At 33.3% G+C, this 70801-nt stretch overlaps 6 protein-coding genes across 12 annotated transcripts; 3 read left to right on the forward strand and 3 right to left on the reverse strand.

The window, feature by feature from the left end:
- The first annotated feature begins 8027 nt into the window (after nt 1-8027).
- LOC107938659 (calmodulin-binding transcription activator 5) lies at nt 8028-13457 on the forward strand. Of its 3 annotated transcripts, XM_041089989.1 has the most exons (15): nt 8028-8177; nt 8344-8423; nt 8811-8936; nt 9051-9166; nt 9256-9344; nt 9462-9507; nt 9635-9740; nt 9838-9957; nt 10037-10095; nt 10534-10714; nt 10805-10932; nt 11080-11780; nt 11955-12501; nt 12615-12923; nt 13000-13457. In XM_041089989.1, the coding sequence occupies exons 2-15, from the start codon at nt 8360-8362 to the stop codon at nt 13054-13056; spliced, it is 2649 nt and encodes an 882-aa protein (XP_040945923.1). In that variant the 5' UTR covers nt 8028-8177; nt 8344-8359; the 3' UTR covers nt 13057-13457. The 3 variants fall into 3 exon arrangements, with proteins under 3 accessions (XP_040945923.1, XP_040945916.1, XP_040945920.1); XM_041089982.1 differs by having other exon boundaries at nt 10534-10932; XM_041089986.1 differs by having other exon boundaries at nt 8048-8177; nt 8312-8423; nt 10534-10932.
- A 684-nt stretch (nt 13458-14141) lies between these two features.
- Nucleotides 14142-16139, reverse strand: LOC107938670 (GTP-binding protein SAR1A). The gene is made up of 3 exons (XM_016871897.2): nt 15892-16139; nt 15545-15676; nt 14142-14673 (listed from the first exon to the last, which is right to left on the reverse strand). The coding sequence occupies exons 1-3, from the start codon at nt 16018-16020 to the stop codon at nt 14353-14355; spliced, it is 582 nt and encodes a 193-aa protein (XP_016727386.1). The 5' UTR covers nt 16021-16139; the 3' UTR covers nt 14142-14352.
- An 8207-nt stretch (nt 16140-24346) lies between these two features.
- Nucleotides 24347-25075, forward strand: LOC107938650 (60S ribosomal protein L29-2). Its single transcript, XM_016871872.1, has 3 exons — nt 24347-24482; nt 24575-24693; nt 24796-25075. Exons 2-3 carry the CDS (start codon nt 24592-24594, stop codon nt 24877-24879), a joined length of 186 nt encoding a protein of 61 aa, XP_016727361.1. The 5' UTR covers nt 24347-24482; nt 24575-24591; the 3' UTR covers nt 24880-25075.
- Nucleotides 25076-30210: 5135 nt separating this feature from the next.
- LOC107938663 (serine/threonine-protein phosphatase 4 regulatory subunit 3) lies at nt 30211-39991 on the forward strand. 5 transcript variants are annotated; one of them, XM_016871883.2, is made up of 24 exons: nt 30211-30632; nt 31799-31879; nt 32011-32110; nt 32195-32279; nt 32434-32483; nt 32858-32937; nt 33308-33367; nt 33811-33910; nt 34015-34092; nt 34362-34429; nt 34545-34613; nt 34699-34776; nt 34860-34955; nt 35797-35867; nt 36017-36094; nt 36202-36295; nt 36453-36551; nt 37104-37321; nt 37407-37521; nt 38214-38345; nt 38424-38531; nt 38608-38717; nt 38801-38896; nt 38989-39991. In XM_016871883.2, exons 1-24 carry the CDS (start codon nt 30588-30590, stop codon nt 39515-39517), a joined length of 2640 nt encoding a protein of 879 aa, XP_016727372.1. In that variant the 5' UTR covers nt 30211-30587; the 3' UTR covers nt 39518-39991. The 5 variants fall into 5 exon arrangements, with proteins under 5 accessions (XP_016727372.1, XP_040945949.1, XP_040945940.1 ...); XM_041090006.1 differs by lacking the exon at nt 31799-31879 and having other exon boundaries at nt 30228-30632; XM_041090012.1 differs by lacking the exons at nt 34545-34613; nt 34699-34776 and having other exon boundaries at nt 30228-30632.
- Nucleotides 39992-42873: 2882 nt separating this feature from the next.
- Nucleotides 42874-47835, reverse strand: LOC107938658 (scarecrow-like protein 31). Its single transcript, XM_016871880.1, has 2 exons — nt 46151-47835; nt 42874-43333 (listed from the first exon to the last, which is right to left on the reverse strand). The coding sequence occupies exons 1-2, from the start codon at nt 47833-47835 to the stop codon at nt 42874-42876; spliced, it is 2145 nt and encodes a 714-aa protein (XP_016727369.1).
- A 2186-nt stretch (nt 47836-50021) lies between these two features.
- Nucleotides 50022-53119, reverse strand: LOC107938649 (uncharacterized). The gene is made up of 7 exons (XM_016871871.2): nt 52829-53119; nt 51911-52287; nt 51115-51673; nt 50911-51011; nt 50722-50811; nt 50507-50634; nt 50022-50408 (listed from the first exon to the last, which is right to left on the reverse strand). The coding sequence occupies exons 2-7, from the start codon at nt 52265-52267 to the stop codon at nt 50264-50266; spliced, it is 1380 nt and encodes a 459-aa protein (XP_016727360.1). The 5' UTR covers nt 52268-52287; nt 52829-53119; the 3' UTR covers nt 50022-50263.
- Nucleotides 53120-70801: the final 17682 nt, after the last annotated feature.

The raw sequence follows: 70801 nt of genomic DNA on the forward strand, positions 1-70801 counted from the left end.
TCTTGAACTTGGCAAGTATGTCCATATTGGTCCCTGAACTTTTTTTTATTCACTTTAATCCCTAAACTTGAAAATTGTTATTCATTTAAGTCATTCTATTAGTGATTATAAAAAAAGGGGGGGATAATGTAACTTTTGGCCATTGAACTTGGCAAGTAGGCCCACTGTAACGACCCGATAGTCACGGGTGTCGAAAAGTACATTTTTGGGACTCTGTTCCCGTAAATCGGACTCATAAATATTTTTAATAAATATTTGCAAAGTTAGTTGTGTAGTTACTTAGATTTCGGTTAAGTGAATTTGCATAAAGTAAAAGTAATTAGGTATAAGGACTAAATTGTATATAAGATGAAAGTTGAATTATAGATTAAAAATTAATTAAAGGGCCAATGTAGCAATTATACCTATATTATAATAATAAGTTAAAATATGAAATCTTAATAATTAAGTAAATGTATATATATTATAATAATTAACTAAAGTATAATAAAATAAATTAGTAAAAGAAAAAGAAAGATAAAGCCAAAGAAAATTAGAAAGAAAAGAAAGAAAGAAAAAGAGAAAGAAGAAAAGAAGGACACACACCGCCTATGGTTCTAAATTGTTCAAAGTTCAATTGGTTAGTCAATTTAGTCCATTTTCTTGTAGTTTTTTAAGTTTGTGGACAGGGGCGAAGCTAGAACAATCTTTCAAGCGGGCTGAATGAAATTTTAATTTTTTATAGTCTATATCTTTATAATTTTTAAAGGATTAAATCAAATTTTTATAATTTTAGGGGGCTAAAGTACAATTTTACCTTTACTAATTTAAAATTTTAAAAAAAATTAAGGGCTTAAATAGTAATTTTACATTTTAGGGGGCCCGAGGCCCATGCCAGCACCCTCTAAATTCGCCACTGTTTGTGGAATCTTGGTACCTAGGGTTACCCGACCCATGTTGAAATTTTAGCATTGATTGAGTTTTTAAAGGTTGTTAATGTTGAATAATTTTACTATTAGGGATTAATTTGATAGATTTTTAAACTAGAAATGAAAAAGGATTAAATTGTAGTAAATTGTAAATTTTGAGTAGTAGGGACTAAATTGTGAAAATTTTGAAATTTAAGGGTTAAGTGAAAATAGGGAGTTAAATTTAGTTTAAAGTGGAATTTGTATTAAAATATAGAATTAAATGTGAAGAATAAAAATTAGCCTTGGTTTAGGGACTAAACTGGAATTTAGGCAAATATTGAGTAAGAATTGAAATATTCAATATGAAATTGAATTGTGTTATATTGATGAATTTTAATTATTTTAATTCCGTAGCTAACGTCGTACCGGAATCCTCTACTCAAAAGGGGAAAGATAAAATCGGTGTCGAATAGCTTGAATCTACGGTTTGTATTTCTATAATCCGAACCTAGTTACTAGTTGTTGTATTTTAATTTAATGCATATGGTAAGTGGTTGAGGTGAGTATTTGGCATTTTGATATTGAATTGAATTAAAGTTGATTGAAATGGATTGAATTGGTATATATATTATGAATATATTAATTATTTGAATTGAAATGAATATTCATACTAGTTGTTGTATTTTAATTTAATGCATATGGTAAGTGGTTGAGGTGAGTATTTGGCATTTTGATATTGAATTGAATTAAAGTTGATTGAAATGGATTGAATTGGTATATATATTATGAATATATTAATTATTTGAATTGAAATGAATATTCATGTGTATATGTGATTATATGAAAATTTTATATTGGATATTGGTTGTTTTTGAAATGTGAAATTAAACCCTATTAACTGTATCGGGCTGAGACGGATATAAATGGCATTCCATTGGATAGGAAGAGTTCAGGGATTTCTTCGACTTCGAGTCGATGTGGCACTGGGTGCCAATTTACTTCAGTTTAACCGATAAGACACTAAGTATCAAATTTATATAGCGCTGGGAGCAGTTATTACTTCGTATTTATCTGATGAGGCACCGAGTGCCGAACTAGTGTGTTGGTTGGATCCGTGTATCCGTCCGAGTCCGAGTCGTGTTAATAGGGGTAATTAAATAAAACAATATTATGATTGATATTGGATGCGAATTGAAATTGGGATAGTGATTTGAAACATGAAAATGAGATACATGAGTTATGTACTCATGAAGTGGATATGGAATGGCTAATGCCATTGTTTAAATGATATGTGGATCAAATTGTGAAAAGCTATTATATAGCAAGTGATGAGAATTGAGTATGGTATGAAATGATGTATTCATGAGTTGAGTATTGAATGGCTAATGCCATTGTACAAATAAATATGGTCTGATATGTGAATAACTATTTGTATAGCAATTGTGTGAATTGGGACATTGTTTAACAAATGAAATATAATAGCATATGATAGTCATGATACTAGACATTAATATGTGCTTAAAATTCAATTGTGCATATTTTATTATCTTGTCTTTAAATATTCAGATTATAGAAATACCACTGAGTTTTACTCAGCATACGGTTTTGTTTTTCCGTGCGCAGCTTAGATACTTCGCTTTTGATCATCAATTCAACATCCAACAATGATCCCAAACTCAAATGTGGTGATGTTTATCTTTTGTACCGGCATGTACCTAGGGTGTCTAAATGATAGCTATTTTATGGATGGATTGTAAATGAGGTTATAAGTGTATTGTTGGTTTGGTATATATATAAACATGTGAATTTAAGTTAATGTTTTAGGTAAATATAAGCTAGGCCAAATTAATGGACCTTGGCATGTTTGTAATTTTAATTTGAATGATGCATTGATGATAGGTTTTGATGATATATATGTGGTACCAATGAGGGTACATTGGTTAGGCACCTAGGATGATTGTTTTGACATGTTTTAAATGTATTTGATCGTGTTTTGAACTGGTTAAATGAATGGTTTTTGAATTGTTTAATGTCCAAGCATGTAGGAAATGGTAAATTTGTTGTTTAAGGCACATTTTAGGTCCACACGGCCAGACACGCAGGCGTGATCATTTGTAAATTTGCTGTGTGATCCAAGTTAGAGAGTTGCACGAGCACAGACACAGGCTGGGACATGGCCGTGTGACCCCTGCAGCTTTGAAAATTTTTAATGTATTCCACAAAATTTTTTGAGTTTCCAAATTAGTCTCGACTTGTTTCTAGCACGTATTTTGAGCCTCGAAAGCTCAAATAAGGGAGAGTATGTATGAGTTTGATTGATTTTTGACTTGAATATTATATGATATGAAAAGTTTGAAATTTTTGTTTGTTTGATCTGTAAACACCGATAATACTCCGTAACCCGATTCTGACGATGGATACAGGTTAGGAGTGTTACACCCACATGGCCCCTAAACTTGACAACTAAGTTAACTTTGGTACTTGTACTTTTTTTTTGTTACTTTGGCACTTGAACTTGATAACTAGGTCCATTTTGATTATTGAACTTGAAAATTCTAAAAGTTTGATGATGTGATACTCTGTGTTTGAAAAATAAATTTTTTAAAAGATTATGTGGTACAATCTTAGAGTTTCATATTCAGTGTTTTAATAACCGAACCGATGGTTGAACTAGTTAGACCATCAGCTCGACCGGTTCAATAGTCGAACGAACAATAATTAAATAAATAATTAAAAATTCATAAAAATCTAATATATATATATAACCAATTTTAGTTGTCTTTTTAGATTTTTATAAAAATTTAATTATTTATTTAATTATTGTTGGTCTGACGGTCAAATTTGTCAAACTGGTTGAATCGAGAATTGATGGTCTTACCTGTTCAACCATCGGTTCAGTTATTAAAATATTGAATATGGCACTCTGAGATTGTTCCACATCATTATCTAACTTTTTTATATTTTTCAAGTGATGGTGTAGCACGATCTTAAAGTGCCATATCACCAAACTTTTAGAATTTTCAAGTTTAGGAATCAAAATGGACCTAGTTGTCAAGTTCAAGTGCCAAAATGAACAAAAAAAATACAGGTACCAAAGTAAACCTAGTTGTCAAGTTCGGTTACATTATCCCCATTTTTTCATGATCATAAACAGAATGGACTTAAACGAACAACAATCTTTAAATTCAAGGGTCAAAGTGGATAAAAAAATTTAAAGATCAAAATAGACCTACTATATAGGGGCAAAGTTACATTACCCCATTATCAAACATAATGAAAAATGAAAATATTGAAATTTATGTTTTTTAACACTTTATTAAGATCATCTTTAGTTTTTGGGTAATCTACATTCATAGTCACTGAACTCAGTTTTCTTTTCTTTTCTTTTTTGGTCAGTTAACTATGAAAAGTTATAAAATGATCACTCAATTATTAGTATTTTTTTTGTCACCCAACTATGAAAAGTTACAAAATGATCACCCAACTATCTTGGATTTTTGGGTGTTCCCGTTTAGCTTAATTCACGATTTAGCCCCCAAAGTATACTCATTTTCTCACTTCCACACCTAATCTTTTTTTTGTCCCAATTTGGTACCTAAAGTACACTCGAATTATTTTTGCAATTACTTGAAATTTAAATACTTTTTTTAAAAAAAATTATACCATTTTCAATTTTTATATATTATTTTGGCTTTTTAAATTAATAATATATATTTTAAAATTTTATAAAGAAATATTTTTGAACTTTTTAAAAATATATATTATATGATTTATTTACATTTTAAATCAATATAATATATGTAATACTAAAAAATTTTAAAAATGGCACATGGTGTGTTCTAATAGCACCATATGGCCGGTCAACATTGATCACGATCGATCAATGGTCAGTCAAAATCAAGTGTTTTTTAATATTTAATATTTTAATTTTCTATTTTCTAATTTTTATTTTAAATTTATTTTTTTATTTTAAATAAACCTAATTGCCACGTGACATTTTTTTATTGATCAAAACATGTTACCTGACGCTTTTTCATTGGCCAAAGTCGCCTAATAGTTCTTTTTAACATCCATTACAAAATGGACCAAAAATAAGAAAACTGATATTTTAGGTACCCAAGTGAGAAAATGGGTATACTTCAAAAGTTAAATCGTGAATTAAGCAATTCCATTTTTATGTTAGCCAGTTGATGTGCCTAAAAAGAAAAAAATAAATAATTGAGTGAATATTTTATAACTTTTCAAAATCATGTGATAAAAACATAATTGGATGACTACTAATGCAATTTACCCTTATTTTTTCCATACCAAAAGTGAGATGATTGAAGAATGTAGAAGCTATAGGCCAAATAATAATGGGGTAGTTGAAATTGAATCAGCTTATTAGTTACTTGAAAAAATTAGTAAAATAAAGCAACGGCTTAGAGTTTTTCTTTTTCTATTGCACAAATTTGCTTTTGATAACGAGTGTCAAATTAATCTTTAAAAGCATCCCCCCATCTTACACTTTCCGTATACATACATAGAGAAAGCCCCCACAAAGTAAATGATAATTTAATTAGTGATTATGGTCTTAATTTAAATATTTCTCATCTCCTTTCTCTCCAAATCTTTTAATTAATGTTTTTATATAAAAAAACATTTTAAAATGCAAGTGATAGCATGAATTAAGATCAATTTAGTATTATTTTAAAAAAAGTATTTTTTTTGTCCATAAAAATATTACAAAATAAGATGCTTTTGAGTTTTTCAAAAGTGCTTTTCAGACAAAATTTTAGCTTTTGCTCAAAGTTGTTTTTTAGCCCAAAATTGCTTTTGAAAAGTAATGCTAAACTGGCTCTTACACCTGTTTAACAAGTGTTTTTTGGTTAATTTTAGTTTTTGTATTTTTTGAGTTCATTACTTTAAAATTTTGTATTTTTTTGAATTTGAAATTTCAATTCTGATCTAAACAGAAGCAGCTAAATCTATTTGATTAAATTTTACTATTAGCCTCGTATTGATTTAGTCATTGGTTTTTCAATTGGATCATTTTTAATCTCTATATTTTTCAAATATAAAATTTCAATTTTGAAGCAAATGACTATTATTAAATATATTAATTATTTTTTTTGAGAATAATATGTGAAAATAGTAAGTTCACATGACATTACACATATAATAATATTTCCTTTTCGTGCGGGAGGTTACGGTTTCACCAATGAAGATTTTATGAAAGGGTTTAATCTTGGAGAATGTTGGAGGCCTCGTGTTGAGTCCTTCCCCTTCAACATCAACTGCCCAATAGCTTAAATGCTAACAGAGATGGCCCTAGAGCCTTGGAACCACATGGTGGATATAAGAGTTCATCCTGACCGAAAATGACCCACGCTTGAGTCAGCAATGACAAACCCCTTGCCCCTCTTTCCCCTAGGTAGGGTTTTTTATGGCACCATCCGGAATTAGACTAAGGAATTCTTGAAATAGACAACTTATGTTTTTCCTCTTGCTCAATCGACTAGGAGGAAACATCATATGATAAAAATCTTATTTTTAGTTTTTTTTTTAACTTACTAATTTGTATATAACTTTCGTAAGACTCATTATGGACAATAAAGCAATTCAGTGGAAGGCTGATGTTGTGGCTAAGAACATGCTGAAGGGGATAGCCACTTCTTTTCTTGCCCCAAGGAAATGGGTCTGCAAGAAAAGGAAGGGATCCCCTTTTGAAGAAACTGCAGGTGAAGAACAACAACAGGAGGTCATTCCTCCCCATATGGTGATGACAGTAACAACCTCACTCATTCGTTCACTATTAATGTTGGCTTGCTTGCTATTTTTTCTATCAGAAATGTTTCATCTTCTTAGGCTACTGTTGCTGCTACCAGTAACCCTTATTCTTCTTCTCCTCCTTTTCCTCCTACCATCGTGCTCCCTTTCGCTTTTTCTGATGCTTTGGGTAATTTTATGAGCTTTGTTAATTTATTTGAGTTGTGTTTATGTTGCTAACATTAAATGCTTGTGTAAGGTCTATGGGTCTAATTATGATTTTGAAGCTAGCATATGATCAGGTGGCCCGGTCGAGACGAAGAGCCGAAGGTTATGGAGAATGACAGTGAAGAAGGTTTAAAGGTTGAGGGTTGAAAGAATGTTGAGAGAGCGTAGGCTTTGTGTCTTAAATAGCCCCTCCTCTTCATCGTTCTTGAATGTATTTTTAGGCAAAGGTTCTGTGCAGGATGATGTTAACGTATTAGACTTGCCATATAGCCATCATTACGGAGCTCATGGGAGGGATGTCGTTGATGGGACGAAGATATTTATGTCAAGACAAATCCTGTCATTCATTCTAATTTTGATGGGATAAAGCAGTTGAGTCCACGTGATATTTGGTGACCAAACGACTTCATGTTGTCAATAAAGATTAAATCGTCCATTGTCTAAATAGTCAACCCGAGAGGGTGAGCTCACAGGTGACCACAAAGTTTGCTGGTGATAGACTTACTTTTCAGGCATCTTCTAGACTTGCAACATGTCTTGTTATAGATGAGAGTATAACAACAAAATATTAAAATATAGTAAAACAAAAATTTTAAATATATATATAAATATACAAAGTATAATTAATAATATATTAACACAATTAAATTAAATTAAGCATCAAAATCAGCATTTGATTAGAATTGTTATGTTCACTTCACGAATACCCAATTCCATACATAAGAATTTAGAATTAATACCATTACCATATATACAATTTTTTTTGAAAATATTACCATATATACAATTAAATTTAAGAAAATAAGTTATTTAATAGTAATTATAGTATATTACTTTTGATAATTTTTTTGAATTATTTTTGTTTAATTATTAAATTTGATAATTTTTTTAGCTTTGGTAATGACGTGATATTTTATGATTGTGTCATGTTATCATGTAAATTTTTTTATAAATTATAAATTTTTAGATAATAATGTGGTACAATATTAATTTGTCACATAATCATATGGTGAGAAAAGTTGCAAAATTAAAAAAAAATTAAAGACGAAATTGAGAAAATTAAGAAATTGAGAGAGTAGATATTAATTTATTCCTATTTAAAAATAAAATACAGAATTAAGAAACGGCATGCAAATTTGATTTGATGTCCTCTTACTTTTATTTGTTTTTTTTGACTAATGAAGTAAACTGACGTTTAAAATTTCCATCTTCTCCAGAATTTTCTAATAAACACTCACTTTCCTAAATTTTTCTTGTTTCTCTTTTGAACTTCATTTTTAAAGTTCCAAAAGAAGCTTCGTTTTGAAGAAGGTTAGATGTTAGACTAAGCTGAGTTTTATTTATTTATTTATTTATTTATTACTGAGTTTTCGTTCTTTTTCTTCTGTTAATTACGCGTTCAACTTTTTTTTAAATTAATTTCGGTTTTTATTTTAATTGTTTAGTTACTTGAGTTCAAAAAAAAAATCGTTTTCAGGCGTTTGATTTTGTCGATGGAGTACGGTGGTTGTGCGGGGCTCGTCGGAGCTGAGATTCATGGATTTCATACATTGCAAGGTATATTATACAGAATTTGTTTTTATTAGTTTTAATCTTTTTTTCTGATTCTATGAATTGATCTAATAACGTGTGTTAGAATTTAATGTGCTGAAAATTGTTTGATCGCTGTAAATTGTTCATAGTATTTACTTGTTAGCTTTTTCGTGAGTAATTTCTTACTCTTTTTGTGGGAGTTTTTGCTATTTGAAAGCTAGAGAAGTGGTTGATTTTGTTTCAAGCAAATATCAAATTCACATAAAAATTTGCTTGTGAAGTGTTAGTTGAGCTTCAGGGACTGTTAATTTTGTTCATATCGTGCTTTGGACTGCAATTATGCAAATCTCTCTGTTTTGCTAATTTTATTTCATTTTATTTTTTAAATTTGTTTCTGTTGGATATGGACAGATTTGGATGTTAAAAACATGTTGGAAGAAGCCAAGTCAAGATGGTTACGCCCAAATGAGATTCATGCTATACTGTGCAACCATAGATATTTCTCCATTCAAGCGAAGCCAGTGAACATGCCAAAAAGTAACTACAGATAATAATTAAATTCTGTTTGTTCCCCTCATCTATACGCCCACATGAGTGAACACAGAAGAAGTTTACTACTTACGAATGAATATAACTCCCTTGTCATTATAGGTGGTACTATTGTATTGTTTGATCGAAAGATGCTGAGGAACTTTCGAAAAGATGGTTATAATTGGAAAAAGAAAAAGGATGGGAAGACTATTAAAGAAGCTCATGAACACTTAAAAGTAGGTTTTGCTTTTTGTATAACTTATATTATATATTATTTTGATTTGGCCAAAATGTGATTACAATTGTATTTTATTTCATGAACCAGGTTGGTGATAAAGAAAGGATTCATGTATATTATGCACATGGTGAAGATAACTCAACTTTTGTTCGCAGGTGTTATTGGCTGCTAGATAAGTATGTATGATGTATTTTACATTTAAAGTTAACCTCACCTATCTTGTCCCTACTTGTTCTCTTTTAACCCAAGTTGCATTATGTTAATCTCTGATCATGATTAACTTCTTGTTTCAGGTCTTTGGAGCAAATAGTTCTTGTTCATTATCGTGAAACAAAGGAGGTTGGTGTTTACTACAAACAAAAAACTTTGAGATACCATTCCCGAATAAAGCAGTCTTTTATGTTTCTTCCTACTCAGAACCAGTTTGTGAATGATGTTTGTGGATTTGAACTGCAAACAATTGCAGGTTTCACTAGCCACACACTCAAATTCAAGTTCGTTAACAGATCAGTCTACTCCTTTGCTTGTTACAGAAGAGTTTGATTCGGGAATTGCTAATACATATTCTGAAGGTGAGAGGAGTCTAGGTGATGTTGAAAATTTCCAGAGATTAATCATGTGAACAAATACATCATGTTCTCATTAAATGCTATTGTGGAAAGTGAACAGAACCAGGTGAGAGTGTTAATGTTAGGAATCATGAAATGAAGCTTCTTGAGATTAATACACTTGAATGGGATGATCTTCTGGTGACAAATGGTGCTAATGATTCGATTGCATCTAGAGGAGGTATTGTATTAGTTTCCAGTATAAGCAATAACACTTATTTAGTTGCTGAATTGTTGACCTATTTTGGTTGTGATAGCAGACAATGTTTCTTGCTTTGACCAACAGAACCAAATGGCAGTAAATGGCTTCTCAAATTATGTAAGCAGAGCCATTTCATAGCTCTTAAGTTCTTATATATTTTAAATTTACTTTTGTTAGTTTTTTTTTTTTTTTCCCTTATCAGGCAACCTGTTAGGGTTGCATGTTGGTTAATAGCTTCTTTGCATGCCTGTAATACTGAATGACTTTATGCATGTTGTGTAGAAGGCAGAAACTGAAAAGATAGACTTTACACTAATTTTTAGACCTCCTTGGCATTTATGATTTAGGCTACCCTTTGCTATAAATATGTGTACTTTCTTACATCTGCTCGGGTGTCTTCATTTTCATACTTATTTTTGTGTGTTCATCTTCTTTTTGATTGACATGTAAGTCATCATTTCTTTATTGTGAAGACCAGTCCAATATTCTGCTTTTTGTTTTTTTGGTGCTCTATTGGTTTGCTTGAGAACCACTCAAGCTGCTTCATTTCTGCAGGGTGGCCTTATCTCTGCTCATAATTTATCAACAGAAACCTCTTTGCTCGTTAATTCAATTGCACCGGTTGCTCAAAGTAATAATGCTTACCTTGGCACCACGGGGGGTGTTTGTAATCAGATATCAGGGGGCCAAGTAAATACTACCAGTCAGTTGAAAGACTCTTGTGCCTTAGGGACAGGTGATTCGCTGGACTTTTTGGTCAATGATGGTTTACAAAGTCAGGACAGTTTTGGAAAGTGGATTAACGACTTTATCACTGAACCCCTAGGTTCAGTAGGTGACTCTGTGCTAGAATTGTCGTCTTCATCTGCTAATGATTCATTCACCTCTCCGGAGCAAATATTTAGCATAACTGAAGTCTCACCAGAATGGGCCTATTCAACTGAAAAGACAAAGGTCTGTCTCTGGAAAAATTCTCTGCCACTGCTGCAATGATAGTCTTGTTCATGGAACTGATGCTATAAATCTATTCATTTGAATAACATACATGAAATTTGGTTGTGTTAGTATGTTTTGACCTTTATTTATCTATTGACTTTGCAGATTTTAGTCATTGGAGTCTTTCATCAAGCTTATCAACATCTTGCTAAATCCACTTTGTTTTGTGTATGTGGTGATGTGTGTACCCCAGCAGAAATTGTTCAGGTCGGGGTTTATCGCTGTTTGTTATCTCAGCATTCCCCGGGACTAGCGAACCTGTATATGAGCCTTGATGGCCATAAACCCATCAGCCAAGTGCTTGGTTTTGAGTATTGTACTCCTTTATCGCATGACCCGATAGTTCCTACGGAAGATGAGTCCAGGCGGGAGGAGTTCCACTTGCAGATGAGGCTTGCTTATTTGCTCTTCTCTACTTCCAACAGCCTCGACATTTTGTTGGGTAATAAAGTATCACCAAATACCCTGAAAGGGGTCAAGAAGTTTGCCCAAAAAACTTCTAACATGTCTGATTGTTGGAAATATTTGATGAAGTCATTTGAAGAAAACCGGGTTTCATCTACACAAGCAAAAGATAGTTTACTTGAAATTGCTTTGAAAAACAGGCTAAGAGACTGGTTGTTGGAAAGAATAATCGAAGGTGGTAGAACAAACGAACATGATACTCGAGGTCAAGGAGTTCTTCATTTGTGTGCCATTCTTGGTTATACTTGGGCTATATATCTGTATTCATGGTCTGGTCTCTCGCTGGATTTTCGTGATAAACATGGATGGACAGCTCTTCATTGGGCAGCATTTTATGGGCGGTATGTTTTTAATGATTGTTAATCTGTACTTGTACCATATTCAAATGTCCCATATTTAACGTATGCCTTGTAATACTTGCTGCACATTTCTCAAGTCCTAAATTCGTTGTAAACTTAAAAAACTTTTGAGTATTTGTTCGAATTGTTTCTGATTTAGAAAATCTTTCCATGCAGGGAAAAAATGGTTGCTGTTCTTTTATCTGCAGGGGCAAAGCCAAACTTGGTGACAGACCCCACCACCCGGAATCCAAATGGTTACACTGCTGCTGATCTTGCATCTTTGAAGGGTTACGAGGGGCTAGCCGCTTATCTTTCGGAAGAGGCTCTAGTAGCACATTTCAATGATATGGCCGTAGCAGGAAACGCTAGTGGTTCTCTGCAAACCAGTAGAACAGAGGCAACAAACTTTGAGAACCTTAATGAAGATGAACTATATTTGAAAGAATCTTTAGCAGCTTATAGAACAGCTGCTGATGCAGCTTCACGGATACAGACTGCATTTAGGGTGCATTCCTTGAAATTACGAACTAAAGCAATTGAGTCTTCCCATCCAGAGGATGAAACACGGAATATAGTTGCTGCTATGAAGATTCAACATGCCTTTCGCAACTATGGGATTAAGAAAAAGATGACAGCTGCTGCCCGTATCCAATACAGTTTCCTTACTTGGAAAATGCGTAAAGATTTCCTTAATATGCGCCGCCAGGCTATCAAAATCCAAGTATATGCTCTCCTTTTTTCTTACAATTTTAGTTTTTTCTTGTGTGTGCGCACGGCTTTTATGACCTTACGTTGGCTCTTTGACAATTGCCATTGCATGTGAACTTAATGCAGGCTGTTTTTCGGGGCTTCCAAGTAAGGAGACAATACCGTAAGATTCTGTGGTCAGTTGGTGTGCTTGAGAAAGCAATTCTGCGATGGCGGTTTAAGAGAAAAGGTCTTCGTGGATTACAAATTAACAAAGCTGAAGAAGTCGCACAGCGAAGCCAAGAGAGTGACACAGAAGAGGACTTCTTCAGAGATGGTAGAAAACAAGCTGAAGAACGGGTAGTAAAAGCTGTTGTGCGAGTTCAAACTTTGTTCCGGTCAAAGAAAGCACAGCAGGAATACCGGAGAATGAAGTTGGCTCATGATATAGCAAAGGTAGGTGATTTCTCCGAAATCTCAAAGTTGTCTCTATCTTGTTGATACGTTTACCTACAAAATTCGGTTCTTGCAGTTGGAATATGAAAACCTACTTGGCCTTCCTTCGGATATGGATGCTTGCAGACACTGAAGCTCATAATGATCATTCAAAGTAGAAGAGTGACCCTAGGGAGCTACATATTTGTAAATGCAACCATTTTCTAGTCCCCTTCTCACTGTTTTAAGATTTTGAGGGGAGAAGCTAAGTTAACATGGGTCCTTTAGTTTTTTTTTTTTTTTTTTTCATTTCGGTTTCGATCCGTTCAATTGAATCCGTGCTTCGAGTGTAAGACCTAGGTGAAACTTGTATGTAGGGTATTAAGCCGATCTCTGTCCCGGTGTATGTGCCATTCAGAATTAAGATTAGGTTATTAAGAATTTTGATTTCCAAATGTGGTTTTGCAGAGTTGCTTGTTCTTTGCTAATGAGCAAGTTCAATGCCCTTAATAATTAAGTTTGTTCATAGGGTTTAGGATTTATACTAAAATATTTTTTTAAAAAAATCCACTCTGAGGTTAAGTCCAAAACGTGTCATTATTTATAATATTAGCAAAATTTTGACCTACCTGACAGCGGAAGAAATCAAACACCTATAATTATTTATAAAAATAAATTTTAAAATTATACATAAATTTTAGTCTAATATATAATTTTATGTATGAATTTTAATTTTCTGTAATTTTATACATGAAATTTTGATTAAATTTAAGTCTTACAAATTTTTAACATAATTATTGGTATAGCATCATTTTAAGTTTTATTGCATATACGAATAATTATATTTATTTAATATAAAAATAATTTGATATATATTTTTTTAAAATATATAATTAAATTAAAATTAAAATTTTATGTATATATTTAAAATATAACTAAAATGTAATTAAAATTTATGTATCAAATTACATTTTAAAATTTATCTCGCTTAATTCTTTTAATGTCCAAGGAGTATTAAGATTCTTTGAAACATATTAAATGGTTAGGTTATTAAAATTAAATTGTATGTTTATAAAAATCGAATTAATTAGATCAAGAATTAATCGACATATTAATGTGAATAAAAGAATTGATTTTATAAAATTTTATATAATTTTATTAAAATTAAATTAGAAAAGCATTGGAAGAGAGATTTACTTTGTTTTAAAATCAAAGTATATATATTTACTGACATACAGCTACACAAAATCTTGATTCCTTTTTGGTCTATATTTGATCTCACCAAACTGGCAACCAAATTAACTTTACCATCCTCTCAATAAGCAACATAATCAAAACAAACAAAGCTCCAATCCTAAATATTAGATTAAGATGAACATTTACAACAAAGCGCACACATATTTTTCTTGCAGGAAAATTCTAGCCGGCTAAAAATGGCACTTTTTTTTTTCTACTTAATGTACTGAGAGAGCCATCTGAAACCATCCCCATATCCCATCTTACGCACAATGCTGCACATAAAAACTTCGAGTGGACGCACATTGGTGCCTTCCAAATTAACCTTCCCTTTCCCTGTTGTGAAGTTTGTCAACCCCATATGGAAACGTAATTCGTCCTCCGACGCTGCGTACGGTAGGTCGATCTTGTTCCCCAAGATGAGGAATGGTACGTCTGCTAGTGATTCATCCGAAAGGAGGGCATCGAGCTCCTTTTTCGACTCTGCGAATCGTTCCTTGTCGTATGCATCAACCAGGTACACCACAGCATCGACCTGCGTCACAATTGAGATTCCATAGATAAACCCAAATTGAAGAACTTGAAACTTAGCTCAACTGATTCATATAATCAAACCTTTATAATATCCACCTCCAAACTAAGAACTCTTTCGTTTTCGATAATGTTTCAACCAATTCACATCAAGTAATCATCCTTAATATGAAGGATTGCATCAACAATTTCAGTAAAAACTAACGAAGATTCATTATAAATTACCTATGTTCCCAGACCAACCATTTTCAAGTACCCGTACTAGGCACGAGGTACGATTTCTCAAATAAAAGGGGAAAAAATAAAAAAATAAAAATCCATGCCAAACATACGTCCCTACCTACATGATAATAAATCAGGGTCTAATAAATCAGGGTCTAAAATGCAGTGTACTAAGAATCAAATTACATTTTACTATGCCACGACTAATTTATGTAAAACAGCAATACAATCAGAATCTTAATACAAAACCCTACCTCTACGATAATGTGGCAAATGACAAACCAGGCTCGGGAGGCTTAAATGGTTCCCCCAAAGAAAAATATAAAGAACCAAACCCTAAAACCATCCCAAAACAATTTCAATCACATAGGAAGGTTACCAAATTCATCCATACCTGTTAAAAGATGACCTATGCTCTTTAAAAGATAACAAAACTCTCTCATCACAAAATTACAGCAAAAATATGGGCATACAACCAAGCAAATATGTATATGGGCAAAATTTTGCTGTCTTTTGAGTCTTTTCACCATCCAACCATCCATTAACATGTTTCTTATTAAACTGGTGATAACAATTGATTAATACTTGAATTTTTTAGCTGGTTTCTTATTGAAAAAATATATATATACACACACATACATAAATACAAATACCTTGGCGTAATAGTCCTTCCAGACTCTACGAGCAATCTGATGACCACCCAAATCAAAGGCCTTGAATTTGATCTTTCCTATGCTTAGTTCCTCCGATGTTGGGTACTGGGTTGGCTGATGCTGAACTAGTCTCTGCAATTTTCAAATTCCAATACTCCTCAATACTTTTACTTTGATATTTTCATTTAGTTTCTCAGCAACCAAGCAGACCCAGAAGCTTAAGCCTTGAGATTTCACATATAATAAGAAACACTGTTCAAATAATAGCTAAAAGCTAAAAAAAGGTATTCATATCAGATTATTACTTTAAAAATTAATTGAAAAACAAATTTAAAAAAAAAAAACACCTCATCTTTGAGCATATGAAGCAGAGTTGTTTTGCCAGCATTATCAAGTCCCAAGAACAAGATCTTTGCTTCCTTTTGATATAAACCAAGAGACGCTAAAATCCCATAAAACCAATCTACAAGAAACATATTTTTTTAAAATTCTGTTTGGACTGATAGAAAATTGAAGTATGTAAACAAAAACAAAAAGGAAAGATTTTTTTCTCTTCTTTTCTCTAAACTTCGATTTGCTGGTTTAGAAAAGATTACTCTGGGATTTTGATTTATACAGAGTACTGAGCTGGCTATGAGTAACTGGTTTGGCCGGTGATGATGCTGACGTGGAGGTTGGAAAGGAAAGAGAAGCTACTGGGAATCGCCGGTTATTTAAAAGGGATTAGCCTTTGTGGAAGACGGTGATTGGTTGGTACGCGTCATAAGGGGGTGGCATGGCCGTTTGATTTTAGAGAAGAACACATAACCAATGGCGGTGCCATTTTGATTGCGTACGTGGCATGATGGAGGAAAGGTCGGATACAACCGAGTGTATCGGAGACCAAACGTGCAAGATTTCATTTGGATGATTGATTACAGGGTCGAGTTACTTGGCAAAACTTCATTCCATTCTGATTAGGTTTTGAAATAATTTTTAAATTTGATATTGGTATGAGAAGTTTTTTTTTTAAATTAAGTATTTAAGTTTGATTTTAATATTTAATTTGATATATAATTTTTTTTGATTTAATACTTATGTTTTTTTGCTAGAGACTATATGTCGAATATTTATTAACTCACATAATGTCATTTGATTTGGGTATTAAATTGAACATTGAAATTAAAATCAGATATCAAATTAAACATTGAAGCCAAACTTAAGTATTAAATAGTATTTAACGAATTGAGTAAACTACTCGGTCATTAACTTTTTTGAACAATTTCATTTTGATCACCTAAATAAAAATATTTAATTACAATTTAATCAAAATCATTATAATAATTAAAAATTTTAGTCAATAACCGTTAACCTACAAATAAAATCTGATGTGGCATTCCACATCATTATCTTTTTACTATTTTTTGAGTTGCTACTGTTTATCGAAATATGATTGCATGAAGCAAGGTAATATCTCTTTTCTATAGTTTAGCAATTTCATATTGAATTTTAGAATTTTTATTTGAATTTTAATTTTTGAAGATAAAAATCCTAAAATTTAATATGAAAATATGATGTAACATCATACTATTGAAAAAATAGATACAAACAACTCTTTCTCTTGTTATCGTCTTATTCTTCCTTTGCTCCTTGCTTCAGGCCACCTCACTATCTCTTCCTTTACCCACTGCTTCATCATCATCACACCATCAAGAGCTTCCAATAAACCATCCCCCCCTCCCTCCTTCAAGTTACCCAGGTTCCTTGAACATCTTCATAGACTCAGGTTTCAGCTCTCTTGTCAATTTGTTCTTTTTTTTTCTTTTGAAAACAAATGAAACTAAAATCTATTCTTCATTATAGATAATATTTTACAAACTGTCATTTAGTATGTAGCTTGGAGACTATAATTAATGAGATAATCAGATAAATAAAATAATATTCTATTAAATATTTCTATAAAGTGCGTTGAATTTCACAAGGTTTATGGAATCTTGTAAAACTTGTGAGGGTGGTGTTATGATCTACTCCTGTGAACCGGAGTTATTTTCTTGCTCAGAATCTCTTACCTCCTATGATCCCTATGCTGTCAGCAGCACTTGAGAACTATATAAAGATAGCTGCATCTATAAATCTCCCTTGAAGCAGCAACTCACTTTAGTGCAAAACATCTCTTTAAAGTTTTGAATTAGTCTCTGAAGTATTGGATGGCATTTTATGGGTTGTCTCCTCAATTATTGGTCGTGTAAGCTCTGATGAACGGCAGCTCCAAATGCGGGATGGCTAGCTTGAGTTCTTAGTTGCCTACCAAGTTATTCAACGGTTCCGACATCTTTTTGCACTTTATGATTGGCCCCAGGTTGAAGGGTCCCCATTCCCTTCATCTATTCTCTAGAGAATCCATCTACTGGTTGTTTTGACATCCAGTACCGGAAATAGTTGACCCATCGAAATGGAACCCGAACCAGGTAGTGAAAGTCAAGAAACAAGATTGCAACATTTGAGGATTCTAGATGTTCCTTTGTAAATACTAGTACTGGAGACATTATACCTCAAATTTGTGGACTAAATGGTAGCACAGTGACCCAGTTATCTGAAGTACCAGAGGATAGACCATTAGATGAACCTCGTATTTTGCTTAGTTTTGCAGGAGCCTTGATTCTCCCTAGAAATATATAATAGAATTTTATTTTATTTTATTTATCTACATCGTAAATGGCAACCACTCGCATGTAAAACTTGATTCCATTCTTCAAAACTGTCAGGGTGTAGTCTAAACCTTGTGTGTTAAGCTTAAGTTACCTTATTCTTTCTTCAGATAACGAAAACGCCGCTTCAATACCATTCTTCTTTCTTCACTAGCGCGTGCTTGTTCTCTGTTTGTTCTTGATGGGGCGGTGATGATGGAAGCAGTGGGTGAAGGAAGAGATGGTGCGGTGGCCTGAAGCAAAGAGCAAAGAAGTATTAAGAAAGAATGGTGGAAGCAAGGGTGGTTTGGAGGAGAAGGTTGGTGACTAAATTCTAGAATTAAGTAGTTTACCGTAACTCATTGACTTGAGAACAACGGCAGACCATGAAATCTTGAAACCACCGCCACCACGTCCAACTCTATGATAAATTTCGCAAACATCTTTTAAACTACTTGGGTTAAGCTTGGATTGATGTACGGAATGCCACTATTTGAACACTTACTAGCCACTCACCACCTTATACCACTACTCATATGCACACTACTTGAATATATGTAAGAAAAAAATAATCACGAAGTTAAAAAAAAAATAAATTAGAGGCAGAATTAAGTTGTATAATTTTTACATTAATAAAAATATAATTTCACTATTTTAATAGCATATATATTTATAATTTTTACATGATTAAATCAATTTTTATTATTTTTTGAGGAGCAAAGTGACATTTTACTATTACTAATTTAAAATTTTATAAATTATAAGGAGGCTAAAAGGGAAATTTCCCACCTTAGTCATGAATCCATCTTTTTGTTCTTTTATTCCAAGTAAAAATTCTTTGACGTATCAACTACCGTAAGGCAGGAGGAGTTCTATTAGACAACCCATGTTTTTCTTTTTTCTTTTTTCTTTTTTCTTTTTTTTTACAAATGGAGAGTTTCAGATATAATTCGTATACCGAACTGATTACCATATGTAACACAAAATTTCTCTACCGATTCCTTCTAGTCGAGCCTCCCGGTCTATCATTATACCCCAAGAAGTAGAAAGAATTACAATCCCCATCCCGCCTAAAATTCTAGGAATTTGTTGATAGTTAGAATAGATTCGTAGACCTAGTTGACTGATCCGTCGTAAATTTAAAATAGTTCTATTTCCTTTTCATTCCTTGTATGTCGTAGGGTTAAAACCAAAAAAATATTTGTTGTGTTCCCCATGTTTCCTTACATTATCAATAAAACATTCTTGTAAAAGTATTTTAACAATATTTTCAATGATGTTAGTGTTGAATATTGGCAATATCCCACATTAGGAAAAGATAGAAATGGAGGGGGTTTGGTTTGTTATATATAGAACCCCTCCCCCTTTGGTTGTATCATCCCAAAATCTTCTCCTTTGTAATATTTCTAGAGGAAATATTAATTTGGTAGTGTCCGAGGACGTAAGCTAAATTGGCCGAACCTCGTTAAAACTCTGGTATTTTATTTCTTATTTGTTTGCTTTTATTTAATAGCTTTATGTTGGTTATATTTATTTAGTTATTATTGCTATAAATATCTAAGTGAGTTCTGTCTAGTTGTTGGGTTTTAAGCGGGACCATTGTGACCCCTCCAATTTAACTGGGAATTTTCTTAGTATAATTGTTGGCATAATAATTATCTAAATATTTCTGATAATATTGTTATTAATATTATCGTCGCTTCCGCAACAATTGGTATCCGAGCCAAGGTTTTGTAGTATGCTCTGTGTTTGCAGCTTAGTCTGATCTTACACATCAGAAACATTTCCGAAAGCTTGTGGGTATTCCGCATTTGGTGGCTATTAAATAGAAGCTATGGCAAAAATGACAGAAGAAAAACCATCCATATCAACAACTTCCACTTCGTACATTTTGTCGAGGGTTGGAACTGCAAATACGAGATTTGCAGTGGAAATTTTTGATGGAACAGGTCATTTCGGCATGTGGCAAAGCGAGCTTTTAGATGCCCTCTTTCAACAAGGTCTAGATATTGCCATTGAGGAAGAAAAACCAGAAGGGGTTGATGATAAAGAATGGAAGACCATCAACCGATTGGCATGTGGTACAATTCGATCATGTCTTTCCAGAGAGCAAAAGTATACATTCAGTAAAGAGACTTCTGCAAGTAAATTGTGGAAAGCATTGGAGGAGAAATTCTTGAAGAAGAACAGTCAAAATAAGTTGCATATGAAGAAAAGACTGTTTCGTTTCAATTATGTTCCTGGTACCACGATGAACGAGCACATTACCAATTTTAATCAGCTGGTGGCTGATTTGTTGAATTTGGATGTGACTTTTGAAGACGAAGACTTGGCGTTAATGTTGTTGGGATCGCTTCCTGAGGAGTTTGAGTACCTTGAAACTACTCTACTTCATGGAAAATCGGAAGTAACTTTCAATGAAGTAACTGCTGCATTGTATAGCTATGAACTACGCCGAAAGGATAAGTTGAAAGGTTCAGGTGAAGCAGCAGTGGAAGCATTGGTAACAAGAGGTCGTCAGCAAAGTCAGTCTAAGGGGAAGAGAAGAAAGTCCAAAGGTCGAGCTGTTGCCAAAGATGAATGTTCTTTTTGCAAAGAAAAAGGACATTGGAAGAAAGATTGTCCAAAATTGAAGAAAAAAGGGAAGACTCCGCAAGATGCAAATGTTGCAGAATGCAATAGTGAAGCAGAGTCAGACTTTTCTCTTAGTATGACATCTTCAACATTATATGCAGATGAGTGGATCATGGATTCTGGTTGTTCCTATCATATGTGTCCCATTCGGGAATGGTTCTTTGAATTTCAAAAACTAGATGAAGGGGTTGTTTACATGGGTAATGATAACACGTGTAAAATAGCCGGGATAGGTTCAATTAAACTGAGGAGTCATGATGGATCTACTAGAATTTTGCGGGATGTACGATATGTCCCAAAGTTGAAGAAGAATCTCATCTCTTTGGGGTCGTTAGAATCTAAAGGCCTAGTTGTGACAATACGAGATGGAGTTCTTAAAGCAACTTCAGGAGCATTGGTGATGTTGAAAGGCATAAGAAAGAACAATCTGTATTACTACCAAGGTAGTACAGTGGTCGGGACAACAGCAGCAGCAATTACGAGTACCAAGAAGGACGCTGAGGCAACACAGCTGTGGCATATGTGTTTGGGCCATGCTGGTGAAAAATCCTTGCAAACTCTAGCCAAGCAAGGATTATTGAAAGGTACAAAGACTTGCAAACTTGAATTTTGCGAGCATTGTGTTTTGGGAAAACAACGAAGGGTGAAATTTGGCACTGGGATTCACAATACTAAAGGTATTCTGGATTATGTGCATTCTGATGTATGGGGACCGTCCAAGACTCCATCACTTGGAGGAAGACGTTATTTTGTCACCTTTATTGATGATTTTTCCAGACGAGTTTGGGTGTTTCCTATGAAGAACAAAGATGAGGTGCTTGAAGTTTTCCTTAAGTGGAAAACTAAAGTTGAAAATCAGACAGGAAGGAAGATTAAGGTTCTCCGATCAGACAACGGTGGAGAATATAAAAGCGATCCTTTCCTGAAGATATGCCAAGATTGTGGCATAGTAAGGCACTTCACCGTAGGTGGAACACCGCAACAGAATGGGGTGGCAGAGCGTATGAATCGAACGCTTGTGGAGAAAGTTCGATGTATGTTATCTAATGCTGGATTAGATAGAAAGTTTTGGACTGAGGCTGTGACGTACGCTCAACATCTCATCAATCATTTGCCATCATCTGCTATAAATGGCAAGACTCCTTTAGAGAAATGGTATGGAAAACCTGCTACTGATTATGACACCTTGCGCATTTTTGGTTCTATTGCATATTATCATGTGAAAGAATCAAAGTTAGATCCAAGAGCAAAGAAGGCTCTATTCATGGGCTTCAATGCTGGTGTTAAGGGATATCGTTTGTGGTGTCTAGAGGCAAAGAAGACGATAATCAGTAGGGATGTTACCTTTCATGAATCTGCCATGTTGAATAAGGTAAATCCAGAAGGAGTGAGTAGTACTTCGCAGCAGGTAGAGTGTACTCCGCAGCAGGTGGAGTTTGAGCAGAGTGTGGTAATTCCAGCAAAAGGTACCACTAGTGATTCTTCATTGGCAGATGCAGAGTCAGATGAGGAAGAGGTTTCTACCCAAGAACCTCAACAGCAATCAGAGCCAATTGCAGTCAGAAGGCAGAGACGAGAAATTCAGAAACCTGCTCGTTTCACTGACATGGTAGCTTATGCACTTCCAGTTGTTGATAATATTCCATCCACTTACACCGAAGCCATTCAGAGTTTAGAGAATAATAGATGGTTAGGTGCAATGGAAGAGGAAATGCAATCTCTAGAGAAAAACAAGACGTGGAAGCTGGCACAACTACCAAAAGGGAAGAAGGCGATTGGTTGCAAATTTGAAGACACTATTGAAGTTTGTGTTATGAGAAGATGTTCGAAGATGTGGAATATCGCCAAGGTGGAGATTTGTTGAATATTGGCAATATCCCACATTAGGAAAAGATAGAAATGGAGGGGGTTTGGTTTGTTATATATAGAACCCCTCCCCCTTTGGTTGTATCATCCCAAAATCTTCTCCTTTGTAATATTTCTAGAGGAAATATTAATTTGGTAGTGTCCGAGGACGTAAGCTAAATTGGCCGAACCTCGTTAAAACTCTGGTATTTTATTTCTTATTTGTTTGCTTTTATTTAATAGCTTTATGTTGGTTATATTTATTTAGTTATTATTGCTATAAATATCTAAGTGAGTTCTGTCTAGTTGTTGGGTTTTAAGCGGGACCATTGTGACCCCTCCAATTTAACTGGGAATTTTCTTAGTATAATTGTTGGCATAATAATTATCTAAATATTTCTGATAATATTGTTATTAATATTATCGTCGCTTCCGCAACAGTTAGTAGATCCTATTCGAATCGTTCTTTTTCTATTCATATCAGCATTTCGTATAGAGGTTATTATGTCAGCAATAGTGTCCTTACCCATGGTAAACCAAAATTTTTGTTGCTCTTGAATTTTGATATAACCAAGGGGGAGGTCATAAGCGTCTATACTGTAAAAAGGTTTTTCGATGAAATGAGAAATACATATATGGTAGAATTGTAACCATAGAATATGACCCTAATCAAAATGCATAAATTTGTCTTATACACTATGAGGATGGTGAGAAGAGATATATTTTACATCGCAGAGCGGCTATAATTGGAGATACCATTGTTTATAGTACAAAAGTTCAGATAAAAATGGGAAATGCCCTACCTTTGAGTGCAAATCTCTGCACCCCTACCTTCTTTATCACTGAGCGGTCATTCAGGGGCTTTAGCTGGTGATCCGGGCTGTTTTCCTCTCGACGATGAAGCTTATCCCCCATCGTCTCACTGGCTGACCTCGACCCTTGTTATTTTGAGGTCATATCTAGTATTTAAAGTTTGCCTTGATTTGGTACCGCTTTCACGGCTTGCACCGAAACAATGCTTTACCCCTAGATGTCCAGTCAACTACTGCGCCTCAACACATTTCGGGGGGAACCAGGTAGCTTCGGGTTCGAGTGGCATTTCACCCCTAACCACAACTCATCCGCTTATTCTTCAACATTAGTCAGTTCGGACCTCCACTTAGTTTCCCTGGCTCCTCCTCTGACCATAGGATATGTATCAAAAATGATTGTTAGACACCGATGATTGAAAGAAAACAATGAATTTTAGTAACATTTCTAAACATCGAGTTTGTGTATGTAACATGTTTGACCAATAGAGTAACGGATTGCTTAAGCCGCATAGGTTTTAATAGTGATAACAATGTACGGTTTGAGATGGATTACTTTGACGAAATTCATGACTTTGTAATTGTGGACACTAATAAAATGCCCTTGCAACTTACAAGTAACAATCCTTAATTAAAAAAAGAAGAAGCACATATACCATATTCAAATATTTGTTATAGTTAAGGGATCATTTATGCCATTATCCCTAGTAGATTTATTTAAAAAATTATATTTTCCTTTTGAGCTTTATCTAAAAATATAATTTGGGCTTTGATAAAATTTAATGAAGCCCGCAATGAGGTCCAATAAATGAGTTTATCTGATTACCCGAAATGGGTAAAACCCGACCCATCTATCAATAAACAATTCGGGGGCATTCTCGTCTTTCAACTTCCAACATTAAGAAATTAGGGTTTCAAACCTTCCCAATATATAACAATATCCAAAAACCCTAGTGAGTGCCTCCGCATCTTGATATCTATCAGGTTAGCTTCTAAATCCATTTCTATTCAGTTGAAAATCGCTTCTTTTCTCTACAGGATCAATTTTACACAGCGGTTTTTTGGGTCTGATTCAGATTAGGGTTGAGCAGATATGGCCAAGTCAAAGAACCACACCGCTCACAATCAGTCTTACAAGGCTCACAAGAATGGCATCAAGAAACCCAAGAGTCAACGCCATACTTCCACCAAAGGGGTATCATTTTTATTTTCTTTTTCCGATCGAATTTTGAGTTAACTTAAGATTTTTATCTAACAAATGGTTTTGTTGTTGTTGTTGTTGTTTTTGTATGTGTAGATGGATCCAAAGTTCTTGAGGAACCAGAGGTATGCAAGGAAGCACAACAAGAAGAATGGAGAGTCTGCCGCTGAGGAAGAGTAAATTTAAATGGAAAAGAAAATTATCCTTTATTAAAGTTTTTCTAGTTAGGGCTGTTTTACTATCTTCTATGGAATTTAGTGTTAAATTTACGCTCCTTTAGTTTTTATATTGTTGTTTTATGGGATTGTTGATTATATTTGTTAGAAAAGATCTGAAGTTGTGAGCTTATTAATATCATGAACATGTTTTGAGCTTATTCGCTGTTCTTTTTCCTTGTTTCTTTCTCTTATTATTTTCATGTATTAAGTTCATTGATTTGGCCTGGAAAAGTTCATCCTTTTTAGCTATATAATGATGCATGAACATGGATGACGCTGAGTGGATTTTATAATTTGCTTTTCTTATCTGAAGTGATTTATGTTAGGTGTTATTAAGCATTATAGTCCAAGTAGACTTGGGGTTTTGCTTTTAGCTATTGGTCCAAGTAAATGAAATCTAGAAACTACGGTGCTTGGCTTTGGGTATGGGTATCAAACACAACTACGTGTTGTACAAGTTTTTTCAATTTTCTCCCATGTATTTGGAGGGTCATACTCTCGTAATGATGTCCTACCTAGTATACTTGTTGATTACTGGCATAGTACGGTTTTATTTTTTATGCAATTTTAGTTTTAGGCAAAGACCATGAATCATAACTTTCCCTTTTGACTTTTGAGGATAGTCTTCAATCCGGAATAGTTCTTTGTAAGAATTGTCATGGTTTATACATTACGTTCTAAAAGTGACCATAGATTATATTTTAGCACCATAAATTAGAATTGCGAACCTATTTTGCATTCAAGAATTTGCTCTTGATTCTGGCCACTTCTTAGGCAGAATTTTGTGTAGGGAGGATTGCTGTTTTAGGCATATGTTGTGGAATTTTCTAGGCAGACCGCAGAAAGATTTGAAAATGTTGGCATTTTCTGATTGTTGTATGAACCGGTTGATCTAACCTTTAGGTTTGGTCTTTTTTAGAAAAAAAAAAAAAGGTGGCCACAAAAGATGATGACAGGGAGAGTTATAAATGTTGGGATTTAAATTCTGAATCCCTTGAATGTTGCTTTTTACTAGTAGTTGTATGACTAGTTGGAATTGTATAAGATTTGATCGTCTATGGGAACTCTTGGCATTGGCTATTTTTGGTGTAATTTTAACTTTTTAAGTGCAAAACTGCTTGTGCTCCCTTTGGATCTCAGTCCACCCCCATTGTGAGGAGATCCTAAGAGTATTTTGCCTTGTTTTCTCCCAGTCAAATTTTTACAGGGGATTAAGATCTTCGGTTGAGGGAGGGATCCCCATTTTACTCACTTTTTTTCTAATACATAAGAGCACAAAAGCAAAGAGAAACGCAAAAGGATAAAAGGAAATTAATGGAATAAAGAGGGATAAGGAGAAAAGTCTAGTACAGACCCCTATTTACTACACTATTGCGAAGAGCCATTGCTTCTCTCAGGGTCCAAGGATGAGTGTGCACTTCTGTGGTCTTGAAAAGAAGTCATTTTGCCAAGGTGGTGTGTCCATCCTATTCATCTGGAGGTGGTCAGCGAGAATTGTGGCCCACCTATACTTTTAGACTAGATAGTGGGTCCATTCCAGGAGCTTTGCTAAAGCTTGTACTACCACTGACACTGATCTGTTTAAAACGCCATTTATGTATCCAAGCTGATGTGTTAGTCCACCACCGCTACCTTCCAACTCGGAAAAGGCTATGGTTCTCATCCACAGGTTGGTTTCTTAAAAACTGGCCTATTCGCCTTGGTTTCTTAAAAACGCCATTTCGGTTGCTTGATGGATGACAGAAATAGGACTATGATCAATCCCATCCACCGCTACTCGGTCCCTGTGTATCCAGGTACCCAACACAAAGCTAGCTAGCTATGACAGTAAATAGATCATTCGGATCCTCCCTCTCCAAATTCATTTAAGAACTAAAGCAATCAAATCTTGAATGGATGTAGTTCTTAGATAACCCTAGTAGAGGCCCCAATGGTTGAGAGATTTTTTACTCTTTTAAGTGTTATTCTGGTGTGGTATTGGGCTTGGTGTGTCATGCTTAGTTTTATCCTCAAGTCTCCTAATTTCATTGAGAGTTTAAGCGAGTTCATAAAATGACTCTATCGAGAGTTCAAGAAGTGGCGGATTTATAATGTACCCACCAAAGGCAAAACAAAGATAAAGAGGTAGTGTTGAGGGGTTTGCCGGTTTTAGGATTTTCAACATCTTTGTGTTGTAGGCTGACTTAACACTGAAATCGTTGCTAAAAGATGGGTTTTACACATCTTGGTTCTTGCCCAATGAAATGGGCTCATCCTCACAATACACTTCACAGGTGTTGAGAATTGTATTCTCCAGTCTATGCCCCTCTTAATTTAGTATTATTTTTAACATATTTATATTTTTATTATGATATAATATAAATGTAACGGGTAACTACCCAGTTGGACACACAATTTCTAGGTCAATTTCTTTTTTATCCTAAAAAAAATATTAAATCTAACAACAATTGATCGTATACATCACATTATTTCTACATCATGCTTATACTTTCAATTTGATTAGGAAAAAAAAAATCTTTACTATTTTGTCACCGTTGTTAGAGAAAATTTTTTGTTTCGCACGAATTTATGGTTTTTTTTTTCAAATTTTTCATTTACGATTGAGATTTAAATTTTCATTTCTATTGCTAATTAAAGGGTCTTCTGTTCCACAAGTTAACCAAAATGTAACTTTGTTGAAATCTTTATTACAGGAAATTTTCAATGAAATGTAGTCCAATAATACACAAATACATTTAGGTACTTATTTGAAATAAAAATACTTAAGCATAAATTTGAATAAAAAAATCAAATTTAAATACCAAAATATATAATCACATGTTCTAATTTTACTAATGTCAAATTCTCCTCTATTGAAATCAATCTCACTTAAATTTAATTTCATATTAAAAAATCATTGGAAGTCAACTGTTTGTAATTTAATCATTAAATTAAAAAATTTCAATTCCCACACCTTTCCTTCCAGGCTTCCATTCAACCATAGCCACAGAATTTAAACAAATCTCATCGAAATCAAAAAAAAAAAAAAAACACCTTAAAATGTTTCAAAAATCTATATGCTTAATTATGACATGGCATGATTGGACTATAAGAAAAACTTCATCATCATCATCATCACCACCAATCCATCATCATAACATAACTTATTTTTTCTGTTTATGAAATAAAGAAGGAATCTGTTTTATTATATTTAAGTTCAAACAAAGAAATGATGAGGAATTTAGTAATCTTTCCACCTTAATTTTCCTACCGTACCATTCATCTGTTTCTGTACAATTCACGAGTGGACAGAATCCAAAAAAAGGTACAAACTTCAACATTTCCCAATTTCCAAACAATTTAACGCAATCCCCTTTACCCGTCATTTCACCACTATAACCGTACCTTCACATCAATCATTCAGATGTCTCCACGTGGCAGATGACGTTATTAAAACTACCTTTCGATGCTGCGTTCTTACGTGTCAAATCCAAATTCGGTACGCGTTTTAAACGAATCTTTGAGCGTTTTTTATTGGATGGCGGCATGGATCAGAGTTCAAAAGCTTATTATTAATTTATTATTTAACTAATGTGCGTTTTAGATTCTCATCTAAGTCCTTATATCTTTCATACATTTATAATTTAGTCATCCATTTTTATTTTCAGGATTTGAGTTCATGGAGTTTTTAGATTTAAAAATTTTGATTAATTATAATTATCATTAAAATTCATTAAAAAAGTCACTTAGTAATTATATAACAATCAAAATAATTATTGAGAATGTTGATTAGGGTTTTATTCTTAAAAATGCTCATTCAAATTTGTTAGGATAAAATAATTATTTTTTATTGGGGTAGTATTTTTAACAAAAGCTGACAGATTAAAATAGTTAACAATATTTTGTTAACTATTTAAGCTAACTAATAGTATCACAAAAGTAGAAGCACTCAATTATGTCAACAATTAAATATATATATGTATATATATATATTAAACCTCAGCTTTGAGCATAGTTTAGTGGTCAAAATTATAATTTTACAGTTGTCTTATAATGTAAAAAAAAAATGCAACCTTAAAAGAAATGAAATGTTTCGTGTTTATCTCTAAAACTCGTAAGGGGCATTTGGTTTGCTTAATCTTAGATTACGTTTTGTAATAAAATTACGAAAATGTAACATTACAAATGGAATGTGAGATTAACTCGTTTGGTTTATTTTGCTGGAATGTAAGATTGTGATGTTTGGTTGACAAAATATAACATTACTTAGAGGCATATTTTACTCAATTGTTTCTTGTTATAGAATCTATTTTTTTTTTCATGTTTAGTTCCTTTAATACTTTTTTAGTCTCAATTTTTATAAAATTATGACAAATTCTTACAATTTACATATTAATAAATAAATATATTGTGTTGAATTAAATTTATAGATCATAATTATAATAATCCATTAAAAGTGATTGTAACACCAATTATTATTATAATTATAATCATAATTAATATATTAATAAATAAATTATTTAATAAACTATTTAATAAAATATAATGAATATAATTGTAATACATGATATTTATTGGTCCACTATTAAAAAAATATTTTTTATTTTTATTATTTTTAAACTTTATTTAAGAAAAAAAGGCTAAATTGATCATAATAATAAAATTAAAAGGCAAATTAGTCCAAAATTTAAGATTACACCAATAATCTAAAATTTCTTAAGGAATGAGTTGTAATTAAATTAAATCATATATTATGAGATGGTCGTAATATGAGATTATGAGATTATCAAAATGTTAGAATCTAAACACCGAACATTCAATTAATTAATAACATTATAAAAATATAGAGATAAAATTATGTTAAAATTAAATATAAAAATTAAATATTAAAATTGTACATAATAAAAGACTAAAACTAAAATTTAATCCTATTTAAAAAATGTAAAAGAAAAAAGAAAAAAAGAAACACCCGTATCGCGAAGAAACAGATCTTCGTTAGACATTCCTTTTATATATAATTTTTTACAGGATTTTTATACATAATGTATGGAGAAGCTCTTTGCAAAAATTTTAATTTTTTAATACATAATCTTAAAAGAGTATGTTTTAACAAATTTTTTAATTTTTGATTGTAAAATTTACAAATTTACTAAATAATTTATTTTATTAGTTTAGACAAAAAAAATATAGGTAAGAGAAAATAATTTTAAATTACCAGAAAGCAAATACGTAATTAAACGCAAAAATAAGCCCAATTATTTTCAATTGTTTATTTGTTTAAAAACAACAAAATTTCAATTGTTAATTATTTATTATTTATTATTTTCTTTTTCTTTTCCCTTTCACTCATCGAAGGCCGGGGAACGACAAGCTCTTAGCGCAGGAAATAGAAAGAAGGAAAGGAAAGAGAGAAAAAGAGAGTAAAGAGAGGAAAAATTAAGGTTTCTTCAGCTTACGTTAATGGCGGTTAGGGTTTTCTATTGATCCGCTTCCCAAAAGGAATTCTTATTCTCTCCCGCCTATTATTTCAAGTGCCCGCTCGTTTCTCTCTCTTCTCGTTTCCCAAAAGCCCTAATTCGAGGTCATCCCTCTAATCTCTCTCAATTTTAACTTCGAATTTTCAATCTTGACGATTCCACGGGATTATTTGGGATTCAAAAAGTTTTCCGAACCGGAGACCGAGAAGCTTCGATGGGTGCTCAAGAGAAATCTCAAGGCAACTCCAATTCGCTGCAGGTCAGTTCATATCTCTCTGTCCTCGTTTGGACCCTAGAATTTTGTTTTACTTTTTGCTCCTTCACTACTAGGATGAGTTAGGGTATTAATTATAGCTTCTTCTTTTTTATTGAGAAATGATATGTGAATTTACAAAGTGAAGTTCTAATCTTTCAATTATTTTTGAATTATTTTTTGCTTTATGGGTAAAGGTGTGACTCTTTTTATCTATTCCATAGTATTAGTCATTAGGTTTTGGTTTGAAGTGTTTGGAGAAGTGAATTAGCTTCAAGTGGGGTGCCAGATTGTCTTTTTTCTTGAGCTGTTAGAGAAATCGGTTTGAAGTTTATGTTTTTGTGCTTTTTCATGGAATTCCCCCCCCCCCCGATTCGGGTGCTTAATATGGGTCTGAAATGCATTCTGGGCAGTGTTGTAGCCTTTAATCAATTTTACGCTCAAGAGACTTGGAATAAGTTATGATTCTTTTGGAGTATGACTACTGTAGTTTATGTCAAAGGATGTATGCAACTGTGCCAAATATTCGAAATGAGTATTAATTCATTGCACCTGTCATCATGCTTATTTTGGTTAGGTTTCTAGTTAACTGGGATTTTATCCTGTTTTGCAATATTAGTACACTGTTAGATGCTTCTGCTTTTTTGGGGGAAATTTTTTTTCCTGTATGAATATGCTAATTTTCGTATCGGATTTTAGTATTCTGTTATTTTGAGTGCCATAGTTCATACTTCTAGATGATTGAATTATCATTTTGGGGGGGTGTTGTGGCAGATGGGAAAACGATAAAAAGTTTTCCTTATTGTCAGTGGGATGGTTTAAATAACATTTAAGGTCTAACTTTATGTTACTGGGACTTTGCAATGATATCATTGTTTAGTGTGCTAGACTTTTACCAATGAGTTTGGGAATGCTATTTAAATATTCTCTACATTTTTGGGTCAAATCATAAGAAAATCATATATTCTTACGAGTAGAATGGCTCAGATAGCAGCTAAAGGTCTAACTTCATGTTGTGGGACAGTGCAGTGTTTTTATGATATCCTCTGGTACATCAGACCAACACCATTTTCAGTCACTGATGTTGTTTCTTGAATTTTGCATGAGTCTTTGAATGCTATTTAACTCTTCTCTCCTTTTCTTTTGGTCAAATTATTTACGTATAAATTCAGAGAGTTAAGGTCTATCGTTTGAATGAGGATGGTAAATGGGATGATCAAGGAACTGGGCATGTCACTGTTGATTATTTGGAGGTCTGTTCAATTCTCTTATCTGGTTCAGATTTTTCTGTTTTGAATCTGGATATGCTGGATTTGGTTTCAAAAATAAATTATTTTGATGAAAACGCCTCTCTTCTTAAACGAACGCGTATATTATTTTTCAGAGATCAGAAGAGCTGGCTTTGTATGTTTTTGATGAAGAGGACAACGAGACATTGCTTGTGCACCGTATCTGCCCTGATGACATTTACAGAAAACAAGAAGGTATTCTTCTGCTTTCATTAATAGCAATGTTTGTTGTTTGTTAAAATATCAGTTTGATTTCATGATATGTGCGTTTATCATTAGATACAATCATATCATGGAGAGACTCCGAGTATTCTACAGAATTAGCGCTTAGTTTTCAAGAGAACACTGGATGCTCTTACATATGGTAAGTAATGTTTATAAGTTGTTTCATCCGCATTGAATGCTTTTGATCTCAAATTTTATATCCTTTTTCTTACAGTTCACTGTGCTGGAAGTTTATGACATCAACCTTTATTTCCCTTTCATCACCCCTCTACTAATCCTTTTTCTCTATACAGGGACCACATTTGTAATGTGCAACGAAATATACATTTCAGTTCTCTCAACAGTAAGTTTGTTTTTTTGGAAACCCTTGAAGTTAACTCTCCACCGAAGTTGGTTAAACGTTAGATCTGTGTAAATGGTTAACTCCCTTAGTCAATCTTGTCCAAACAAAGACTTAAGTTCTGGAAACTGGAAAATTTGTAAAGAGAATTAATTTTGTTAATCAAATAATGTATTTGTCTTCTGCCTTAGATGTAGGCAGACCTTTATTAAATGGGCTTCCTTTGTTTAGTGGCCATATCTTCAGCCATGATGCACAGAATGATTGTTTTCTTAGAGTATGCAATGTATTTATATTAGGCACAGTATCGAACTTATCATTGAGCAATTTTGAAATACCCTGATGAATAACAATTGTCTCATATATTATTACCGCAGGTGAAACATTTCACTCAATGAATAGTGAGTTGAGGGAGTTGCCAGCTGTGGAGCTTTCTACTCTCCCAATAATCCTCAAGGTTCTAATGAACAAGCCGTTCTCTGGATTACATTCTGTTTAAGTTTGTTTTTGTTGCTTGGTGTGATTCCTGGATTTCTTTCCTTTTCAAACATATTGGAAGTTTTCGCTCAATGATTTTCTTCCTCATTTCTTCCTTATTTATTATTTGAAGTTGTTATTTATTTTATGCTAGTCTTGATTATAATTATTTCAGCTTTTGTTATAATTACTTGTAATCTGGAGTAGGTTGTCTATTTTTGTTTTCTTTTAGTAGTTTCTATATTTTCTGTATGATCTGCTTATATTTCTTGGAAAGCTTCTTCAAATTAGTCTGCTCAGGTATACCTGTCTAAATATTTTTTCATTTTGTTCATCAATTTTCCCTGCAGACTGTGACTGAGAGTGGCATTGCTGATCAGATGCGGCTGACAGAACTAATATTGAATGATGTATGCTTCTTTGAAAACCATGCTTTTTCGTGTTAATATCTTCTGTATGTAGATCTTGTGCAGTTTAGTATTCGGTGGTTAACTGCCAGTCACTTAACCATTGATAATGTTGGTATTCAGCCACATTAAGTTATCAGTTGTGGCTGTGTTATCAAGGTAATAATTTGTTTTCCTCTGGCTTCTCAACTCTCTGAGCTTTTGTGTTCTCAGTGATCTTCCATGTCATATGGGAGAAATATCAAACATGTTGCATGTTTCTTCTACATGTAACTATGAGCTTTATTTCTTGGTTATTTTTAATTTTTTCCCTATGCTTTCTATTATTTGGTTTCCTGGTTTTATTTGTTTCTGTTTCAAACTTATGGTTTAGTATCTGTCTTGACTTTCTATTGTGTTAATTCTAAATGTTCAGACGTGCTAAATTGAGTTTGATCTCAATGCAGCAAGATTTCTTCCAGAAGCTGATGGAGCTATTCAGAATTTGTGAAGACTTGGAAAATATGGATGGTCTTCACATGATATTTAAAATAGTCAAGGGGATAAGTTAGTACACTTTTTTGCTTAAATGCTCTTTTTCTTTATTAAAACATGCTTGTATTTATGACTGATTCATGGATCCATGATTTATGTTATTGGTTATCTTACAGTTTTACTCAATAGTGCTCAAATTTTCGAGAAAATATTTGGAGAGGAATTGATCATGGATATTATTGGTTCTCTTGAATGTAAGTATATCACTATTTGTTTACAGATGTATTATTAGGGACTGTTGGTGGATAGAATTGAATGTTCAATTTGCAACTTCATTTGATTGTTTGGATGCGGGCTTGTAGTTATAAGATATTGTACAATTATTTTTTATGATAATAACCTTTTTATATATTTTGCCTTTTTGAATGTTCCTATGTTTGATGTCCTATTTCCCCAAAATTTGTCTATTGCTTAATAGTTTAGCTTGTTTTGGTAAGGCAGTTTCTTCTTCTTTGGTTTGCAGATGATCCTGATGTTCCTCAGGTGCAACACTATCGGAATTTTCTGAAAGAACATGTTGTTTTTAAGGAGGTAATTTATTTTTACATGGGTCTTGCTGCTTATAGTGGATGTGTATGGAGGGAGTTTAGATCAGGTGAAAGAAAATCAGTTCTGTAAAAAAAGGTTCATTCTTATTCTTTTACAGGCCGTTCCAATTAAAAATCCGATGGTCATCTCAAAAATACACCAGGCATACCGTGTTGGTTATTTGAAGGTAAGGATCTTAAATGTTAAGGCTAAGGCTTATGACTCTTCATGTCTTTGGTTTTGTAATTCTTGCTTCTGATTGCTTCTGTCAGGATGTTGTTTTGGCAAGGGTATTGGATGAGGCAACAGTTGCCAGTCTCAATTCTATGATTCATTCTAACAATGCTATAGTAAGATTTTTAGTGATTCTTGTTAATATGTGAGGCCTAGGTTTTTTGTTTCTTTTCCACTTAACTTCAGTGTTCTCTTCTAGGTTATTTCTTTATTGAAGGACGACAGCACCTTTATTCAAGAATTGTTTGCTAGGTTGAGATCACCCACCACATCTGCTGAATCAAAGAAGAATTTGGTAATCATGACATTGAATTTTAATTGTATAATGATTTTTCTTCTGGTTATGATTGCTGCTTCCTTTATTCTAATGCTAACTGTTATGAGCAGCAGATTGTAAGATATCTAACTTTGTTGACCTTTAGTTAATTACCCCTCTTTTTTTTCCCTTCTTTTTTCTTTCAATTTGAGTAAGATGCATGTTCTTTTATCCATTTAGATGTTAGATTTTAGGCTGAAATAACCCCCCCAAAAAGGAAAAAAAGCTTTTGAACTTTATCACTTTGTCTAGGCGTGTCCTTATACTTCTATTGTACCCAAATATTACATTAATCTTTAATTTGCACCCAGATATGCCCTTTACCTTTAATTATACTCAAATAAACCCTAAACTTTTAATTTGTATTGTATGTAAGCCCTTAACATAAATCTTTCATTTGATATAAAGGCTTTTATGGAACAAATTGAAAAATGAGGGTGTATTTGGGTACAATACAAGTATAGGGGTTTACTTAAAAAAGTGAAACAGTTAGGAGTTTCTTTTAGTATTTTACCTTATATTCAGTTAAAATTTAAAATGCTTAGATTTAACTGAGGTTAAATGAATTGATGTTTAGGCCTAGATTGTGAGTTCGCTTAGGCCTCCTTTGCTTTTAATCTGTCTAAGGCGGTTGATTTTTGCATTTTTTTTTCTGTGTTTAGATGTTAGCATTTTACTAGGTTGCAAAAGGTCTTGCTTTGGGTGAGGTCAAATATTTTCATTTTGGAATATTTGTTATCTGTGGATCTTCCGATGGGTTTAATCTATGTGATCTATTCTAATTGATTTGGTATCACTCATGTTTTTTTTTTTTCAATAGGTATATTTCCTGCGTGAATTTTGTAGTTTAAGCAAGAGCCTGCAGATGGTGCAGCAGCTTCAACTATTTAGGTAGGCTTTTCTACAAGTTGGACATCTGGTATTAGCATTCTTTTCATGTTGCTTTCTTGATTCTGAAAGCTTCCGCTTCTCCATAACTATATTTTAAACAATTAAATTTATCTTATGGCTGAATTGGTTTCTTTTCTTGATCATTTTAGGGATCTTATAAATGAAGGTATCTTTGACATTATCAGTGATGCTCTGCAGAGTCAAGATAAAAAGCTTGTACTAACTGGGTAATGCAATTTTTGTATCTCTCTTTAATATGCTTTTTTCTTTCCAGCGTAGCATGTAACTTTTTCCCTAGTTAAGTCCTAATAATAGGTCTCAATAATGGATGCAGGACAGACATCCTCATACTATTCTTGAATCAGGATCCAACCCTTCTGCGCTCTCATGTTGTTCGCCAGGAAGGGATTCCTCTTTTAGGACTTTTGGTATGCATTTTAATTTTATTAGTGATTGATGATATGATGTTAATTTTTGTGTTGAAGCAGTACCATTGGATGAACTTAAGAAATATCCTGTCACTGTTTTACATGTGTCTATATATGTGGAGATAGAATTAGAACTGATATAGTTGTTTATCCACAGGTTAAAGGGATGATAACAGATTTTGGGGAGGATATGCACTGCCAGTTTCTTGAAATTCTTCGTAGTTTATTGGATTCGTTCTCATTGACAGGAGCTCAGGTGCCTACCTTGATCTTTATTTCTATGTGCTGGTGTTATATTGTATTTTGGTAGATGGGAAATTGTATAGACTTACACTGAACCTAAATTCCAACCTTTACTTGTCTTAAGTTGCTTTACTGCACGAGAATATGTACCATATTCTCTACTTCAGTTCTTAAGGAACCATAGACTTGTATAAAGTTACATCCTAGCATGGTGGAGGATGAGAAATATGAAAACAAGCTGAATTCAGCTTCTCATGCATAGAGTTGTAGAGTCGATGAATGAGCTGAGTTTTCATAGAAGTTGGCTAGGTTCTACTTTCATGTCTAACTAGCTCAATCAAACTTCAGAAGGCTTATGCTTGATCCTCTGGTTGCTGTTAGATTATTGAGAGATCCTTACCATATAACATACTGAGATATCATGACAGAAGAAAGATTAGCAGTTGATTTTCATGCCTCATATTTTGGTTATCACTATGCTGGTTTCGTTGCTAGTTCCTACTTTTTAGTTACTAGTTCCATTTCTTTCTTGCAAGTGCTTGACTTTATATTGTTTTTGTTGCAGAGAGATACCATTATTGATATTTTTTATGACAAGCATTTGGGCCAGCTAATTGACGTCATAATATTATCATGCCCTTCTGAAGATGTTGGCCAGTCAACAAGTAATTTGGCAAGCAGTGCTGGAAGAGTTGAAAGTCAAAATAGCACAAAGCCTGAAATTCTTTTAAACATATGTGAATTGCTTTGCTTTTGTGTTGTGCATCATCCTTATAGAATAAAGTAATCTTTTGTATACTTTTGTATAATCTAGAAAATTTTGATTCTTTAATCTAAGATATTAATTGGCCTTTTCTTAATTGTTCAGGTGTAATTTTCTGCTTAACAATGTTATAGACAAAATTTTGTTACTTACACGGAGAAGGGAAAAATACCTAGTAGTTGCTGCGGTTCGCTTTGTTCGCACTATTCTCTCTCGTCGTGTAAGTGAGTTCGGTTTAAGCTTTAGAATAAATTCTATCCTATCAAGTTGAATAGTTCACATTCACTCATGACATCTTTAGAATAATAAAATGGCATTGATATGAATGAAATTGGAGGTGAAACCGTTTACTATGTGAATGATGCCTGACTTCACTTTTGACTGCTGTTAGTTGCATGTGGGGATGTTAGTTTCTTAGTTTAAAGATCTGTTTATCTTTTAAGATATGTAGTAAATATATGTGGCTTTGACTCTTCACTTTTTCTCAAGTTATGTCTGACAATTATTTTACATCTTGCTCAAATTGGACATAGGCTGACAGGGGTTTATTTGACACCTTTATGACATCCATATAATGGACGCATCCATGGAGGGGTACCATAAATAACATATATTGTGTTTTGCTGATTGTTGGCACATCTCCTGCCTCTAGTGTTTCTACTGTTGTTGTTTTAGATGGCTCAGTTAAGCATTGAGCTCTTATGTTTGTTTGTATGATTTTTTGAATTTTTTTTTTCTTTTTTTTCTTTTTGTACATTTGTAAGTTGCAATTTCTAGGAGTATGACTTTCCCATATTTAAATTCTTTTAACTTGTTGCAAATTAGCAGTTTTATGGATGCTAAATATTTTTGACAAGTTGAGTAAAAGCTATTACATGTTCTAACTGGTTAAATTAAGCTTTCATCTTGCAGGATGAACATCTGGTAAATCATTTTGTTAAGAAAAACCTTCTCAAACCAGTTATAGATGCTTTTGTTGCTAATGGGAATCGTTACAATGTGCTGAACTCTGCAGTCCTGGAACTTTTTGAATATATCCGCAAGGTGCATATATATCTGGTCTGTATAGTGATATTAGAGTATCTTGATGATTCTGTCTGTTAATAACTTTGTTTCATGCAGGAAAATGTGAAGTTATTGGTTGGATATATAGTTGATTCATTTTGGAATCAGTTGGTTAAGTTCGAGTATTTGGCTTCTGTTCAGTCCTTGAAAGTCAAATATGAACAGGTATTCCGGTTACTGCCCTGTTTTACTGCTGGGACTTTTAGGTCTAAACTTCATTGATGTGACACTCTTTTTGCAGTGCTTGGAAAATTGTGGAACAAAAGCTAATGTTAATGTGTCGGACTCAAGAAAACGAATTGATGAGCGTGCTCTGGAGAAAGAGGAGGAAGACTATTTCAACGAGGACAGGTATACTTTCATCAATAGATGAGTCAACGCTTTTCCTCTGATCCATTTCCGCTATAGTGATTATATCTGGCATGCATATGCAGTGACGAAGACGATACATCATCTGAATCTCGCACTCGGAAAGTACAATCTCAACCTGTTTCATCCGATGGAGTTGCTGCAAGCTGCCCATCATTAAGGTATTTCAATGGCCTCATCCTAGATTGATTACTGAAAATGCTGTATGGTGTGTTTGGGTTCATAATTTATATTTTTCAATCTGATTTTGTAGCCCAAGATCTGGCGGACTGGTCGACTATGAGGACGATGAGGATGATGAAGACTATAGACCACCTCCCAAGAAGCATACTGAGACCTCAGAGGACGATGAAGGAACCTTGGAGACCCTTAGGTTGAAGCGGAAGTTGATTTCTAGAGAGCATGAGAATGAAGTAGCTTATAAGAAGCAGCGTCTGGGTAAAAGCTCCAAAGCAAGAGATAGTGTATTTGCGGCTTTGTGTTCGACCCTAAGCCAGGCAGTGCTGCCAAGTAAGAAAACTGCAAACGCTATGCCTTTATCTAGTCAATCAGCTGAAGGGACCAAAGCCTTGGGTGAGGGAAATCATACAGAGAAGGAATCTAGCAGTTCTAGAAGTTCTGGTAAAAGTAGTTCGGAAGAGGACAGCCATAGAGAGAAGGAACCTCCTAGAAATTGTTCAGATTGCTTGCATAGCCCCTCAGACAATAGACAATTAAGTGGCGATGACTGTCCCTTGGTACCACCAAAATCCTCACCTGAAATGACTGTAAATGGATCTTAAGTTATTTTGGAGAATCATCATGCGCAGTGTCACTTGTTATCTTGTTTGTTGTATTCAACTCAAGGATGTGCTTGGTGACTGAAGGGTCTCGGTACGGGCTACCAAAGAACTGGATTCAGAGAAAAAATCAAGAAGCTGATGAGAAGAAATTTCGGATTGTTTGTCGGAGGGAGGGAACGGATGATCACCATATAAATTGGAAGTGAAGGGCTGGGAAAATTGTACTGAATTATATATGCAAAAGCCAAGTCTACCAGGCCTTTCTGATGCTTTGAGCTGAGCTTTGGACTTTCTGCTTTTAGCCTCACCACCAAACTGTTGCTTCTTTAGAACATTACCTGTTTTTTGTCAAAATTTTCACCTTTTCTTTTCTTTTAAGAAAAAAAATCAAATATTGTTCTAAATATTAGCTTTGTGAACCAGCCGACAGAATGGGAAGTAAAATTGGGGATGCGTTAGTGTCCCCTTTGTTCAGATTTTGTGGTGGGTGTGGCTGTTATAGGGAGAAACAAAAGGGAGGGTTTAGGAGGATGAAATATAATATGTGATTGTGGGTAGAAGGGGCCAAATTCTCTGTGATTGTAGGGTGAAGAGTGAGTGAAGACCTCATTTATAGACAGACCCTCTTTGTATATTAGAATTTAGTAGTAGGTAGGTAAAATATACTTTTGAAGGGGGATTTTCTTCTTTAATTGCGGGGAAAGAAAATAAAAAGCCTAAATTTATTCCCAAATTGAAATTTACGGTCTTTTTCCTTGTTTGTTTCTACCTCTTTGGAATCATACACTGAGCGGAGGCGAAGGAAAGGAGTGTATAATCATGTCGTGTAAGAGCACAAAGCAAACAAGAGCAGGGAAAATCAATCCTTAATACCCAAAATTGCCTAGAAAGAAAATAGTAAATATGCTTCCTTCATCAACATATATACACAATACAATTATAAAACCTTCTCTATAATAGCTTCATTTATTTATCAAAATTTTAGATGTTATAAAGGACAATTATTATATATTTATAACAACATTTGAGACACATACAATAATAATATTTAGATTGTATTTTAATAAAACTTGCATATCTTTATTTTATAAAATGTAATTAAGATATTTTATTGAAATAATATTTTAACTAAAATTGATTGTGTTTATTTTACTTAGTATAAAATTAAGTTTATTAAAATCATAAAGAATTAATTTAGTAAAAAGTGAATTTCATATTTTATGATAAAATATTAATTTTACAATAAACTTAATTATTATAATTAAACATTGTGTATTGTAGAGAAGATTGACTGTGTAAAGATGAAAACACAAGTATATACTGATTTCTTTCTTGTTCACATGAATTGATTATAATATTTTTGTATCTTATTAATTTTTATAGTAACTCAAAATAAAATCATTTGAAAAATAATAAGGTATAGGGGGTATTATAATTGTATATTTTAAAAATTATAGAGTACATCTTCACGCTGAATCTTTAAATATTCATTGTCGTTTCTACATTTAAAAAAAAAATAAGAATATAAGTTTTGGATTATTCTGTAAAAAAATCATATACTAGTTTATTACATTGTTTGCTGCTTCTATTTATTGTTGCATTTTTTTATGTAAGAAAAAAGAAAAAGAAATACTATTATTAAATTACCGTTATCTTCAGATTATTACTGATAAATTTTTTTTATCAAATTATATACGAAAGAGATTAACTGAAAACAAATAAAGTTAAATTTAAATTTAAAAGCTAATGTCCCAAACGAAAATATTAAAATGTGTGCAAATAAAATGAGTAGAGTTTAAAAAGAATATATAATTCCCAATTGTGTATTAGTTCGATTGGTATAAGGTTGTGAGTTCAAGTTCGTTGAAGCGCATTATCTTTTAATTTGAAGGTTGAGGGGGGGTTATAGGTAATTTTAGATATTGTATAAAAAAAGGCGGATATAACAAGAGGAAGGCAATACCCTAATAACAACGCAACTAACACGACTTGAACTCAAACCACACTTAGAACGATGAACACTTTGACCATCATATCAAAAAAGAATATTCTAATTAATAATATTGTTCCTTCAACATCTTTGAAGTATGGCCTGACAAAATATAATTTAAAATAATTATTACAGGAAATAATTAAATATTTGCAAAATATAGGAAAAGAAAATTTGAAACTGGATATAAGAAGAATATACTGAAATTACGTTAATTATTCATTAACCTACAATATATACTAAATCAAAATCTATATATAATTTTAAATTTAATCATTTTATTTTATAAAATTATAATTATTATTTTTGTTTCTAAACAAAATTTTCTAGCTTATTTTTTTTAAAGTGCAACCATTTAATTATCATAAATTATTCTGGGAATGAAATGCCCTTGTTAAGTTATAATTTTTGAAAGTTTGTTTAATAAAGCCTGTACATAAATTTTATATTATTTTTAAAAATAATATAAACTATTAAAGGATGTTGTATCTTTTGAAATAAGTTTATAATAATTTTCCCAACAGTTAAATAAAATAAACAATTACATATTCATCATGAATCATGAATCATGTAAAAATATAATTCAAATTAATTAAATCATAAAATAATTGAATCTAAGTTAAACATATATAAAATATAAATAAAATATTTAAATAAACTAAAACCAAATTAACAACTATGATATGAACATATAACGTAGGAAGGATGTAATCCTAAATTTTTAAATTAAAGGTGGTCTTAAAATCTTATTCTCAAAGTATAAGCCATTCAATTCAAGCACGTGAAACATGACAGGAACTTTAATTTTTTAATTATAATTTTGTATTTAATATATTTTAAATAAATATATACTTTTTTTCTGTTTTCATTTGTATTGAATGGCTGGTTCGAATGGAATTTTTTTTAAAAAATAATAATAATAATGGATGTGGCTCTTGGGATTCGAGCCCAGGTCTCCATGGCCAAAACGTGAAATTCTTACCACTAAACTACAGCCATATTCTTGATGATCGTCATATATTAAATTAATTATAGATTAAATTTTTAATCTTGTTTTTGTGATGCTAGGCTGGTTTATAGTTCAACCCAAACTTCCAATTTGATCTTTTATTCCTGATGGCTGCCATCGATTGCAAAAGTAATGTTCAATAACACAACTCAAACCATGGCCTTTGGCCCAGGAAAATACTGAGAAGAACTGATTTTAACCAAAGCACAACTATAATTTAAAATATTAGCTTAAAACATTTACCTAGTACAAATTATTATAATTAAGCGCAAGGTGATACAGCCATAACATATATGTTTTCTGCCTTGTTATTCATATATATACTTGACATGGGTATTGCTAAGACCATAAAAGTTACTAATAGGGAGGGCGGCAAGGAACTGGAAATGTGGGTTGATGGTGATACTGAAATTGTGGTGACCGAGGCGGAGGCGGAGCAGGAGGATAACTGTAAAACTCATAGGGTGTTGATGATCCAACGGGGTGTCCACATGTAGAACAATGTGGTTTGCTCTTGCTCTTTCTCTTGCACTTACACTTGTCAGGGTGGCTGCTGCTGCCGCATGTGGCCCCGTATTCCAAATGGTGTTTCTGAGTGACCACGTTGTGAACCCCTCTAGCGGCTCCTTGGATAGCGCCTTCAATGGCAGCCAAAGGATAAACCAGGCACCTATCAGCTGCCCGGTGCATCTTATCGATTCCGTGTTCTACTGAATCACTCACATGATTCCTCACCTGCTGTTGGTTCCTCCTCATCGCCTCAACCGGCTTTTCTTTGTTTTCCCTTTGCTTTTGGCCAGACTTATCCACCACCTTCCTACTTATAAACAAATATATGAATTTTCAAGGATCCTTTAAAAAATTTGAAAAAACTGAATATGTTCGATGCCTACTCATATCCGAAAAGTCTAATATGAAGAAAATACAGCAGTAGGAATAAAGTTAATGGTTGAAACTTAAAAGTAAAGCTATATATATATCAACAATTTCTGACGGTGTAGAGTTGATATTCTTGAGTGACAGCATCGTCATCCAACTTCGTCAGCGAATTAAGGGCTACCATTTGTAAATTCATTGATATTACTTTTCTTTGATCTTCTGCATGAAGCTTTAAAGGTACCAAAATATTTAATTAATGATTTGATAAGTTTTTTTTGACCTAAGCATAAATGATTTTATGTTATTCTGATTTCGATGTATATTTAGAAGATCATATTTCATGATTTATGATGAATTAAAGTAATAATTGGTTAGATGCAGCTGAAGAAGAATACCAAGACCATATTGAGGAGGAACCACCCAACGAATAGAAGCAAGAAATACCTTTCTAGGATAGTACTATCTATATCTAATATAAGTAAGTAGAGATAACCTAAAGGTATGCAAGCAATTTTGAATAAATGTGGTTGATGCTAACCTTATTTCATGGTTTAGTACACTTCATACTGAAACCTTTTCTTCCTTAATCTATAATCTCCCTTCACTCCACATTCTTCTTTTTCTCTTGTGTTGCTTTGGGTTCAGTGTATTTGGAGCTAATTAACCAATTATGCAGTTTGTTCCAGTTGGCGCTTTCATTGCTCTATCATGACCGATGGTACTTGTTTAATAAAATTAAGACTAAATTGCAGGACATCATTCAGATTATAATGGCAGCTTTCTATTTTGAAGGGAAGGCTCCAGGGTATCGTTAGATGCAGCAACTCCCGTGTTGGTAAAATTTCACCGAACTGATGATTGAGCTGTTTAAGTTTACTGATCTGAAGGCACGGCAGGGCTTCTTGGCATTAACATCACAAACATCTACAAGAGAAATATATCGAAATCGTTTTGGGACTTTGTCCAATTAAACTACTGGATTACCATTGTCATTCTTGGTGGACTACATTTCATGATTAGGAGTTGAGATTAAGAATGAGGTATTATCCTTTAAGCCTATTAGTGTGAACCATGCAATAAGCCTAGCTTGTTTACAGAAGACTTAAGTTTAGCTAAGAGTGGTCCACTACTTGAGAGCATGGGATATGTGGATCTTTAAGTTTATTAGACCATCCTTTCTACCCACCTCCCTTTAGGGATGCATCTAAACCCAACCCCATAACAAATACTCTACTTGTCATTTGATGGTGAACATTACAAGTTCCTTGAGTATTCTTTATCTCTCAGTAGGATACCAACAAATTTGAAATTCGACTTGAAGATGTGATGAAAACAACCTTTTTGAACACATGGCGAACATTACAAGTTCCTTGTAGCCTTTTAACCTTACGGATGCTTTTTGAACAATCCAAACTACAATGAATGAAATTTTCCAGCAATACTTGCATAAGTTTGTACTTGTATTTTTCGACTTTATCCTAATGCATAATTGCTCCTTATCCAATCATCTCAAAATACATACGTGTTATTCTTGAGACATTAAATGAGAATAAACTAGTAGCGAAGAAGAGTAAATGCATTTTTGGGTAAAGTAGAATTAAGTGCTTGGGTTGTAATGTCTCTATGGGTTGCAAGTAGATCCCTCCAAAATTGAAGTTATCCTAAAGTGGTCTATGCCCCCCACAATCTCAAGGAAGTTAGGGGGTTCTTGGGTATAGTAGGGTATTAAAGTGTTCTATTAATGGATTTGGTAAAACTGCATCTTCTCTGTCAGACTTGTTGAAGAAAGACAAATTTCGTACAAGATGCTTTTGAACAATTAAAGATGACCTTAAGTAATGCTTTCATCCTTGCCTTACTGGAATTTTCAAGGGCTTTTGTAATAGATATGGATGCATCTTGAACTGGTATCGACTTTTATCCCAATAGTTAGTACGGATGGGAGGAGGTATTAGAGCATATTCAATCACTAAAACATTTTTATAAAATCATTAAATGAAGTTTAGGATTAGAAAATTAAGAAATCATTTAAAATCATTTAAAAGTGATTTGAGGATGATGGGAAGTGTTCGGGACTCAAAACAGATCTCAGAAAATCAAAACAACTCGAAACAGTGCAATGGCCTGAGCCAAGACTTGGTATCGGCACTTCTAGGGAGAAGCACCAATACTTCTCTTTGGCACAGTAGATTTTAGCTAATCAATTGCAGAATGTGGTTGGACGTTGATATTTGACTTCCGTTTATATTCAAATAAACAGAATATTCTCCCATCTGGCAACAATAATAGTATCCAACACTAAAATCTTTATCTTCCAGTAGCTTCTCATTTACTCCATCTCCATAGTTTTATATATATCTCAAATTTTTTTTTTAAATTTTATGAAAAATCTAAAGCTAAAAAATTTGAAACTTCAAAACCATAGAGCTTGTTTTTCCATTAATAATGAATACAGGAAGATATCAAATAAGATATCCTCAAGCAAAAAGACTATGAAACAGAACTATTATAACATCTCATTCACTGCTGCTTCTGCTGATGATGATGCTATAGAGACTTTCATAATTCAACAGTTGAATGGAAGCATCAAAGATTAAAGACTGGTAACATTTAGACATTGGCTTATAGAAATTTCCAAACCGAAATTGAAAGCATCGGCGTCCCCTTCCAACCGACGAGCAAGCATTTTCCGTTCATATCGAGTGTACAACAAGTCCCACACGCAAAAGTTTTGAGAATAAGGTCTGCTTGGTACTTGGATGACATGCTTAATTCGGCCTCCTCCATCCCGTACCGGACGAAAAACGCCCTCCAAACATCGAACTTCACGTTCCGGACCTTCCTGTCGGTGCCTTCAGCCGCTACCATGTTCCGAATTCCATCACCAAAGAACACTGATTCTAAGATCTCTCTGTTCTTACTATCCTGTTCCATGCAAGTAGCTATGCAATCAAAGTATGCACTGAAGTAAAACAGGACTTCGATGAAACGGTTCACGAAGATCGGTGAGTTATGGTTGGCTTCGACTTCGGTTACCACCATTAAACAAGGATTCATAACCCTGAGTACCTTCATTATATTTTCGATCCGGTTCGGCGCCACAAGCATGCTCCGGAAAGCAAACGCGGCGTAGGAAACTATGGTTTCTTCAGCATCAAGTTCAAAGAAATCTTCTTTAAGATCTAACATATCTGAGACCATAACAACCTTAAAAGCAAAAGGCACCCCCAAACTCTGAGCAAAACTCGAGAGCCTCTTACCGGTACCATCAATTAAATCCTTTGCTTCGGTTGCAACCGCGGTTATTTTCAAGAGCTCGAGACGATATTCGTGTTGTCGAGATGCAAGAGCTTGGATTAAGATGGTCCATTGAATACCATTTTTTATTGCAAGATCAATTATGTGAACCTTATTGGCCTCAGCAACATTTTCCACAATGGCTTGGATCCCTGCAAATTGTGAAACCTGACCAAAAGGGAAAGCTCCATGGCATGCCAATACAGTAGGGTTCAAGGCTGTCATCTCTGTGTCGTAATTACACAAAGGTTTCCATTTTAAACTCTTCGATGAACTTCTTCCGGTCTCTCTTTCGATCTTCTCTCGAAGGGCTTCGGAGAAATAATAGACCACACGCTGAACCGGATTTCCTGTTTTCGATGACATGTAGTCACATTGTTTCAGCAATCTGCTTGCACTTTCATATTGTTGGTACCCTACTTTCTCTGCAGCAGCAAGAAGGAGCGCCGCAAGCTCGATATCTCTCGTCTCCCGATCCGAAAATCCCGAAAAAGAAAGACCAAAAGGATGATCAATCCCAGAGATTCCATCAATAGTTTGGCCACATGACTTGAGAAACATCTCACCAGCAACCCTCATGACTTCTTCGGTCGAAAGCTTTCGGTCTTCGTCCTTAGTGTCGGATACGGTTATGTCATCATCGCTTTTCCTTTCCCCATTCAACCGTTTGAATCCATTGCCATAGTTGTTTAGCAGTCCAAGAGAAGATAAACCAGGGTACTGTTTTCCCTTCTTTGCCTCACCAATATCTTCATAAACTCCATTGTTGATCCCACCAAGCTCTGCAATTTCATCGAAACATGCTTGAATCAATGGAGATTGAGCATTGAAACTCACACCATTAAGCAGACCATATTCTATAAAACTTAGTTGTTCTTGTTGCTGCTGCTGCTGCAGCTGATGATGATCTTGTTTGAAGAAACTGAAACCAGAGGCCCCCATTGATGCATCTCCATAGAATCCATAATCAGAAGGCAAGGAATCAATGCCACCAGTTTCACCCCAATCTTCAACACCATAAAAACCACCAGCTTTCCCTTTATTACCTCCATCAAAGCTCTCAAATTCATTATTAGAAGAACTCAACTTATCTGGAGCTCCATAAACATTCAAGTCACCAAAAGAGAACACATCATTCCCCATGGTAAACTGCAACGGAAAGTTAGAGAATCCTCAAGGAAACTAATACAAAGTATTTCACCAATTTCAACAATTTGTATATGTTGTTATATGATGTAACCGAGAAGATTTTCTTATTTTACAAGGAATATAATACTATATCGTTGTTTGAAAAAGCATAGCAATCTTAATATATACGTACCGATATTTTCAAAGTAACCTTGTAACAGTACGGGGAGACATAATTATTTCTCACCCCTTAAATTAAAAAAATAATACATTTCAACTATTTAAATTCGCGTTCTTCTATAGTAATAATAATTTAAATATGTGTTTAACATGAATTTTAGATATAGATATTGGAAAGGAGCAAACCAGGATTATTCAAATGCCTGATATCATATATTGTTGAGAAAGTAATCAATCAAACAATTGCATGGTTACAAAGAATAGAATGGTAAATAAACAAGAAACAAAAGATCATTAAATGACAAACAGAAAAGTGCATATAATAATAATAATAATAATAATCAAACCTTGATAAAGACATGAAAGGGAGATCTTACAATGCTGCCTGCAACAACGACTCGTACTTGGAGAATGACAGACAGGCAATTGACGTATGTTTTGTCCCTAATGGACATCTATTTAAATTGCCATTATTTTTTATGAATTTTTGGAGGAAAATCAACTTATTAGCTGACTCATCAACTTGGGTTTCTTCCCAATGAGGATGGCTATGTCACAATTCATCAAGTTTTATAATTACAAAGCTCTAAAAGGATCTTTCTCTATGCATAATTGGTAATTCATTCAAGGATTTTCTCTTGGGATAATTGATTTTTTGAATGGAATAGTTTAAGCTATGTTTTTCAAACTAAGTTGTTCGGCATTGATATATTAATATATGTTCGATAAGAGTTGGAGTAATATGACTTCAAACCCAAATTCATGTACGAGTCTTGAAAGTGATTGAAAAAAATGACATAATGCATTACGTACCCTAACATTAAATTTTTTTTTATAAACAATTAAAATTAGATTTAGTTTTAGTTCAATTGGCATGTATATTGTTGTCAATAAGTTCGAGTGCGCTGAAACACACCATCTTCCTATTTATAGATTAGGAGTTTATGGGTAGTTTTAGGTATTGTGTCAATAAATAATAGATATGGTCATAACTCATGTTTTCTGTTGAAGTTTCAATTAATTTTTTTAAATAAAAAATTAATATCAGGTCAAATGTTCGAATGTATTGTTATATCATTTTAATTATTAAAAATTATTTATTTATTGTTATATTTTAAATTAATTAATTTTATATATAAATTTTTTAATTAACTATTGAAACTAAGGATGTAATATTTTAAATAATTTTAATTTATTATGAGCTTTTTAGATTTAATCCTACCCAACTTTACTTCATAAATAATCTCATTAAAGCAAAACTTTTGGAAACTTGTCAAAACCCTGGATTAATGGGCTTTTCATACAAAAATAGCCTAACTAAGTATTTTAATGGGCCTCGTTCGTACTTTCCAAGCCCAGCTTAATTATAATTTCAATTTAGGGTAAACTACACTAATTCTTACCTAGTTAAATTTTTTTTTACTCACTCAACTATAAAAAGTTATAAAATGATCACCCAACTATTAATAAATTTCTTTTTTGATCACCCAACCATATTTGACTTTTGGGTGTTTTCATTTTTTAGTCAGTTAGTTAGTGACCTAAAAAGACAAAATTGAATAATTGGGTGACCATTTTTGTAATTTTTATAGTTGAATGACCAAAAAAAAAATTCACTAATAATTGAATAACCATTCTGTAACTTTTCATAGTTGGATAGCAAAAAATTACTAACTGACCAAAAAAGAAATTTACCCTTCAAATCATTCTCCTCTCAGTTTCTCTCAATTTTGTATATTTTCTTTACATAGCCTAATAGAGGTTACGGCAGAGGTGATGGTGGTGGTAATTACGGTGGTTCGATATTCGATCAGATAGTATTACAATGGCTAAAGACAGGCAATGTTCAAAGCATATTCACTTTTCTATTATAGGCAAAATCTGTCTCTTTATGCCTGACATTGATGTTCAATGAATAATCTTCCAAAAACCTTTCCAAAAGGAAAAAATTCGAGTACTGCATCCAACATACATCAAAATCTGAATAACATAGAGCATAGCCACATAACAAAATAGAGGAATGAAAAGAGAAATGGAGCTTTCATTACTGTGGTTAGAGGCATGAATACATTGTCCACGAACAAACAAGCCGTTGGAATGAGTACAATTACAAAAGTGAGCGAGCTTGGTTACTATGTAGGAGCTCAAGCTCAAGCTCGAACATTAGAAGTGAAAAATGACATGATCAATGGTCACCTTCGATTCTCATCTCACGGATGATATAACATTTCCACATCGATCTGGGAAACCGGAAGAACTCATCTCAACATGCAATTAAAGGTTGAGCCTTTGCATGTATTGCTTTGTAGCAATCAAGACTGCATAGTGGAAGCTTTGACTTGGAATCCCGATACTTGTATGCATTTGTACAATTCGGACCAGCACACTTTTCTCTTGGTGGGGGATAACTAGAGGGAAAAGAAATGCATAAATAACACAAATAGATTACCGGAGAAAGCGTATATAAATTGTCAAAAGCATGAGACAGATGGATTTGTAGAAGTACCCAGATGGCACCGAATTGAATAACTGTGGTAGACCGATATCTTCCGAAAATATAACCGTCGTTCCACCAGGACCCATAACCCATCTCACCGTGTTAGATGCGAGAGTTTCGGATTTGGCTGCCTTTCCCTGCATCAATTATAACATCAAAATGAATGAAATCAGAAGTACATGGCACCCAGAAAAAAAGCATGACGTGGAAAAAGGGTCACAGACCTGTGCCAATTCGTCCCGCTGCTTCTTCATCTTATCTTCTTTTTTCTTTCTTGCGGAATCTTGACCGAGTATTTTTCTGATTGCCTCAACCTACAACAATTCAAAGACCCTACTGAATACTGTTTCTTGAATGATTGTTGAGCAATTGTAAAACCAATCAAAAGAAGAAAAGAAAAAAGAGGGTAAAACCTCGGCATCCCTGGCTGCTTTCTCGGACTGCATTCTACGCCTCTGTGCAGCCTCGGCCTTCTTCAACTGTAGCTCCACTTCGGAAAGTTTATCCTTTTGTTCTATGACCACCGATCATTATTAAAACAATTAATTTAAAGCAGTTAGCATGGAAAGCTCAAAGATGCTCAAGAAAGGGAAAGAACAAGTGGGGTAATTCCTTACTTTTAGATGGCGCAGGAGGTAAACCGTCAGGGAACTCAACAAGAGCCGCACCCGGACCAGATAAGAGATCTTTCCCAGACTGAAGAGCTCGATTTCGTGTAGTGGGAGTTGATTCGGTTCTTCCTTCGACAAACAAATCAACTGATCCCCTTCCCAGCTTCTTCCTTTTAGATCCAGGCTCATCATCGGATATACACTCGTCTTCTTCCACATAATCTCTATCCTCAAAAGCAGCACCTTCTCCCCCGTTTCTCTCATCCTCTTCATCTTTAAGGTTCAAGTGACCATTTGAAGCATTTAGTCTCCCTAGATAACGGATTTCCTCATCTTCATCATCATCATCACTATTTATACCAACATCCAATACACGCCTCTTAGGAACCCGTTTGCTCTTACGTGTTGGCTCGTGTCTGTCAGTTTCATTCCCAGCTACACATACACCAGTTGCTTTTCCCCTAGAGGAATGCCCCTTCCCATTACCAGAGCCACTTCGGGATAAATCCTTCCATTGAACTCCGTAGCCTTCTCCCTTATCTGAAACACAGGAGCCTTTCTTGCCCTGCAGTGATTGTTCATGCAACAAACCATCAGCTCGCAAGAGGTTGAACTGGATATAAATAATACCCGAAGAACAAATGAGACACTGTAAAGTTATACACACGCAGGCACACACGCGCGCACACATACACATATGGCAAAAGTAAAAGTGACAACAACGGACTGCCGATCATGACAAAACAAATTCTATACAAAAGGTAAAAGCAGGCAGTGATTTGTCCGAATTAGATGAAAATACCAGGAGAAAGGACTTCTCTCGGGTTTGAGCAACATCGGAGAAATGGGAAGACTTAGTTAAGCCAGGCTCAACATCAAAGGCATGATCCACAGTGGAGTTTGTGTGGATCGTACGTGTAACCCCACCAAGCTTGAGCTTAAGTTTCAGCTTATTCTCACTTCCAAATCCATTAGAACCATTCTTAAAATTTTGATCTTCATTGCCACTACAACCTATGGCTGGTGTTGGTGATGACAATAAAATGTAATTATGTGTAAACGTCTGCGCAGCAACACGTGGACGTCGTAATATGCCACTCCTCTTCTTCTTTACGGCACAGCCAACGACAGCTAACTCCGACCCACCAAAGCTTTCCATAATGGCCAGGGAATCCAACTCTTTAAACAGCAAATGACAGAAGTAAGCTCAAAATGCACAAGTAAAATATTAAGGAAACAATCTAAAGTCTAAACCACAAAAGATATTCAATAATCATATTAGCAATAAATGCCAAACAATGTCCTCAACTGGAACGAAACCCCTAAAAGAAAAAAGAAGAAAAAATGCAGCAGATTATCAAATCTCACACTTATTTAGTCAACTTTGGTCCTTTATTAGTCTAAATCAGTATTAATATGGCAGAAAATTTCTCATTACTAGAAAAAGCAACCAAACCCAAGCTAAAGAACTTTCAGTTCGAAGCTTAAAACCCTCAATGCTAAGGCAAAGATTCATAAAAAAAGACTGCATTTTTCACCCTAAAAAATTACAACTTGAACCTTAAGAAAACGTATCATTTCCCAAAAACTAGCTTCAAACTTTACACATTTGAAAGTTCAAAAGCAAAAAGAAAACTCAAAATTTTCCTATTAAACAACACAAAGGGGAAAACAAAATGAACAAAAAGAAAAGGAATAAAGAAAAAAAGCAAAGACTTACCCAATTACAAGAACTGAAAAACAGAGGTAGGCCTTTTTACAGATAGAGGGTTTTTGTTAAATTTTATTATGGTTTTGGGTTTTGAAGAAAATATTGGGTTGGAGAAAGAGCAGAGGGTTTTCCTTTTCCAGAAATGGCTTTGGTAAAGGATACTGTAAGTAAGAATTTCCTTTTTTCTGCTCCATTTTTATTTTCAATTTCTTTTCGCTCCTAAACTAACTGAGCCGTAAGAATTATTTTTCCTTTTTGATTTTTTTTCCTTTTTTAATACGGAGCAGAATCTTAAGAGATGGATAGGTCAAAAGACCAATACCATTATTTAAACCATTCGGCTCGAGCCCAATTTTCTTTTTCTATTTTTTTATTGAAGAATTTTAAATATATATATTATATTAGGTATATCCATGATATCATATGGATGAAATATATTTATAAAAACATTTATACATATATTATAAAATAAAAAGATAGCGAGTAAAGAATAAAAGAAATGAGAAAATAAGAGAGAGAACGTATTTTATTGATCAATATGAATAATCTATTATGTTTCCCCAAAGTAACGTTGACTATTACAATTTAAAATACATAAAAATTTATTTGGATTTTGATGGATATCCACCTAAAAGTAAAATATTTATAGCACTCCCCTTTCGATTTCTATTGGTTGATAATCTGTCTCGTTAAAACCTTACTAAAATAAAAGTCATGTGGGAAAAAAATTCCTATTCCTAGTGAAGGAAAATTAGGACATATATCTTTAATACGTATAACATGTTGTCTCATTAAAAATCTTACCAGGAAATCTCAATAAGACAAGACCTCGATTAAAGGAAAAAGAGTACAGCGCGTATCTACTCTCCCTCATGAAAACATTACATAATATCTCATATTCTACGTATTCAACCCTGAGCACTAGTTTTTCAAATGACTATTTGAACGTATTTGCTAAGCATTTATGTCACAATTGTTTTGAAAGTCATAAGTGAGAAATTTTTTGGAGAAATATGTTCTGATCTATTCAGGAATTTCAACTATAATCATAGCAAACTTTAATCATGATTCTTATATAAAAATAGAAATAGGTATTTTGAATCATTTTATAATCCTTCTTCAATTGCTATTCACTAAGTCAAATTTACCATATATGTTCAAATTATTTCAATTCATATAAATGAATAATTTCCCTAGAATTTCAATATGCTTCTAGTATTCTAAATCCTTCAAGGATTTTAATATAAACTTTACTATATAGTGATTCATAAAATGTTGTAACAACAACCATTAGACGCAAGTCAAATCTTTTATGAGCCACCAGCTTAATAATATATCTAAAATTTATTGCATCCTCTACAAAAGAATAGTATATCTTTTTCGTAATCAATGTCAGGACTTAGTGAAAAACTTTATATTTTTATTTCGTTTTTGCAAAACTACTTTATTTGTACCCTCACTAACTTTATACATTTAGATATTTGGACTACTGGTCCAAAAAATCCACAAATTTAATTATACTTGAGTTGTGTCTTGCTATTTTGATCAATCTATTTCATATCTATATTTCTCAATAGATTTATTCAAGATTATCCCTGTATTTCATTATTTTAACAATAATATTGCATGCAAAACCATTATTGACCACTTTTGTTATCGGTTCTACATTTTCTTAAATTGACATAATTTATCGAGTGTAACATCCTCAAAACCCCCTTGGTAGTAAATAATATGAGATAAAGTTTTAGTGAAATAAGTTATAAGATCAAAGAAAAAGAAAGTTGCAAGATATCAAAAGAGGGTTAAATCAAGAAGCATGACATGGTGTACAATTGATTTCTAGATAAAATGAAAAAATGATATAAAGATGATAAAAGAGAATATTGAGTAGTATTAAAAAAAATAAAATTAATAATTAAGAAGTAGGTTTTAGTATATTGATTTAAAGTAAGGACTAAATCATAAATATGTGAAATTTTTTTGGTTCAAGTATAAATATTCAAAATTTAGGGGATCAAAGTATAAAACTAAGAAAGTTGAAGCATCAAAAGTGAAAATAATCAAAATAATCCTTCAAGCATCAAAAGTAGATGAATTTGAAATGTTTTGAAATGGTTGTAGGTGATGGAATGATTGATGCATATGAGCATGTTATATTCGCTTAAAGGAATATGCTAAAATCTTCAATTGTCCAAATTGACTTTAATGATAAAAAAATTATAATATTTATTATATTTATTAAAGGCATTCACTTCAAGTAATGTGAAAAAAATAATTCAAACAATAATGTAAGCATATATCATATTTCTTACCAATAAAATTATATAGATATCATCTGCTTTAAAGAATGATAAATTAGTATAAATCATTGAGCATTCTTTACTAAGAATAAACATTTGTCAACATTTTGAATTATCCATCTTCTTCTTATCTATTTATCAATAATGACAAAAAGTTAAAATTTCATAATTGTTATGTCTTGCTACATTCACGTTAGCGAATGAAGTAGAACTGGTGGAACGAATAAGTCGTTATTTTATTTAGCCATTAGAAAATAAAATATCAATTCAAAATACTTTTAAATCCCTTTTAATAAAAGTTTTGCATAATCAGTTAACTACCAAGAATAACTAGCTAGATCATGTATAGAAATAAGCTTAAATTAAATATATGAATAAAAGTCACATCTCAAACATAAAAATATAACATAATGAAAAACTAACTTTTTTTTTCATAACCATCATCGCAAATATGAATGAAATTTAATTCAAATTCCAACCATTCATGCTTATAGAACTTTTCATTTACAATTGCTCATGTCATTTCTCTATACCATTAACAAATGGAACAATATAAAACGTATACATTATTACCTTTAACAATTCTTTAAACTAAATCAAATTTGAATAATCATAAATTTTATTGGTTTATTAACACAAATTTGCATACTAGATATGTTTTAGTCAGATATATTATTTAATTAAAAAACTTACTATAAAGACATAAATAAATCAGTTATATAATGCTCATTTTCATGAACAAATAAAATGTTTAAAATAATATGTAGTCCATGTAATCAAAACTTAAACAGAAGATTATATTGAATATTGAAGCCATATATCAAGTTGATTTAATATTAAAATGTACATTTTTTGTTCTATGTTGAGTCTTGACGATTTTATCAAGAAATAAGCAAATTAAACTCCAATAGTAGACTTTAAATCAAATCAAAATTTATTAATAGCAAACTTCGAAAGTGGATCTTATTTTTTCGGTGTACAACAAGTACATAACTAATGAATTTTCATACATAAGTTGTCTCTCTTCTTTAAAAGTTTATATTGAGAATTCTTGTTGTTGTCTTATTTATCTCTATCTTTTCACCTCTGGTGGCGAAAAGAAATATTACTAATAAGATGTCCAAAAATTAATTAATGAGTGTCACAATTCACAAAAAGTATGCAACTCATACTAGAGATTCCGTCTTTAACAAAATACATATAATCTTTAAAAAAATCATTGATTTAAAGTTTAGTAATGAACATCAATAGCAAAAAATTCCTCAATATGGATTATAGAAATCCTAAAATTGACATGCTAATATTTAAAATGATCATCATAATAAAAACAATGTCAATATTCCTTTATTGTTTAGATTCGTCACAATCATATTGATAACATAAGTTATCTCTACTGAGTTTTTGGGAATTCTTTTATTTTCTTGCTTTCTTCTTTTTTTCCACTCCTGGTGGTGAGAAAATTTATTACGACAATTGTTGAAACCATTTTTAAAATCGAGTTTTGGAAAATGGGAATCGACTTTAAAAAAACAAAAACAGGAGTGGCCACCAATCTTTTTAGGTGTGATTGGATCACCTTATAAAATGTTTTATTTTAAAATATTAATTTTGGTCTACGAAAATCGAGAAAATAGATTCGGGAGTCGGTTACGTACGAGGAAGGATTAGCACCCTCGTAATGTCCAAAAATTGGTACCTAATTGATTATCAAACTGTCTTTAATGTCGGAAATTTGAAAATTTTAAGATACAATCCTCTTTTAATATTTTTGATTTTGAAAATTATGGTTCACTTGTATCAAATGAATCAAAATATTACATCCAATAAGTTAGGACACAATATTTTAAAGATATTTGACACTAAGTTAGTCTTTTTGAAAATCCCTATCTTGAAATAACAAAACGCCATATTCAGTAAGTTAGGACACAACACCTTGAAATTCCAAGACAGTTGCTTGCATTTTGAAAACCTTAAAACTTAGAAGGGTGCTTGATTATTTGAACTTAACGAGAAAAGTTCTAACTCAATAAGTTAGGGCACTACTTTTTTCGAAATTTCCAAACACCAAGCATTGCCTTTATTTTTGAAAACTTTAGAGTCTCGTTTTTTAAATCGATGCTTGAAGGAGCATATTAACATAACATTTGAGATAACATGTTATAATAATAGGTAAATAAAAGCACAATAGCATAAATATCATACATTAACTATATAAGAAATAAAACATGGCAAATTTTAAATTAGTAAAATATACATAAAACACAATTATATTTAAGAAAAATAGGTAAAAACACATAAACATGTAATTCAACATATATTTAAACATATTAATAATAAAAATGATGCATGATACAATTTGACACATATATATAAAACAAATGCGATAATAATAAAAAATATATAGCAACACATATATTAATCAAACAACATTTAATAATATTATGAGACTAACATCTAATATATAAATGATATAAAATATAATGACATATGAAAGATTTAATCCGTATTAAAATATAAAATAAAGTGAGCAATTATTAATAAAATATACCTAAAATAAAAAAATAATGTTTAAAATAAGTTATGTATAATAATATAATATGAATAAAATATAAGGAAATATAATATAAAATAATAAATATTTTGCATATGAAAATATGGTAAAATAATTAATATATGATATATAACATAAAAAAACAAATTAAATATATCTGTATAAAATATTTAATAAAAATATATAAGTAAAATGAATATTATAAGAAATATTAAATAATATAATATAGTATGTAATAGAAAAACATAAATAATTGTAATGAAATATAATATGGTGCATGTATAATAATAATAACAATGTAACAAAAATATGATCAAATAATTAATAAAATAATAAATATACAACATATATTGAAATTTATGAATATATATATATTTACAAATAATATAAATAAAATAATAAATTACTAAATATAATTAGTATTTATAAACATATATACATATAAGGTATCTTAAATAAATTAAATTAAAGATATATAAGGATGAAAATTAAAATTAATTCGAAAATTTAGGTTTAATTCGCAAAACAATAAAAATTTTGGGCCTGATTGAAATGCGCCTTAAAATAGAGGGACTCATTGGGATTTTTGCCCTAATCCCAAAACGACACCGTTTCCCCTAATGCGGTTGTAAATCACTGGGAGGGCCAAATTGAAACAGAATTAAAACATTAAAGCTAAATTAAAAAATAAATAAAATGAAATTAAAAATATAAAAATTGCGAGAGGACCAATTGGGCAATTAACCCATTTCATGAAAACACGCGGATCCTCCCCAGGTAATCAGGTCAACACGCGGATCCTCTGCCTAATACGGTGCCATTTTAGTGCTTATTGAATTAAGCAAAACGACACCGTTTTTGTTGGATTATATAAGCTAAATTTAAGCCTAAAACTCATTTAGCAATCAGTTTAGAAAAAAAAATGTAAAATCCTCTGAATGAGGAGACGGGGGGGCTCTCTGGCCTTGGCCTCAGGCCTCCGACCACTGGACCACGAGTGCCCACGCGCTATACGCACCGACGTATACGGTGGCTGAAAGGCTAAAAGCCTTCTTTCCTCTCGGCCAATCGCAGGTAAGCTTTCCTTTCTTTTAAATTACCTGTTTTCTTTTTTAAAAAAAATGATTTTTATGCGTTGAACAGAGACTAAAAGGTATAGCAAAAATCACCTTTAAGTAAATAAGTACTTCTTGTATCTTCTGTAAATATGCGTGTATATTTGTTGTATATCTCTCAAACAAAATTTTTTTCCCCCATTTACATTTTTGAGAAAAGGCTTTATAGCCTTAATCTATTGCTTATTTCGGAAAGAAATCGAAAGATTTCTTTCCAAAACCTATTATAATCTATTTGCTGCAATTTTGCTTTAATTTCTTTCCTTTTCCTGCAGATGTTTGCGAGAAATCCGGCGGTGATGAAGGCTTGACGATGGTCTACCGGAGGCGTTGATCACGGTGTGACTCAGGGCCTGGAATCATGGCCTTGATGGGGGCACGATCGGTGGCTATTGAGACGGCGAGGCACTGATGGGGTATTGGAAACCTGAGATAGAGCATTGATGGCCGTCTCGATTCGGGGAACTGGATAGACGCTCCCCGAAGCTTCCAGAAGACATTGCGGCGCCAGGAGGGAAAGGCAGAAACCCTAGGGTTTCTTGCCTTGGTGTAATAATTTGGGCCAGTTGGGCCACTTTAGTCCTGGGTCTGTCTGGGTATTTGGGCTTGGGTGTAACCGGGTTTTAGGTGGTTTACAAGTTAATGGGTTAGTTTAGTTGAGTTTTAGGTATTTGATTGTAGATGGGCTGCTAAGTGTAATGGGTCTGTTGGGTTTAGGCTAAATGGGTCTATTGGGCTGGTTATTTATGGACTTTTAAATGGACATTTTGAATAAATAAATATTTATTCAATTCTTTTATTCTGTTTTCAGTCCGGTCAAATTTGGGCTACTACAACAATCCCATATGACTATTATTATAGTCCAACTTACTAAATCCATGTCCAAGATTATGTTTTTTGAATTTATTGCATATTGTTATATTCTCTGTAGGGAATGGTTAGGTTCATGATTAAAAATTGTTGTTCAATCATAAGTAAACATGATATTAACTCTTGAAATTTTTTTTCACGATGCTGCTACTGTAGGAACATATTTGAAGCATGACAAGATGAATGAGTCTTCTCTTGCAAGTTCTCATCAGTAATATTTTTTCACCTAATTTTAATCGAGAACTTATTCTAAATATTGTAGAGTTATACTCATAATTTTAAAACTTAAGTGCATCCAACCATAACTAGCTTTAGATAGGAAATCTTTCAAGTGCATCAAATCATAAAACTATCATATTCTTATGGCCATATATTTCTTTATCTAATCATAACCTATAATTAAATCACATAATTCATAATAATATCACAAATATATATAATTTCTTAGTGCTTCATCCACAGACACCTACTTTAAATCACAAATATATATAATTTTTTAATGCTTCATCACAATTACCTACTTCAAACTATTTCAATTGGTTGAAATATTTATAATTCAATAATTCAACAAAATTCAACTAAAAGTAGGAAACCAAGTTGGGGAGAAAATACTGCCTCATATGACATATATAAATAACGTTAAGATCACATATATTTTAAAAATAAAAAAATAAACCAATAAGTCAGAGAGGATCATGATTGTTTTATGCATTAAAAGAGCACACGAAAAATCACTTAATAATTTTGATATATAAGTTAATCATAATTCAACTATGAAAGAAATTAAATAACTCATGACAAAACATTGAGTCTAATCAAAGGGGATTCATCCTAAAAAAATAAGTTATCAAAAGTAATATATGTCATATTAATAACAAACGTATCTAATCAACAATAATGACTTTTACATAAAAAAAATTAACCTAGAAAGGCAAAAATCGAATACCATCAGAATGTGAAATTTATATAAAAAAAATTAATAGTAGTCATACCTTAATTGAAAAAGAAAATATGGTCGAAATATAAAGTATCTTACCAAATCTATACTTTACATGTGCTTGTACAATGATAAATCAAATATTGAGAATAAGAATGTAACATCCATAGCCCGGTCCGGTAGCCCGAAACTGAGTTATAGGTTTTATAAACAATCATAATGCTTTTTGAAATTAGATCTCTTAACATCCTAGAGACGAAGTTGTAAGGGTGAAAAATTAAGGTGAAAAAGGAATTGGATTTTTGGGATAACTTCAAAAGATTATGAAGTGAAAAAAAAGAGAAACTTATCGTGCTAATAACGTGTTATAAAATAAAAAGACAGAGAGTAAAGAACAAAAAGAATGAGAGAGCAAAAGAGAGAGCGTATTTTATTGATCAATGAAAATAATCTACAATACTTTTCCAAAATCTATATTTATAGACATAAGAAGTTTAAATAAAATAGAACATCAAAACTTAAATTATCTTGATCTTGATCTTGATCAAAACTTATATTGATCTTGATGTACACTCACTTAATAATAAAATATTTATAACAATAAATGAATATTATAAAATTATTAAAAAATTAAGCTTTAGCACACGAATTATTACTTAAATTGTTCTTTTTTTTTGGTACCTAACTTTTTGTGTCACAAATGATATTTAAATTACTTTGTTTTTCAAAATTACCACCTCTATTGAAATTGTTAAGTCTATTTTATAAAATAAAATAAAAAAAAAACAAAAACTTAACCCAAAAACTACTATCTAAATTGTACTATTTTCTTCAAGTTGATACTTAAACTTATTTTTGTCAAAAGTGGTATTATTCTTCTGTTTCCCATTTTACACCAAATGTTATCTCTGTTAAAAAATGTCATCCAATAATAGATTTTCACATTATATAAACTTTAAAAAATATTTTTAATATTTTTTTACTTTATTTTTCTCTCTTTATTATTTTTTTTGTATTTTTACTCTCTTCTTCCTTTATTTTTTTTCTATTTTTTAAAAATAAACAGAGATACCATTTTAAGAAAAAAAAATTTAAGTACCATTTATAATAAAAAAATTATACCAAACTGAAAAAAATTGATATAATTCAAATGCAAATTTTTGGGTTTTCATTACTTGTGGAGAAATGAGAACAATTCCTGGTGCTTAGGTTTCAACATTACAACTCCTTTTATATGAGCAAATCAAGATTCCGGCGACTTTCCTTCTTGTTTTGATTAAGTGTGTCTGCCTTTATTCGCTTGAATATTATGGCAGTTGAGGGGGGTATGCGTGTGTTAGTGTTACGTGGCTGTTCTATTTTGATTTAGAGGTTTTATCTCGACGACATATGGTACAAGTGATTGGACAAGGCAGGTCTCTGTCAAAGATTGTTATTGGAAAGAGATTTCTTGAAGAGCGGTGCCTCGGGTCTAGCGGAGGCTTTGTTTTTGCGTTCTGATCTTTTTCTTTTAGTGTGTGTGTTTCTTTTCTCTACGTGTAGGGAGTATTTTTTTCTTTTTCACGTGCGCTGTGCATGTTGTCTTTGAAATTTTAGTCGTAATCCTCTTGGGGTCCAAGAAAATCTGGTTTGTTAATTTCTGTTTTGACTTTTTACGTTAGTTTGCATGAAAAATGGGGTACTTCAATTACGATTATTGATTTTCTTGTTTTGTCTTCTTATGCATGCATGGGGTTTTAACGTTTTTACTTAGGTTATTGAAATTTAGCCTAATAGTTTCGTTTTTCTTTCTCGTTAAAAAAGGGAGCCTTGGTCTCAAATACTGGGTAGGTGGTTGTTTTTCTTTCTCTTTTATCAAGTCTTCTGTGTTCTAACGTTGTATTGGCTTGCAGTTTTTCTTGTATCCAATTTGTAAGATCTGTCTTTTTCTCTTTGTTGATCTTTTTGCTTGATTTTTTTTTGGGTGTGCTGGATCTTTAAACTTTCTTCTTTCTTTGATTGTGGTTTTTTTTTTTCTCTTTTTGGTTTTTTGCTTCTTGTTTTTTTTCTCTGTTTCCTTGTAGGGTTTCTTTCTTCTTGGGAACTTGTCTCGGTGTTTTTTCTTTGGTCTTTAGTTGGATTCTTGTCTCTTGGCTCTTGGTGCTTTGGTATAGAGATCTGTATGTACGTTGGCAACGATGGCTGATGATATCAATATGTTGCTGGAAAGGCTGAATTTCTAGGAAGAAGAATCTGTCCAGGTTATGCACTCAAGTGTTGAAAACAATTATCAAGGATTTGAGTCATGGGCAGTGGGCAAAATAATGGCGGATGAAAAACCAAATAGAGAAGCAATGTATAGGGTATTCAGGTCTCTATGGTATACAAAAGAGGAGGTAAATTTCGTTTAAGTTTGGTTCTCAAGAAGATAGAAGTAGAATCCTCAACTTAATACCCTAATTATTTGAAAATTGCCTATTCTCAATGATGCCTTTTGTGAAGGACAAAGATATTGAAACTTATGAGTTTAACATAACTCCCTTTTGGCTAAGGGTTTATAACATACCACTAGAATATACGGATCGTCAAACAACGATGGATGTGGAAAAAGCCATAGGGGAGTTGGTGGCAATTGACTGGAAGGATAGAAATGGGGGATGGACTGAATTCATAAGATTAAAGGTAAAAATCAATACTTCAAAACCATTACGAAGGATAGTGATGCTCGTGGGAAGAGAATGGGGGAGATAATATATACGCTAAAGTATGAGAGGCTATCGAATTTTTGCTATTTTTGTGGTCGATTGGACATACCTCTAAAAGATGCCATAACAAAGTTGGAGGCCCTGAATCAAGTATGTTAAAACTATAGTATGGGAGTTGGATGTGAGCAACTATAGTGAATCCAAACCAAGAAAGGGGAACACGAAAAAATGGTGTAGAAATAATGTCGACAGGGATACTTCCTAATGAGGATAGAGAGGAAAGTCATATAGATGCAATGAAAGATAATGGATAGTTAGCTCAAAGAGAAAAAGAGGAGTAGTGTGAAGATGACTCAATGTCTACATCTCCCTTGGAAAAATGGAACCATAAAGCTATACGAGATGGAATAGTAAGATTCAAAAATAAGAGAAAAAGACAGAAGGGTCCAAATGGAGATAACTCAGATGAAAGTCCATCCAAACTAGTGAGGAGAAAGTTAATGGACAAATTTTCACCTTTTAAGGCGGTGGCTGGTGATCAGCCCCGCCAGGAGCCATGAAAGTCCTTTGCTGGAACTGTCATGGGGTTGGGAATCCTGCGACAGTTTGTGAATTGAAGTAACTCATTGTTGTTAATGCACCGGATATTGTGTTTTTATGTGAAACTACAATTCATTCAAATTGTTTCTCTCGTATTAAAAAGCTTGCAGAATGTTGAATTGCTTGGCGGTTAACTCAAATGGGAGGAGCGGTGGTCTTGCTATGCTATGGAAAGATGGGGCTGAGGTGGTTATCCAGAGATATTTGAGCAATCATATTGATTCATTAGTAAAGGTGGACAACAGGATCAATATACGATTAACATGTTTTTACGGCCATGTGGATTTAAACTGTAGAGACCAATCATGGGAAATCCTCAAGAGAACTGGAAGAGCAGTCAAAGAATAATGGATTGTTGGGGGAGACTTTAATGTCATTTTGGATTATGCAGAAAAGGAGGGAGGGAGGAGGAAGCTAAAAGTACAAATAGAGGACTTTAGAGAAGTGTTAGAGGAGTTGACATTAGTCGATATTAAACCCACGAGGGGTTGGTTCACATAGATTAACAACATGGACGATAATGCTCTAGTAAAAGAGTGTCTAGATCGTTTTGTGATGTGTTCTAATTCTACTTCTATTTTCTCGTTTATAGATGCTATTGTTATTAGACAGACTAAATCGGATCACGACACAGTGCTACTGGATACGTTGGGTAAAAAACTAAAAGAGAAATGCAGAGATCCTAGGCTTGCCTTTCGTTATGATGTGTGTTGGGCAAAAGATAAAAGAGCAAAGGAGATCATAAAGGATAGGTGGTGTAGAAGGGACGAAAATACTCTAGGAAAGATCGATGGAATGCGCAAGGTTTTGAGGCCATGGCCATTTAAAAAGTATAATAAAATGAAAGCTCAGATTAGTGTATTGGCTAAACATATTGATAGAATCATCGACGGGCCCACTATTTTATTTGATATGAACAACCTTAGGGAAGCGCGTCTCGAGTTAGGCAATCTTTACTCTGAGGAGGAAAGTTACTGGGTGTAAAGGTCCAGAATCAAATGGTTAAGGGAAGGGGATAGGAACACTAAGTTCTTCCATGTGAGAGCCACTAGCAGACACAAGAAGAATAATATTGAGAGACTTCAAGACCATGGTGGACTGTGGGTATATGAACTGAAAGCATTTGTAAGATTGCTGGAGATTACTTCCAAATTTTTTTTATTTCGAGCATATATAATAATGACGAGGTGGAGATGAAATATATCTCTGTATGCATTGAATAAGGTATTAATAATATGCTCATGAAGGATTTTACAGATGAGGAGATTTTAGCTGCTTTCAACTAGATGGATCCTCGCAAGGCACCGGGTATTGACGGCCTCTCGGATGTTTTCTTTTGAGAAAATTGGGAGGTCGTGGGTAAGGATATCCTAAACTTTTGTCATGATTTTTTAAAAGGCCAAAAAGATTTTGATTGTTTAAATGAAACGATAATTGTTCTTATCCAAAGAATAAAGAACCAACTACTATGTCTAATTTTTGACCTATCAGCTTATGCAAAGTTATCTACAAAATTATTCCGAAAACTTTGGCGAATCAGCTGAAGAAGGTTCTGCCATCTTGCATAAGTTAGAATCAAAGCGCCTTTTTCCAGGAAGAATGATCCACGACAACATCCTAATTGCGCATGAATTAGTACACTACATTTAGAGTTCAAATAGTGGCCCTAATAAAGGGCTTGTGGTTAAACTTGACACGAACAAGGCGTATGATCAGGTTGAGTGGAAATTCCTTAAAGTCGTGATGAAGGATATGGGTTTTGTTGACGCTTAGATCAATTTAATTATGAAATGTGTTTGTTTGATTAAGTATGTGGTAAAGTGTAATGGGGTTTTAACAAATACTTTTTCTCCGGAGAAGGGCCTGCGCCAAAGGGATCCTCTATCTCCTTATCTTTTCCTATTTTGCATGGAGGCATTTTCAAGAATGCTCAACCGTGCTCAATAGGATGGGATTATTCGAGCTGTTCGAGCTAGCATTAATGGGCCAAGAATTAACCATTTATTTTTTGCTGATGATACTATCCTATTTATTACAAATAAAAAAGTGGAAGTTGAAGCTTTATCTAAAATCCTAAATGATTTTGAGAAGATCTCTGGCCAACAAATAAATTTTGAAAAATCTATGGTTTATTTTAGCCTAAAAATCGCTATGTCTCTCAAAGGGATCTTTTGAGTAATTTGCTTCAAATGCGGGTTGTTGATAAATTGGATAATTACCTTGGGCTACCTCTTTATGTCGGAAAGAAAAAATCTTTACCTTTTAAAGATATTCTTAACCGTTTTTCATGCAAAATTAATAGCTGGTCCAAAAGGTTGTTATCTTATGGTGGCAGAGAAATCTTTATTAAATCTATTCTTCAGGCTTTACCCACTTATGCATTTTCTATTTTTCTTACCCCTAGAGGTGTTATTGAAAACATGAATTCAAAGGTACGAAAGATGTGGTGGGCTAGCAAAAATAAGGATCGGGGATGGGCTCTGCTCGTGTGGGATAATGTTTGTGCTCCGAAAGGAATGGGAGGTCTCGGGTTTAGAGATTTTCACTTATTTAACCTGGCGTTTCTTGGTAGGCAAGTGTAGAGGCTCCTCACTAAGACGGACACACTGTTATAATGTTCTTAGCTCTAAATATTTTCCTGATAGAAAGCTTTTCTATCCCAAAAAAGTGGATAAACCATCGTTTACTTGGAGAGGTATTATTACAATGGCAAGGAGATTAAAATAAGGCTTTGGGTGCCTGGTGGGCGATGGCAAAATTGTGGATATAGGCAAAGACAACTGAGGGTTTGAGGGGTTGAATAGGGAATCTTTTACCTGCCAAAGGGAGCAAGTGGGCGAGAGGAAGTTAAATGAGTTGTGGATCCAAAATAGCATGCGGTGGGACAGGAATAGGGTAAGGTACATTTATGGTGAAAATATGAGGGACCAAATTTGTGATATTCCCATTCTTAGCCATTCTCCAAAAGATGTTATGGTGTGGTTCCATAGTAAACGTAGCCTTTTTAGTACAAAATCAGCTTATTCTTGGCAAAAAGATGGGTATGGGTCCCCATAGGATGTATTGGAAGATGATTTGAAAGCTGAATATTCTTCCTAAAATTCGAGTTTTACCTGGTGATTGGGACATAATGGCTTCCATTTGGTCTAAGTAAACTCACAATGCTGACGATGTGGTGCCGAAAGGGAGACTCCTATTCACGCAATTAAGGAGTGTCCCACAGCTAGGGAGACTCTAAAATGTGGTGGGATTGACGATAGACTAGTGCGAAATGAGTTCGAACGGTGTATTGATTGGGTGGAAGCTGCTATGAGAATCTTTGATAAAAAAGCTATGGAAGACTTCATCACCTTCATCTGGAACTCGTGGAATAATAGAAACAACTTCACCTTCCAAGGCAAAGAGAAGAATGTGGCCACGATTTGGAATAGAGCTTTGACACTTAGCAATAACTTCCGGATTTATAACCTTAGAGAAAAGCCGATGATTCCTCCTTAGCCTACTATTCGTAAATGGAAGAAGCCGGCTCAGGGGGTTGTGAAAATTAACGTGGATGCGGCTAGTGATAAGGAGCGAATGGGACTGGGGGTTTTTGTGAGGGACGAAGATGGCTTTGTGCTGGGAGGTTGTGTGCACAAAAGAGAAGTCTCTAAACAACGACAAGGCCTAAATCATGGCTATTAAGGAAGGAATTTTTTTAGCAAAGAAGATGAACATAAAAAAAATTTCTCTTTGAATCTGACAATGCCAACATTGTAAACAACATTAATACCAAGGGGCAGGATATCACATTTATTGGGCAGCGTGCGAATGATATACACCTGCAATTAAAGTCTTTTGAGGCTGCGACTGTCACGTTGGCTCCTAGAAGTAGTAATAGGATTGCTGATTTCATTTGTAAGTTTGTTCTTAAAAACAATTGTAAGTGGGACTTTGATGTAAACTATCTTAGTGAGATCCATGAGCTTGTTATCCAGGACGTTATTAATCGAAGTTAGGCCTTTTTGGGCTATTTTTGATAAATAAATAAAAAAGAAAAAAGAAAAGGTTTCAACATTACAAGTTTTCAAAGAAAGAATCTTTAACGTGCAATAGCACAATTATAAAATTTGTAAAAAATATATAAAAATTACTAAAAAATTATTTTAAAAAAACGTCTCTACCTTTGTAACAGCCCGATTTAGGGACTAGTCGGAATAGTGGTCTTGGGATCACAAATCAGGAGTCGAATAAATTATTTTATAATTTCTTAGATGTTATAGCATGTTTTTAGGAGTGCATGAAAAATTTGGTGAGTTAATTGTGACGTTTATGAGCCCGATTGTGAAAAAGGACTAAATCGCATAAAATGCAAAAGTCCTATTTTGATTTCAAAAAGTGCCAAATAGCCAGAGAACCTAAATTGGGGGGTCTTTAAAGGGCAATTAGGCCCTTTAGGGAGGCATGGTCGGCCATAGGAGACAAGGGTGGTCAAATTTTCAAAATTCGGTAGGTTAGGTGGCTTATTTTGACTAAATAGGAGACATTAAAAGAAAGATGACATCATCCTTTTTCTCATCTTCTTTCTCTACCGAAACTCATCCATTGAAGGGGGTTTGAAAGCTTAAAAGTTTCAACAACTTTAAGCCTTCACAAGTAAGTGATTTTCCAATCCTTTGTTGAATATTTTTGTACTTTTGAGATCCTTGAAGCATGAACTTTCAAATGAGGGTACTATTTTGCAAAATGATTAAGAGTGTAGGGTTTTTCCATGAAAGGGTTTGTAATTTTTGCTGAGTTTTTATGGAAGAAAATAAGTCTTGGGTGTATTATAAACAATTTTTGCGAAAGGTGTTAGCATGAAAACACCTAAAAGGACTATATTGCATAAGTTGTAAAAAAGATGTTAAGTGTGTGAAATAGTGGGGATTTGGAGTTTCTATAAGAGTAAAAAATGGTTTGGCTAAGCTTAAGATGCGAAGAAATTCGATAAAAATCGATTTTCGGGCTTAAGGGTAAATTGGTCATTTTGCCCAATTATGAATTGTAAAGTGCCTAGGTTGATAAAGTGACTAAATAAGTGCATTTTTTTTATTATAGATCAAGAAATACCAAATCCAAACCTAGACCGGGAGAAAGCCAAGCAAATCGACTAAATCGACTAGTCTCCACATTTTGTAATCTGAGGTAAGTTGTATGTAAATAGTACAACTACAATATTAATGTATGTGTTGAATTGTACTTGAATTTAATATAGCATGAATTTCTTGATTGTGGAATTGAGAAAGCAAGATGATAATAGAGATAGTAGAGTTCCCGTTTGAATCTAGGAAATAAATCGGATATTCATGCCATAACATATGGGTTATTGTGAACTAGTGTAAGACATGTCTAGGACATGCATCAGCCACATTATGAGAGCTAGTGTAAGACCATGTCTGAGACATGGCATCGACATTGAGACGAGTGCTAGAGTAAGACATGTCTGGGACATGCATCGGCCTCGAGACGTAAGTCAGTGTAAGACATGTCTGAGACATGTATTGGCTATGAGATGTGTCAGTGTAAGACCATGTCTGGGACATGGCATCGGCATAGATATGCTAGAGCCTGTGTAAGACCATGTCTGGGACACGACATCGGCACATTACCCTATATTTGAGGCTTAATGAATATCTGATAGTGTTCCAAATGGTTCAGCAGTGAAAGTTACGATTTCAAGTTAACGAAGAGTGAAAGTTACGATTTCAAGTTAACGAAGAAAGTATAACTTTGTTGTAAGTGGTACAAGTACCTGTTTGGTATAAATAGAATATGAGCCCATTTTTTATGATATACTATGTGTACTGAATATTTATGAGTAAGCTTTGCTTATGCCCAATTGTATGTTATGAGCCTGTTGATGAATGATAAAGTTATGTTGTATAATTATTTATGTGCAACTTACTAAGCTTTATGCTTACTCCCTCTCCTTTTCCATTTTCTTATAGTGTCGCCTATTTAGCTTAAGGACCAACGAAAGTCAGAGATATCGATCACACTATCAATCGAAGTTTTCGGTATAACTTGATTTATATTTTTGAATATGGCATGTATAGGGCTTAGACTTTACTAATCTTTGTGTCATTGAGAATCGGCCAAATGTGTTGGCTTGGGTTAGAAACCCATCATTTTGTATTAAGCCTTGAATGATGGCTATTATTCATTTTGATTTATATGCAAAGATGTTATTTTCATGGATGAGTAAAATGCACAAATGGAATGTTATTTATTGTGGCTGATTTGGTTGTATGAGATAGCCTTATATTGGTTTTGGTTGCCATTGAGCAGGTTATGTAAATAAAGATGGCTAAAAGGCTTGGTAAATAGCCTTATATTGTCCACACGGGTAGACACACGAGCGTGTGTCTAGACCATGTGTGACACACGGTCTGCCTTATGGGAGTGTGGTCCGGCCGTGTGTCCCCTGCACGCAAAAATTTTAAGTCAGTATGCATGATAATAAACACACGGGCAGAGACAGGGCCATGTGTCTCAGCCATGTGGGAAACACGGCCTAGCACATTAGTGTGTGCTTTGGCCATGTGACATTTTGGGGATGCTGACGTCAGAAACAAAATGTCCAAGTTTTTGCACACGGGCTGGGACACGGGCATGTTATGGCCTTGTGAAGGACACGGACCCGGGACATGGGCGTGTGCCAGGCCGTGTGAAAACCCCTATAAGTGTGCATTTAGAATTAATGGCTACACGGGCATGTTGCCCTTCTATACGGGCGTGTGCCCTATTCCAGAGCCAAATTTTCTATAGATAGTTTAAGGACCCGGGTTGATCTAGAATAGTTTTCAATAGTCGATTTGGGGCTCGTAGACCCATAATAAGAAGTTTAAAGTAGAAATAAAAATGTTCTTAAGTGGACCAAGTCTTGACGACTTGGGGAACGTTT

The sequence above is a fragment of the Gossypium hirsutum genome, chromosome A02 (genome assembly GCF_007990345.1).
Source record: "Gossypium hirsutum isolate 1008001.06 chromosome A02, Gossypium_hirsutum_v2.1, whole genome shotgun sequence".
NCBI classification, from domain to species: Eukaryota; Viridiplantae; Streptophyta; class Magnoliopsida; order Malvales; family Malvaceae; genus Gossypium; species Gossypium hirsutum.

Coding starts and splice junctions, on each gene's coding strand:
- LOC107938650 (XM_016871872.1), top strand. CDS start 24,592: ATGGCCAAGTCAAAGAACCACACCGCTCACAATCAGTCTTACAAGGCT. Junction 24,694..24,795: donor GCCATACTTCCACCAAAGGG/GTATCATTTTTA, acceptor TTGTATGTGTAG/ATGGATCCAAAGTTCTTGAG.
- LOC107938658 (XM_016871880.1), bottom strand. CDS start 47,835: ATGGGGAATGATGTGTTCTCTTTTGGTGACTTGAATGTTTATGGAGCT. Junction 43,334..46,150: donor GAATTAAGCATGTCATCCAA/GTACCAAGCAGA, acceptor GTTTATAAGTAG/GAAGGTGGTGGATAAGTCTG.
- LOC107938649 (XM_016871871.2), bottom strand. CDS start 52,267: ATGGAAAGCTTTGGTGGGTCGGAGTTAGCTGTCGTTGGCTGTGCCGTA. Junction 51,674..51,910: donor GAGAGAAGTCCTTTCTCCTG/GTATTTTCATCT, acceptor CAATCACTGCAG/GGCAAGAAAGGCTCCTGTGT. Junction 50,635..50,721: donor AGCGGGACGAATTGGCACAG/GTCTGTGACCCT, acceptor TAATTGATGCAG/GGAAAGGCAGCCAAATCCGA.
- LOC107938663 (XM_016871883.2), top strand. CDS start 30,588: ATGGGTGCTCAAGAGAAATCTCAAGGCAACTCCAATTCGCTGCAG. Junction 33,368..33,810: donor CAGAACTAATATTGAATGAT/GTATGCTTCTTT, acceptor ATCTCAATGCAG/CAAGATTTCTTCCAGAAGCT. Junction 37,322..37,406: donor CATCATCCTTATAGAATAAA/GTAATCTTTTGT, acceptor TTAATTGTTCAG/GTGTAATTTTCTGCTTAACA.
- LOC107938670 (XM_016871897.2), bottom strand. CDS start 16,020: ATGTTTCTTGTAGATTGGTTTTATGGGATTTTAGCGTCTCTTGGTTTA. Junction 15,677..15,891: donor TTCATATGCTCAAAGATGAG/GTGTTTTTTTTT, acceptor TGAAAATTGCAG/AGACTAGTTCAGCATCAGCC. Junction 14,674..15,544: donor GGAAGGACTATTACGCCAAG/GTATTTGTATTT, acceptor ATTGTGACGCAG/GTCGATGCTGTGGTGTACCT.
- LOC107938659 (XM_041089982.1), top strand. CDS start 8,360: ATGGAGTACGGTGGTTGTGCGGGGCTCGTCGGAGCTGAGATTCATGGA. Junction 8,937..9,050: donor GCCAGTGAACATGCCAAAAA/GTAACTACAGAT, acceptor TTGTCATTATAG/GTGGTACTATTGTATTGTTT. Junction 9,345..9,461: donor TGTTATTGGCTGCTAGATAA/GTATGTATGATG, acceptor TTCTTGTTTCAG/GTCTTTGGAGCAAATAGTTC.